The sequence below is a fragment of the Apostichopus japonicus genome, chromosome 16 (genome assembly GCF_037975245.1).
Source record: "Apostichopus japonicus isolate 1M-3 chromosome 16, ASM3797524v1, whole genome shotgun sequence".
Taxonomy (NCBI): Eukaryota; Metazoa; Echinodermata; class Holothuroidea; order Aspidochirotida; family Stichopodidae; genus Apostichopus; species Apostichopus japonicus.
Genome location: NC_092576.1, coordinates 30,419,868 through 30,479,196, shown reverse-complemented (window position 1 = coordinate 30,479,196; position 59,329 = coordinate 30,419,868). Strand labels below are relative to the sequence as shown.

Here is a 59,329-nt window from a genome sequence, read left to right as displayed (position 1 = left end):
CGTCACAAGGAACAGGAGGTCCACTAGCGACCATCGTGTCCGGTATAGTGGAAGCGACTGCGGGCAGGGTGGAAGGGCCGCTCGAGTCAGTGAGATCAATGGCGTGTTTTGTCTCATCAAACCAATCGGATGACTCCTTAGCCACAACTACTAAGGCTGTAGTGCTGTCCTCCATTGGCGAGTCAGAATCTGGGCCACTTAATGTCTCTTGGGCCGGTTGACTCGAGGGCCGACTAGTGTCACCGATATAGCGGGCGCAGCTACAGGTGAACCAGTACAAGCGGCATCCTGCTCCGCATGCCACTCCGCTAATACAATCTCCGCCGTTTTGTCCTGCTCCGCCTTAGTGGGCAGGCTGGCAGTCTCGGCCGGAGCGGCAACTTCCTCCAGGGACGAGGTAGAACACGAAGGGGAGTTGAAAACCTCCACCGGGGCGCTAGTGTCGGACACTGGGGCGATGAGAGGAGCATCAGGTGATACGGTTTGAAAGGCCGGGACGGGGACCGCTTCAACCACGCCCGTAGCCACTCTCGCGGCGTATGAGCGGTCTGGGCATAAACGAGCGAGATGGCCCGTTTTCCCACACGAGTTACATACGATATCCCCTTTACACTCGGCCAGGGTATGCCCAACCTGTAAACAGCGGCTACACCGCTTGTTCGGGCACAATCTGGCCTCATGCCCTTCCAGCCCACACCTCCAACAAGTGCGAGGCTGGCCCGGGTATGCAACGTGGGCCCTGTGCCCATTAGCCCACAAGGTAGAGGGGATATCGGACTTGAGTTGTAATCTAACTCGTCTGGTCCCGGTCTTTACACCCTTACATTCAAGGAATTCCGGCTCCTCGTAGCCGGTTACTTTCCCAAAACGCCCCAGTGTCCGCACAACAATCTGTTCAGACATGTCCAGAGGGAGATGGAGGACTGTCACCCACACCGAACTGTCGTACGGTGTGACCTCGACTCCCTCCAACACATGGACGCCTCGGACGCGGGCAGCCTCCGAGGTAAAGCGAACATCAAAACAATTCATACCCCGGAGAGGTTTACGCTGAAGCGCGTCAACCTCTCCAGGGACTTTTAAACCAACAGAACGCAAAACTGAAAAAACTTGTCCGGGGACGACCTTAGCCTCCCCCGAAAAACTCAGCAATACGATTTTGCTGTCACGGCGAGCCGCCATGACAGCTAGGGGTGGGGCAAAGCCACGCACCTATACAAAAACCAAAACGAAACAAACCCAAACCAAACCCAAAACACACCAACTACACTAAACAACGAACTGACTCACACACGAACACAAGCTACCACACCCGCCCGGCGGGAAGTAAAGTGATATTAAAAGCTGTAATAGGTGGAGAGCGAGAGCGAAACACGTCTGCACTCCACGAAAGCCAACTGCAGCCTGCATAAAGAAAGTTGTCATGGTTTAAACTCTTCTGAGGTGGAACGCTAAAAAACATTTTTTGTTGTTAGGGACCTCCTATAATTATGATGTTCAAACTGACAAGATATAAGGCGATTCGAAATAAAACTACACAGTGAATTTGACTTCACACAGGACTTAATTAGGGAACAAAGTGTACAAAGTAGGGTCCACATAAAATGTGTAGGAAAGCAAATGAGCCGAGCGGTGTTTATTCCGCTCTCCGGACCAAACTTAAAGTTGTGTTTCATGACCGGATTTCACTCTAAGGCACACAATAGGCCAGCGAAGGTTACATAAAGGGGCTCACCAAAAAAGAAATAAAAATCAGTCTCTGCACTGTCTGTTTCGATCTCTACACCTCCAACTGGTTCCTCAGATCTGTTTATAGGTAGCGCTCTCTGTGGGGTCACATGAGACGACGGTCCGTCTAGCATCTGTAACAAAGCTGAGAGACACAATTAGCATATGATTTACCAGTAACAGACACCTGTAGAAAACCAATATCAAGGCCAATGATTTCCCCATGTTTCAAACATAAAATTCCTAAACTGAAATGACCTTGTTTTTTCTGCCCTTTCTTTAAACACAAGAACCTGCAAAACATCAAGACAGCAACAGTATAACTTCCTCTCGTTAGCCTTCAGCATATATGCATCTACTGTATGAGTTAACGTGCAAAGCAACTTGTGCCTTGAGCTACAATTAGCTGAATGGAGATTTAAAGTTATGCTGTATTGGCCCCAAATATGCCGATATTTAATTATGGTCATCTTTGGTTAAGATCATTGAATCGTATGTATTACCACCTTGGAGCAAATTAACCTCAATGGGACATTCAGTCATCATGTTTATCCGTAAGCTGCTGAGATGTGTATGAACATTTCAGAGAAAACTCAAACTTCCTACAGTCGCGGTTAAAATCTTTTGGAAAAAAACAGATGTGTTGAATGTAAGATACAGTACTTACTTGTTTACAGCTTGTTTACAACTTTTTTGGTTGCTGGAATGACTCCTGTTCTTCATCTGACTCACTGGAGCTGATGTAGTTTACATCTTTTCCCTCTCTGTTCTCTAGTAGATTTTCCTCTTTCTTATTCAGCTCTGCCTCCACGGTGGTGAGCTCTTTCATCAGCTTCTGTTTATTACCTGCAAGAATTAAATATAAGCATGGTAAACAATAAAAGCTTCAAATATGATTGCTTGCGGTTTGATATTCTTATACCAGGTAATAATCAAAACCTTAACCTTTCTACTTTCAAATGGAACGCCCAAATGACCCATTATCGCTCTTTTTAAAGAATGCAGATTCAGTTAACGGTTTAGTGATCCTTGAATTTCTAATCAAACAACTGAATTGTTTTCATATAAATAACAGGATATTTTGGTTTTGTTAGAAAAACCATTCCTCATAAAGCAAGTGAAATAAATATTTTTGAAATATAAAAGTACACGTACAGTATGCTATATTGGTCCAAATATGTCACATATTTAAATCTGAACACCTAATTGGTGAACAGTTGTTATCTTTCACCACCCTGGAAGAATGCTACATTGAATAAGGATTTTGTAAACATGACACATGACAACATCGACTCTTTTCAGGCCCAAAAGGTAACAACTTGGTCGGGCTATGTGGGAAGAGATATTTGTAGTAAATGATTTAGGGAGGAAGAAACTTTTTCTAGTAAGTGGGCCTACACCAGAAGAGCAGTAGCATATCTCCTCCCTTGAAAAATGTTACATTTCTTCCTTAAACGTGCTAGTTTCTTAAACTGAAATTTAAGTGAAAGCATTACTTTACTCAATTCAATCATTTGTGGTAATTCCATATACTAAATGTATTCTTTCCACATAGCCTAGCAAAATGAATTCAGCAGCTTCATAGCAAAAAAAACCTAGCTGTCATGGCGGTTCGCCGTGACAGCAAAATCGTATTCTTGAGTTTTTCGGGGGAGGCTAACGTCGTCCCCGGACAAGTTTTTTTCGCACTTTTACGGTCTGTTGGTTTAAAGGTCCCTGGAGAGGTTGGCGCGCTTCGACGTTAACTTCTCCCGGGAATGAATTGTTTTGATGTTAGATTCACCTCGGAGGCTGCCCACGTCCGAGGCGTCCATGTGTTGGAGGCAGTTGAGGGACTGAAGGCCACACACAATATGACAGTTCGGTGTGGGTGACAGTCCTCCACCTCCCTCTGGACATGTCTGAACAGGTTGTTGTGCGGACACTGTGGCGTTTTGGGAAAGTCACCGGCTACGAGGAGCCGGAATTCCTTGAATGTAAGGGTGTGAAGACCGGGACTAGACGAGTAAGAGTTAAGCTCAAGTCCGATATACCCTCTACCTTGTGGGCTAATGGGCACAGGGCCCACATTGCATACCTGGGCCAGCCTCGCACTTGTTGGAGGTGTGGGCTAGAAGGGCATGAGGCCATGTTCTGCCCGAACAAGTGGTGTTACACGCTGTTTACAGGTTGGGCAATACCCTGGCCGAGTGTAAAGGGGATATCGTTTGCAACTCGTGTGGGAAAACGGGCCATCTCGCCCGTTTATGGCCAGACCGCTCATACGCCGCGAGAATGGCTACGAGCGTGGTTCAAGCGGTCCCGGCCTCTGACACCGTACCACCTGATGCTCCTGTCATCGCCCCAGTGTCCGACACTAGCTTTGGAGGCTTTTTTCCCCCTTTCGTGTCCGACCTCTCCCCTGATCGAACTTGCCGAGACTGCCAGCCTGCACACTGAGGCAGAGCAGGACAAAACGGCGGACATGGTACTAGCGGAGTGGCATGCGGCGCAGGATGCCGCTTGTACTGGTTCACCGGTAGCTACGCCCGCTATCGGTGATACTAGTTGGGCCCCGGGTATTAGTTGATGCTAAGGAGTCCTCCGATTGGTTTGATGAGACGAAACAGGCCACTGATCTCATTGACTCGAGTGGCCCTTCCACCCTACCCGCAGCCGCTTCCGCTATACCGGACACGATGGTCGCTGGTGGACCTCCTGTTCCTGACAGGGAGGTCCACTCGATCAAGATTGACGAGGAGCTAAGAACTCTGCTCGCTCGTAAGAAAAGGGGGAACACTGCTAGGGACCCGAAAAGGAAAACTTCGGAGGTAATGCGCAGGCCTGTTGTCTACTTATCGGGACGGCGTACCCCGGATGAAGTTTTGGAGTGATTTAGTTGTTAGGTGTGAAGGGGGGGGGGGGGTTTGTGGTCGTTACATAATATGGGTTGGGGGTCCTGTTTGTGGTTTGGGGTTGGCTTTTTGGGGCTGGTTTTAGAGCTTTGTTCTTTTGGTTCTGTTAGCCTTTTGGTCCGTGTCCTTTTCACATTACGTTGAACGCTGCATTGTATACGTTTGTGGGTTTTTGGTTGTTTTTTGGTGGTTGTTTAACAGACTGGGATTGTTTTTGATCTTCTTGACCTTTGGTCCGTGTCCGTTTTCTTTGCACGTAAAAAGCATCAATTGTACGATGTTGATACTACAAATGTTGCGCCATGCTGTAAATTAATGGCACGGCCTAAGCTAGGTTGTGGAGCCTAACGATGTTTCTCATACATGCACTGCCAATAAACAAGGCTGATACTCACGATCGATGTTCAAAATAGTTGCCGGTCCGCTTTCGTCTTCATATTCGACATCAACGGTTGCACCAATCGTGTTATTTTTTAATAAAATCTTAGGTTCTTCCACGACATCCGATTTCGGAGGTTCTTCCCATCTGATTAAAAAAATGTACCTTTGAATTTGCAGACATTTTGCGTTGTGCTGTGTTGACGATGTTTCTACTACGGTGTTTAAATGAAGTTTAATTGTTAACCGGCGGTACGGTTTGCGTGGGAACGCTTGCTTCCCACTTCTCGGAAGTAGACGGATTAGTGTCACGTCACTATATGCATTAAAGGTCGCGGTGTGTTAGTTCTTTACCTATTGCATCCACACAAAAAACGTTCTTGCTCTTGAAAATAGAAAAGAATTATTTCACTAAAAACCAAAAAAAAAGTATAAAGAGAATGTCAATGACTTGTACATAAATATATCGAGCTACGACACGTATAATGGTGTAGATTGGCAACATGCGGTGATCACACTGTTGACTGTAGCTGTACGTATTATATCTATAACACAAGTAAGTTACGCCACGCATTTGCGAGTATATGTGTAGGCGACTCACTGTCCTGAGTGGTTTTTACGCAACTTCGGCTTCAATACTTTTATCCTGTAAACGGACCGGGCGTTCCTACGATGGTTGGTTGAAAAATTATTCTTCATCGTATATATATAAATTCATGCATTCAAATTCTTGCATACTGAACAGTGTTAGGCTGCTACAAAACTTGTACAAGAACAATTTACAATACAATGGCAATGATATTGTTAGTTACTTGGCTAGGCGCGGCATCATTGTAAATACTGTAGCCTACACAAGTTGAAGTTGGAATAGGCTAAGTACTGCTACTCTCCACTTTTTTCGTTCACCACACACTTTGTGTTTTTTACGTTGGCCTTTCAATAGTTTGTTTAGTGTAGTTTTGGCTTTGTGGTTTTTGTTTTTGGTAGGTGCGTGGCTTGCCACACCCCTAGCTGTCATGGCGGCTCGCCGTGACAGGAAAATCGTATTGTGGAGTTTATCGGGGGAGGCTAAGGTCGTCCCCGGACAAGTTTTTTTTCAAGTTTTGCGTTCTGTTGGTTTAAAGGTCCCCGGAGAGGTTGACGCGCTTCAGCGTAAACCCTCTCCGGGGGTATGAATGTTTTTGATGTTCGGTTCACCTCGGAGGCTGCCCGCGTCCGAGGTGTCCATGTGTTGGAGGGAGTTGAGGGACTGAAGGTCACACCGTATGACAGTTTGGTGTGGGTGACAGTCCTCCATCTCCCCCTGTACATGTCTGAACAGGTTGTTGTGCGGACACTGGGGCGTTTTGGTAAAGTGACCGGCTACGAGGAGCCGGAATTCCTTGAATGTAAGGATGTCAAGACCGGGACTAGACGAGTTACAGTTGAACTCAAGTCCGATATCCCCTCTACCTTGTGGGCTAATGGGCACAGGGCCCACATTGCATATTCGGGAGAGCCTCGCACTTGTTGGTGTGGGCTAGAAGGGCATGAGGCCATGTTGTGCCCGAACAAGCGGTGTAGCCGCTGTTTACAGGTTGGGCATACCCTGGCCGAGTGTAAAGGGATATTGTTTGCAACTCGTGTGGGAAAACGGGCCATCTCGCCCGTTTTGGCCCAGACCGCTCATACGCCGCGAAAGTGGCTACGGGCGTGGTTGAAGCGGTCCCTGTCCCGGCCTCTGACACTGTATCACATGATGCTCCTGCCATAGCTCCAGTGTCCGACACTAGTGCCCCGGTGGAGGCTTTGTTCCCCCTTTCGTGTCCGACCTCTCCCCTGATCGAACTTGCCGAGACTGCCAGCCTGCCCACTGAGGCAGAGCAGGACAAAACGGCGGAGATGGTACTAGCGGAGTGGCACGCGGCGCAGGATACCGCTTGTACTGATTCACCGGTAGCTACGCCCGCTATCGGTGATACTAGTTGGGCCCCGAGTCAACCGGCCCAAGAGACAATTAAGTGGCCCAGATGCTGACTCGCCAATGGAGGACTGCACTACAGCCTTATTAGTCGTGGCTAAGGAGTCCTCCGATTGGTTTGATGAGACGAAACAGGCCACTGATCTCATTGACTCGAGTGGCCCTTCCACCCTACCCGCAGCCGCTTCCGCTATACCGGACACGATGGTCGCTAGTGGACCTCCTGTTCCTGACAGGGGCGGTCCACTCGATCAAGGTTGACGAGGAGTTAAGAACTCTGCTCCCTCGTAAGAAAAGGGGGAACATTGCTAGGGGCCTCAAAAGACCCGTATTGGGAAAACTTCGCAGGTAATGCGAAGCCTGTTGTCTGCTATCGGGACGGCGTACCCCGTATGAATTTTGGAGTGAGTTAGTTGTTATGTGTGGGGTGGTGGGTTTGTGTGGTCGTTACATAATATGGGTTGGGGTGGGTTTCTGTTTGTGGTTTGGAGTTGGCTTTTTGGGGCTGGTTTGTAGAGCTTTACTGTTTTTGTTCTGTTAGCCTTTGGGTCCGTGTCCTTTTCACGTGACGTTAAACGCTACATTTTATACATTTGTGGGTTAGTGAGAGATTTGTGGGTTTTCAGTTGGGTTTTTGGTGGTTGTTAAACAGACTGGGATTGTTTTTGGTTTGTTGACATTTGGTCCGTGTCCGTTTCTTTGCCAAAAAAAAAAGCACCGGTTCAGTAGACTTGCATGCATCAACATCATTGATTTGCTGCAAGATGAACTGCAACATAGAAGCAGGCGTAATCGCGCACTACCACAATCGCAGTAGGTGTTAATTGCACTTCGTTTTCTTGGTGATGGCTCAATTACCGATGACACCGGTGCTGAGCCCCATGGTGTCAGCATTCCAACAGCGTGTCCAGCTATTCCACGGGTATCCCGTGCGCTATGCCAAGGAAAGTCCCAATTTATCAAGTTCCCTACTACCCCCGAGGAAGTGTTCAATATCAGCAAAGACGACCACATCCAACTACCCTATAACCATGTGCCAGACGACGATGATGGTGATGACCCAGCCCCTGCTGCCGCTGATGATTTACTTGGTACCGCAGTCCAGAACGACATTGTTCGCAACTTGTTCGCATGAGTTTCACAGTCCTGTACTTTTAGTTATTGACTAGCTACTGCTCAGACATAGTGTTGAGCTTGCACTCCCAAAGATTCTAATGCCTGGCGCTGCAGGTCAACCGTTGTTTCAAAAGCTCTTCTTGAAAAAAGTTTCAAAAGCTCCTCTTGAAAATTGACTTTCCTGATTTCTGTAGCCCTTTGTAGAGATGAGGGCTGGGTTGCCAATGTCTCTACTTGAGACTGCAACAGGTTTACTTGATGTTGTAGAGCAACAAAAGTGAACCTGTTTCTGCTGATGGTGTTGAAGCTGAGGTTGAGGCAAAGGCTGGTGTAATGGCTGAAGAGGAGGGTGATGAAGTTGCTGAATCTTATGTAAAAATAAAATTCATTATTTAGAGTATAAATAAATGGTAAGCAGTCATAAGTCGAGCCAAAAAATTTTGGCTTCGGTCCAACTTCATATTTGGTAATGGATTTATTTAAGTTTGAATATATATAAGACCTCAAATAGAACAGAACCACCCCAAATTTATGATGTCAGTTCATTACATTGTCACAGATGCATCTGATTTTCTTGATGACATACACATAATTGTTATGAAAATCTAATGCATGGCGCTGCAGGTCATGGTTTTTAGTGTTTGCCCCCCCTCCCCCCCCCCCCAAAGAAAAAATCAATAGCGTCCATCTACTCAGTCAAAGTTGGCACTGCTGAATTACGGCAGTTACCAGATTTTCATGATTGGACCCTGGCTCACCTCAATGGACAGCAACCTACTTTTGTAACCTACCGTGTAACAACTTCCATTGCAAGTTCCATAGAGGCAGATGAAGCTGGTTTTGGAGCACCTCCTGTAAAGAGAAAAGATAGCAAATAAAAGCCGCTTGAACAATTCAGTAAGAAAGATAATGTTAATTAAAGGAGAACGAAACCCTGCAAATTCAGTAAATTCAATGAATTACTTTTTGTATAAGAAGGAACATATGAATGACAGTAACATAAATCATCAAAAAAATAAGTTTTTTTTTCTCTCGAGATATCCTGATGGTAAAGCTTAAACCAGGGAGCAGCCATTATTATAGCATTATGATGTCACCAGCCCCTTCAAAACTAATCATTTTTGTTTCTCTTTATAATTTGTTGTAATACTTAAATGTAATACTTAGTTGAAAATTACCTGTCACGCCCATCAAAGTCTAAAGCCTCTTGGCTTTATCCTTGAGTTCAAACCATTGTTTTCGAACCTTCCTCCAGTCTCTTTCTCTCCCCCCTGCTGCCTTTATCGCCTCAGCACACATCTTCCAATATTTGGCCTTTCTCTCTTCCACCTAATATAGAATAAAAAAAATTGGTAGCTTTATGCTGATTTGATATCTACAAGCACTGAATGGTTAATTTGTTGCCAGTAAAAGACCGAAAAGTGACACAGGTGAAAATAAAGGGTCCTTGAGCCGAGTTTTAGCATGGAAAACCAAAGCCAAGTTCACATGGTTTTTATTGAGTACTGGGCTGTAGTTAAATTTGAATAGTGATGAATAATCGAAGCCCTTTAGTATTTATTTATCAGAGGGTAATAAAGGTTTTCTTTTGCATTAGAATCGTGGTCTATTGGACTACAAAATTGTTCTATTTAAATGCTGGTTACTGGGTATGAGATATTCCTGTATGCTCTATATTTTAATATTGTTGTTAGGAATTGAGCATTTAGTCAGTTTGGGTCCAGTTACTTATAATTATTGATCTTTGAGGAGGACATTAGGTTTAGTTACTACAACCGGCCAGTGAAAAAAGTTAATGTACCCAATTGCATCTCTTGTTCTTCATTGTTTGCCTGTGTTATTTCCACCATTCACCTTACTTATTTTACTGCCCAACCCGATTGGTTCTTGTGCAGCCTGTGAAAAAGGAAATGCATGTCACAACAATGATGTCCCAAGAAGGATGAAAATGTACTCTAAAAATACACTGAACTGATACACAGGATCCCAAAATAAAATACAATGGTGATTGCAAGCTACGTAAAAGATGTTAGCAGCGTTAAGTACAAAAATAGGTTGTGACAACCAAACTGTATTCATTCATTACATGTTTTGCTCAAACTGTAGCTGGCCATTCACCCAACTTTTTGGTTGTTTTCCTCAGCCACCCTGGCTATTTACTTTAAGAAACCTACAACTTTAGAAAGGGACAATGTAGCAAATTGTTTTGTTGGACTAAGCAGCGTTTTCGGGCACGCAATATTTTTAGTCTGAATGTATATGGAAATTAAGTTTGTGGCAAATAATGATTCATTTGACAGGGGTGTTTATCAGGTGCCTCTTTTGTTACTGCCCACTTGAGTAATTTCCAAAGGGTGGGTGAAAGACACCGCCTATGGTCAGTCGTGGCCAAAAAATCAGGAGGAGGTACTGAGAAAAAAAGGCGAAATAATTGCCACCCAACCACTCCCTGTACCCCGTGCATGTCACTGTCCGCAACCCCACCCTTCCCCAAAAAGCTTGTCCACTGTTCAAAAGATAAATAAGTTTGTAACTTCCTTAGAGCTAACGAAAGTAACGGTTTCACTTCAGATGATATTAGCTATTGTAATATTTTTTATGAAAATTTGAAAAAGGTCATTTTAGGTCAAGAAATGTTGAACTCTTGAAACCTTATCAACAATATCAAGAAGTGAAAGTTGGTTGCTATATAGGTGGCCATTGGTGAGTAGGTAATACATTTTGTTTGCAGTTTCTTTCACTGCTGTTCTTACTTAAATCTGCAAAATCTTCAAATTTAATGATCTAATTTATTCTGAAACATGGACATTAATAAGCTTCAATACACATAACAAGTTCAATTAAGTGCTCCTTTTTTATTGATGAATGTGCTTAGATTAAGTCTGCTGATCTTTACAACAACAAAAATTTAAAAAAGGAATAGTTGTTCGAGTCCAAACCTGATTCCAAACTAGTACATGCAGTCATGCATTATGTTTTAGATCAATTGGCGTGACTAATGATTTGAGAAAAGAAGCCCCCACCCCTACCACTTTTTAAATTACTGCACAGTTGTAGGAGACATGCAGGTTTCAATCGCTCCAACCTCCCCCCCCCCCCCACCCCCAAATAATATTACTTGCTGAAGCGAGGGAGATTAATATATTTGACTTATTACAAAGTAGAACTCGGCCCCATCCTGCTCTGATGGCTTGCAACAAGCTGTGCAAGAACTTCATCCACCCCCCCCCCCAAAAGGATATAACTTGCTGATGCAAGGAAAACTAATAGATTTGACTCATTACAAAGAAGAACTTGGTCCAATCCTGCTCTGATGGCTTGCAAGAAGCTGATGGAGGTTGGCTCGGGCGAATTGTACCAGAGATGTGCCTTGGGTCATCCTCGGCAAGAACAACACGTCCTAGTTGAGAATTGTCATCATGAAGCCTTCGTCTAAATATGTCCTTCATCAGTTGCGGAATGTGCTTGTAATTATTCTGTTCCATAACAGGAAAACAGATCAATCTGCCTACACACTTTGAGAAATTTCTTGTAAACCTGAAAGTAGAATGAATGTTTCTCAGGGGAGGAATTCAAGAAAGGAGACATTTTGCTAGGCTACGTAGAAAGAGTTAAATACTGAAGTAACTGTAATTTTTTATTTAGGAGAGAAAATAACGGTTTCAATGAAAGAAACATTTTTCAATGGAGGCAAATTGGCTAGGCTATATGGGAAGAGATATTTGTAATAAAGGTAGAAAGAAAAATAAATTCCTACAGTTATTGCACCAGGCCTACTAAATTTATTCTTTCCACATAGCCTAGCCAATATGCTTTCATCAGCTTCCTCCCTGGGAAAACGATAATTTCCTCCTCATCATTTAGGAGGTAAGAAACGTTTTAGGGGAGGAAACTAACGTTATTTAGGGCAGGGAACTAACGGGAACCGCCAGAACGTAGGCCTCCTGATTTAGGCTACAGCATACGAAATCACTGCCATCATAGCCCATGCCTTATATAGTCTAGTGTAAAGTATCTATGCGTGAACGTTAGTTAACTGTATCAAGAACATAGACTTGTTGCAATTTGATGAGACTATGACTGTGAAGAAAAAGTAAGAGCGTTTTGCCTTACTGGCCTTGGTAGTGGTAGTTAAGAGTAGGCATAGCACACTAAAATTTAAAGTACATAGCACATAGACAAAATTGGTGTCATTTTAAAGATCTTGGTAAACGACTACGTACAGCTAATTAATATGCGTAAATGAGTTTTCTCAAGTTCTAAAAGTAGTACAGGGATGATACTTGGTATGCTGGTTACCTGTGCTAAGGTGTATCTGAAAATACAACATTCAGTTAATTATCTCATTAAATATGCAAATGAGCTCATTACATATTTAAATCTCAAATATGCAAATTAGGTGTGACTCGTCAACATTTTTTCAACATGATTGTATTCCCAAACACATGTGCAATGGTAACAAATGAAATAAAAGCCGTAATGATAGCTCTATGGGGGATCGTCGCATTTGCCGTTGTGAGTATGCACACTTGAAATCGTGAAGTGGCTTATTGAACAAGACAATGGTTATCCACACAACGTATACCTTGAAAGGCCCACACTACAGTTACATGAGGCTCACATCATCCTCATTACTCTGCCAACATTCAATGTTGTTTACAATTTCTACATGGTTCTTTTCTGGTAAATGAATAATTTTAAACATTTGTAACATTGGAACAACATCTGTAAAATATGGAAATCTCTGAAGTGATTAACCTGGTCTTAGCCATCATGCGGCGAAAATGTGAAAACAACTTCTCCGATTAGCCGTTTTCAAGAGTTTGACCCCAACATTTGCCTCCTCCTAGCTGAAATTTCAGTGGTGACAGCATGGAAAATCGCAACTTAAATGCACCCAATTTGGTGTACCATATAATGAAGGCCTGTAGTAGTCATTCCTGAATGCCTGTAAGTGTCGACTCTAACTACTGTACAAAAGGATCATCAGTAATTTTAAAATATTTCTGATGGGTTGTAATACTGTAGAATCCTAGAATGAAGATTACAGCTTTCCACATATTGACAGTTAAACTACTTTGAAAAGTTGTCCTGCTGAGTACCAATGCAATTTAGAAGACTAAGGTGCAGCCTGCACTAATACCTTTTGGGCAGGCTCTTATGTCCTGACCCTATCCCCTCCCCACCACGAACTAGTCCTATTTTAGCATTATACTTTAGTTTGACAATTTTTAAGTGCTTACTTTCAAACAAAAACTACTTCCTTTGATAATAGTCCCTTCAAAACACAATCATTCTCATTAATTCACAACATACATGCAGGGTTTATCTTTCCAAGCAATGATCCCAGTTTTACAAATGATGTTAAATGTGTATGTTCATGCAATGTATGATTATTTATTTTACAGTATCATATGTTACCTTGCATGGGATCACTTACACAAACCTATATATGTACCGCCTTTGGCCATGTACTAAATTAATATTGAATTCCATATAGTGCTCATGCTCATAGTGAAGTCCGTAATGGCAGAGCAAATACGGGGCTTTCTCTTTTCTCTAAACAGCAGGTACAGTGATCTAGTGTAACCAGAAAATTGAGGTCCCCAGTCAATGCAAGATTTGTTTAACCTAATATTAACATTACAAACAAAAGCTTATGAGTAGGAACTGAACTGTCAATTTACCTTTGACATAGTTTAGGACTATGATGTGTCGCAAAACAATGTGTTCTAATTGCAATCAAAATGCCAATAACTGCCCAGTGTTATTGTTATAGCTGCCCAAACAAATCAAATTTACTGTTTTTATTTCGGTCTAATATGAATGCTGTCCTTAGCATGTACGGAGAAGCTTTTACCAAAGACGTATGGTGCACATTGTTACGAGGGCCCATTGTAGCCGAACGCTAGTCACTGCTAGTGAGGAACCTACTGTTACAATATAGAAAGTATTTGAAATTGCCTACGTGATAAATCAATATTTCAGAAATAAGGTCGGGTTACCGTGTGAGAATGTTATAATACACGATTGTTCTGGTATATTCCTAATGATGACACGCTGGTCTCGGGTTAACGTCGGTTTACGTGAAATCGCGTGTGAGCTGTGCACACATTTTCGTGGATTTTCTGGAATGTTCGCGAGATATGCAAAGGACTTCCAAGACGACACATATTATACCATTCTACTATATATCGTCAGTGCTCAACTGCCAGTAGTTTCTGAGGGATTGAGATATCGATACCAAGATTGATTCTGCACTTCCATTCAGAAGTTTGAAGAGGACTTTGCTGTGAATACAGTTTTTCAGTCTTTATTTCGGAGAAGGTGAAGAATTTCTGTCTCCGCTGAGGAAGTTCGTTACGCCAGGAGTTGGTGGCTACAAAGCTGATTTTGGACTGACTCTGGTAATATTTAGTCGGCGAGAAGTTGTGCTTCACTCGATTGTGGCTGGAAGTCCGTCTTCTATTTTGGAGCATCGCCGGAAAGAAGGTGACTGCTGTTTCTGGGATCGCGAGAAACTTCGTCGAGGACCAGTGAATTTCGCGGTACAACGGACCGAGGATCGTCGTTATCAAGGTCGTGGCCGCTGAGGGATATCGCCGTTGGAAGAGACCAGCGTGTTTTAAAGTGTATCCTATCTTGTTAAGTTTCTGAGTAATTTTCTATATATTTGTAATTACGACTTATTGTTGTTGGTTCGGGCTTCATTGTTCAATGTAGTTTCTCATTCAAATTCCTCTAAACTCGTCAATTTGTCTGTGTTCCTCTCAAAACGAACCCAGGCTTGTGTCTCGTTAAAAATAAATTATCGAGACCTCTCGCATTCCAACGTAACAACATGTAACAGATCACTGAATAACCAAGCTAAACTTACAGTGTTACACATGATTTTGCTCAATGTTCATTTCACCAGATCTTTGTGTCATCTTCTTTTTCAGTTTCGCTCTCTCATTGAAGACCTTTGTCTTGATGGTCAGCCAGGCATAATGAATACTTCAATGTCTTGACGGTCTGAAATAATCAAAGAGCCAGAAATAAGTTGTCTGTGAGAGTTGTATGACATAAATTACACACGATAAACACATATATATATTCATGTACACAAACATATATGTACACACCAGTGGAGTAGCCAGGGACGCTCTTGGGTGTTCAACCCCCCCCCCCCATGGCCCAAGTGACCAAAAAATGATTTTGTTCGGTTTTTAACAAATATTTGTGAATGTTCACAAACATTGGGCCTGTGTAGCATCTTTTCGCGAAAAGAATATATTTCGGCGAGCCCCCCCCCCCCCCAAGAAAAATTTCTTGGTACGCGCCTGGTACATACATACTGGGTAGCCTCAACACTGACATGTATGACTGATATAGGTTTCCAGTGTTCCAACAGAAATATAAAATGTATGAGGTAATTTTGAGTAAAAAGGAACTCTGTAAGGTGAAGTAGGTACTTGAGCAAGTAGGAAGGTTCATTAACTAAATTTATGACAACCCAACACATCTGTGTTACAGTCAGTTCAGTGTTGTTAAGTTGAAACAGCAGCAACTATCGTCCTCCCTTTTAGTCGCTTCTTTTGTCAGGCAGGGAATACTGTACCACACGCCTACTGAATTCATTCTACTGTCCTGATTCAAGACTCACAAACCCCCATCTCCCCTGCCACCCAAGGATACCCGCGTCACTGTGTAGCAAAGTTCTGTATGCAATCTATTTACATGTTATACTACTTGCAAACAAGCTGATCATTGTTGTGAAGGTTTTACAAATCGAAACTGTACCCCTAATGTTACATGGTAAAGGGTGGGGACATACAATATACAGTACTTGTTGCACTAATTATACAGAGATACAATGGACATGTTCTGCATATTGACTTTCGCTACTAGATGAGATGACTCTTAACCTAAATCCCTGAAAGACCCATCAGTGTTTCTGCTAAGTCTGTATGGCACGTTTATGACGCAGTGACCTACCCATTTGACGCACTGATGTTCAGAGCAAGACAAAAAAGAGCTAGGGTAAGGGTTCCATTTGCTAAAAAAAAACTTAAATCTATGTTACCAACTTCCAAGAAAACATGCAGAATATCTGCCAAAAGTAGAATCCCAAAAAGAAGGGCAGACCCTCAAAAATTTGGAGTAAGTACAATGAAAAGAAGTTTTGATCATGACTTTAGAAATTTCCGGAAAAATTAACAGCCTAGGCTTGATAATTCCCTATACAACAGTTCGTTAGGCTATTTAAAAATTTCATATCAATTTCTGTACAGTAGTTCATGGATTATTTTGTGATCATAATTCGGAGAAATATGACATTTTAGAACTAAGACGAACTAAGACAAACAGCCAAAATTACCCCACAATTAATGAATGACGTTTTACTTGAATATAATCCTACATTACATATTTGTACAGTAGGATTGGTCGATGAGGTACGTACCACATGTCATGATCACCAATAGAAAAGGCATCTTGACTGTTGGACCCCAATATACAGTAACCACTAGGGATGCACCGGATATCCGGCGTCTACGGGCCTGTGAATATTATTTGTTCGCTAAAAAAGATATTTCGGCAATTCTCCCCAGAGCCCCCCCCCCCCAACAAAAATTTCTTGCTACGCGCCTGGTACATACATACTGGAGTAGCCTCAATACTGACATGTATGACTGATATAGGTTTCCAGTGTTCCCTCAGAAATATAAAATGAACCTGTAATGTTACATGGTTATAGTGGACACAGCAGTATCTGTATTACAGATTGTACAGAGAGGCCAAAAAACATGCATGTTGACTTCTATGGTGAATGTTACCAATGCCATGAGAACTTCATAAAAGTAATTTTGGTCAAAAGGAACTCCTTTAGTTGTAAGCAGGGACTAGAGCAGGTAGGTAGGTTCATTAAATTTATGAGAACCCAACATGTCTGTGTTATACATGCAGTGTCGTTCAGTTGACAGTAACAAGTCCTCTCTTTTTAGTCACTTCTGACAGGCAGGGAATTCCATGGGCCTGCTGTTTTCATGTTACTGTTCAGGCCTCACAAATGGCAACCCCCCATCCCCTGCCACCCGAGGGGATCCGGTTATAATATTGTTATACTAATTGCAAACAAGTGGATCATTGCCCTCATTGAAAAATTTTTTAACCCTTTTCTGTGGAATTTAAGGAGTTGAGCGAAATCATTTTTACTTTATTAACTGCTACTCTCTTGTATGTTCAGATGTAAAGAATCTAAGGAAACTTGCAGCGTCACTTAAGTATTTTTTCTGCAATGCTAATGACAAAAGTTAGGTCAGTAGAGTAGTACCATGATATTTCAAAGGACTCAAGTAAACTACAGTACAGCGTGGCAAAGCTGATTTGCAATGTCAAGAACACTGATGATGGTGCCAGTAAAGTGATAGTTCTGAAAGGATTGAGTAACAATGGCTCATTGCTAAGAGCATGGAAGAGATATTGTTGTTATAACACCCTGCTACATAAATCCGCTGTACATTCCAGTTATGGGTTACTATTTTCACACTGCATTACTATATATACTTTATTTTTTACTGTACGTGCATTACCAAACTTCTATGTAAATGTCAAAAGCCCCTAAATTGTCCTGTGTAGGATGAGCTGAAAATAAAATGGAATGCCCACAAAATAAGTGGAAACTTACCAGTTGCTGCCATAAAAAAAGGGCCCACTGGAGACTTCATATCTACAGTATCATGCCTCTTTCTTGTTTTGCTGTTATATGCTCCCCGCGATATTGTAGCCAAAAAAGTCCCTCATTTTGAAGCTTCTGGTTGCAAACACACCGGAACCTGCAATAAAAGTATCAATATTGGTTCAGGTTGATTCCTTAGTGCACATCAACACATGTGTAATATTTTGTTTCAAGAGAAAACACAACAAGAAGTTGCATTCCCCTTTGGTACACTGCTGGCATAGCTATCAGTCTAGCCCGGCAGAGGGGCTCAGTTCACTAGTCCATAACTCCATTTAGGTACAGTAATTGACAAAATATGCAACCCAAAATATAAACTTTGGGTGACTGCCACGGATAAACTATGCATGATTTTGGGAGTGCATGTTCATATATGACTCATTGACAGTTCTTCCTGTTGGCAAAATGGTGAAGAAAGGCAGGGGATTTTACAATTGTAGAATAACAATAGTTTTTACATACTATGAGGAAGGACTGCATGGTCAAGTGGTAGAGCATCTGACTTGCAGCCGGAAGTTACGGGGTTTGATTCCAGGTGAAGTCATAAGAAAGACTTACAAACTGGGACCTGCCGTTGTTTATGGTGCTCTGCATAAGCAACGGAGTAGGAAAATGATCCAAAGTGAAAAAAAGGCTGTGGGCGTGCAATTAGGTAAAGCCGGAACGTTGATAATTGAGGCGTAAACCCTACCTACAGTGGCGTCACCAGACTTTACAGTCTGGGTGCACAGGGGGCACCAGCATTTGATGGGGGGGGGGGCACTTAGGTGGATACGGGTCGTCGTCCTGGGGGAGGATGGGCTACATGCAAAATGGTGCCACATTTGATGCTAAATTCGATCTGAAGATATCTCCAGAAATTGCTATTTTTGAGGTAATGATTTTAACAACGCGCATAATTTTGCAGTGGATATGAACCACATGCTGTCGATATTATTCCTAACCCTATCAATATAACCTACATTTCTTGAATTAATGTGTGCATGACCCGACTCCTTTCTTGTCCTCGTCCTTCACCTGTTGTGATGGCGCGGATTACGACTTCGATACCCGATGGTCAAGGATAAACTTTTTAATTTGTTCGCAGCTCATTTGAAGAAACTACGAATTACTGTGCTTCTTTGTCCTTATGAAAAACCAACTGAAATGATGGGAATTGAATATAACAAAATATATATAATTTTTTGTTTACCAACCCAAATCTCAGATGGGGGGCACTCGGGCCACTAGGTTTTCCAGGGACGCCCCTGCATACCTAACCTTTATACTATGGGCTGAAAATGTACCCCTTATGTCACACATACATTTACACTTGTAAAAACACACGTACATATTATAGAAACTTGTACTACACACAGACATGACTGCAAAGAGGTTCCAATAATGTTCCACCAGAAATATGAAAGTGTACCCCTAATGTTACATGGTTAAGAGTGAAAACGTCAGTACCTGTATTGGTTTAGAGGCAATGGACATGTTGACCTCTGCAGGGCTTTCCGTAATTTTCAAAATCAGCATGGTAGATATAACAAATATTTGAATGCACTTGGGTTCCCAATTCCTGCATTTGTGCTATCCATTTATTTATACTGTTAGTTCCATGCCATACTCAAAATCAGTGACCGTTCACTATATGAAACCTAGCTACCAACCAATCAACAAAATAAAACCTGACAAAATCATCAATAAATTTGACTTTAAGTCCGGGCCTGTCCGCCCGGGAGCGGCAAATATCCATGCCTCTGTAGGGTTTTTGGAATAGGTTGTACTGCTTCGAAGAGCTCTGCCCGTTCTCCACTTCTCAGACTGGATTAGGAAGGGGAACATACACACTGTGAGTTACATATATTGAAAAATGGTTTACAAATCAATTAATCCATAATGAAATAATTGTCCATAATACATCAAATTATTATCCAAACAAATTCAGTATTAGATAACCACATGTGCAATGGGCACTCTGCACTTTGAAAATATACAGTAGTATTACCACTTCTACAATAAGCCTCTTAACCATGGCACCAAATTTATAAGACAAGTATTTATAACTTGTTTCAAATCCATATTGAGCATATTAATAATTTTTACTGAGGACACTTTATGGTTAGAAACCAGCATGCCGGGATATATGTACAGTATGAAGTTGGTAAGCCAGATGTATACAACCCTACACAAATAGCCTGCACTCAGACAAGAAGCCTTTGGTAATACTAATAACACATTGCATTGCACAAGTACTCTCCTTATATTGTTGTTTACAAGTGACAAAATAAGACTCTTCCTGCTTTCGTCCAGAGCATTCAATGACAAGAGTGCCTGTCAGTGATATGTCATCAACAGTGCACCCATTACAGTATATGCTACAGCCATATAGGTGTCAATAAAACCAGATTCTCAGCCAAACAACCTATAAAAAAAATAGTTTTAGCCTAGCATAATTTGATGTTTGGTCCTTTTTTCACAAAATAGAATAGAAAGAAAGTATCTTAGTAATTTCCTGAACTTTACCCATGTTATAACTGAACAGTCTATCCCTCCAGCCAGCTTAAAAAGGGATCAGAAACTGACTAAAGTGCTGGCTAATGTTTTCATGTGACATATTGTGTGTAAATTATTGTTAAGCTTACAAAAAAAGAAATAACATTGAATTCCAATCACCAATTTTGCATCTCAAACTAGGGTTTAGTACAGAAGAATTGGTTTGTTTTTTTTGTACGGAATGTACTAATAAGACTGCATGTCAGTGATGTCAACGACATTCAGCTATAATAGGAATGTAACAATCCTCCAGCAACCAGCCAAAAGGTGATCAGAAACTGGCAAAACTGCAAACATATTATGGAGAGCTATTAACCACACTGGTAATTAGGCTAGGCTAGTATTATGTAATAGTAGGGTGTCCAGTACTCGTCTACAGAAGATTACCATGATGACTTTGGCGTTAACCACACAGAACTCATGGAATTAAAAAGTCTTCTTTTGGCAGTCGAATGTTCACTTTTTATCATTGAAATACTTCCAAAAACTAAATAATTACTTAACTAACAACAGTACTATCAATTTGTTGTTTGCCTCAAGTGCTGATTTCCTAGTTGTGACATTTGCAAGTGAAATTTACGAAAACACTGTGACGGATCAGTCTTACTATACAAGACGATATGGGCAAAGATTGCTATTTGGTATGAAAATTTTTATTTGTGTGGAATAACTTTGTAGTGCTTGTTTTTATGAGAAAAACAAATTTTCAAGTGTTTTTCATTGCTGCACGATACCTCCAAAGTCTAATGCTCATGAATTATGCAATATTTCTAGCCTACTCCAATATCTGCTAAATGTTAGCATAGTTAGGGTAACTTCATCCATAGCATGGGTAACACAATAATGTATGCATTTTTATATACACTACAACTGAACATTGTGTACAAAGTGTTGCAAGCGCTCCGTAATCATGCGCATTTCACACGCACAATGACACAGTGCAGTGCATATCTGCCAAGAAAGTTAGCAGACACACACAATCAAGAGTGCCAAAACAAATTGAGTACAAAGAAGAAAAACTGCAGTTTTTTCACAAACATTGCATCATTTTCCATCTACAGGCCTGTGGATTGCATTTTTTTGTCCAAAGGGGAGGGTGGAAACACATCCCCTAAGACCCCTCCCAAAGAACCCCAAGACAAATCTCTTGCTATGCACCCGACTCTCATTTTTTCTGCATGAAAGTTGTTTTGAGTGTAATTTGAGGGTAGTGGTGAGCTTTGTGCAGTGTTCGGGCTAAGGCACTGGATCTGCAGCCAAAATCCCGCAAAGTAAGAAATAAATAAATGTCTGTAGCACAGTCATAGTACTGTAGGGATTATAGGAATAGTGTGTTCAGCAGCCAGCAATGTTTACATCGATCACGATCTTGCCACATGGACGATGTTTGCATGCTCAGATTTTTGTCGTACACGCGCAGCGCAGTCTACTGTGAATAATGCAATATGCATGCACAAAACTAAAGTGTAACGATTGGACTAAGTGTCATTCATCAATATTTCGCAGCACTAGTACATGTGCAAATTTCACATTGACCATGTGGACTATAGTAAAATATCATTGTACAAAAACGTAAGAAAATGCAACTTATAAAACAGACATGTAGATTCGTTGATATTCATGAGTACTTTTTGGTGAAGTTTAAAAAAAATATTCAGAAGGTCTCAACAAAAGATTTATTTTAATAATAAGGCTTAACTGCCTCCCATGTACAAATCCACAGTGAGATCAACAGCCTAGGCCTACTCGTACGACCAAGTGGAAATATTCCAATACCATACCCAAAGTTTCAATGAAATAGTTCCCGAAATTGATATCTAGAACCCTGGCACTTTGTGTAAATCCCCCCAATTTGTTTTCATGTGTAGTGTCACAAGGTCCTCCTAAACAAGGTCCTTGGAACAGGTGTAGTGCTGACACATAGAATCGATGAAAGAAGCGATACGAGTTACTTGAGGCCTCCTACAATAATACTTAGAAATACAAAACATATTTCTGTGTGTTGAAACAATAACTCCCGCTTGCTAAAATCAAAGCCGTATACTGAGACAGCTGTGGCTGAGAAAGTAGAAGCGCGCCATCGTTGCATGATATAAGCGAGTTCAGAGATACGAGTGCGCATGCCCGATTCTCACTTGGGGTCAGGTCAACTGCGAATGAAATCCTCGAAAACGTAAACAATGACAGCTTTTCATAACGATCTTCGCACTAAGAATGGGTTACTACGACATTCGGAATCTATTTCAAGTGCATATTTCGGTGAGTTTACGGCTTTAAAACGTGTATAAATTGACTGAAAATACTTCATAATGATATTGAATATAAGGGAACACAGATCCGTATCGAGTCTGAACCGTTTTTTAGAGAACATCGTAAGCAACTCGAGTCTAACATACAGTGACAGTGACACTGACAGAACTGTAGATCTGAAAACAGTAGGCCTACATAACCTATCCTCATACTCGTTGCTTTTACGTCCATCAACGAACACTGCATAGTAGTGGCATTGATAACTTGTAGTTGGTTTTTGACGTTAAGAAATATTAGTTCTCTTCATTTTTATGCGTGATTTAAAATAAGCTTATTCTTATTCTTGGCATATTCCTACTACTGATAGGGTGGGTTCAGTTTGCTCAAACAGAGAAAAAGGAAGATATTTGTTTTATATGAGGAAGAACATCATAAAAGATAACAGAGGGTGGGGGAATTTACAAGAGTTTACAGCTCCACAATATTTATGTGACTCCTTACAACTATCTGATGGTTTGTAAGTAATTGTGAATGAACATTTTATTCTTACTTACTTTATAATGTGAACTTTGTAAACGTCAGTTAATGCAAAAGAGTTATAGTGGTGAAAAGTAAATAATGAAGTTGATTTAGTGTACAGTAAATATCAAAAGATTCTGCATTGCTAAATTGGAATGCAACATTATGATGAAGGTATAGTTAGCTGGCGCGTCAAACGTTCAGAGTGATAAAAGGTTTATCATTCTATAAATTTTATTGAGTGACTTTTAGCAATATCCTGCACTTTTTAATATTATTTTCCCTTTTCCTTTTTTTCATTTTTATAGGTCGAACATGGTGAGAATATGTGCAATAGCAGGATGTTCAAACAGCACGAATACATATTTCTGTTTAGTAAAATTTTAACTACAACTTAGATACTTAAGTGTTAAGAAACAGAACAATATTGGTGACAGTATAACTCTTATCGGAGTAAAGTTTCCATTGTGGAATTGTATTTCTTTGATTCAAAACTGAAAAGGTTGGTCACAATATTTAAAGTAATGTTTATAACAGTTTATTTAGTATTAACACATAGAAAAGAAAGATGTCTATGTATACAAATTAAAGCCTAACATGTTTATCTCCAGGAACCTTACTATTTTCAGTTTGCAAATAGCATATATCGACTATTTATACTGTTATGTACAAAGCGAAATCATATCAACTTTATTCTTAATATTAAGCTAATATTTTCTTATATTGCTGCTGAATATAAAATTGAAAGTCAGTGAATCATACACATTCAGTTGCAACCTTTCCCAACAGTAATGAAAACTTTGAATAAACACCAGCCAGTGACTATAACATATTTTTAAATCATGCACAACCTCTTGTTTGTTATAAACATAAAATAATCAACTGATGGTCATATGAAAACCTACTTGGCAGGATTAGTTTTCAGTGACCATTCATTTCCCTTTACCTATACTACTCCCATAGCATAGTGTTCCTTGTTACCCATTATTATGTTACGAACAGAAGCGTAACATCATGTCAACTATATATTAATTTTTTTTGGGGGGGGGGGGTGTGGACGGACTTCGCCTGCAAATTTTCAATACGGGTTTGCCCTGAGAAATGTAATTTTTTGCACTGTCATGGTCACGTTTTGTTTTATTATACTTGGGGGTTGAACCACTCCCCCATTAAATAAATTATGTCATAGTGACATAAGATCTAAGAAAAAAAATTAACAAATGCATCTTGTTCTCTTAGAAATCAGAGCAACATATATATATGTGACTAATGGCAATGAAAGTAAATTGAATAATAAATCATGATTTGACAAGAAACCAAAAAATCCATTTGTCATTGACCTATGTAAAATCTACAGAACATAAGCTACTATTTTTAAGGCAAATACCATAACCCAAAAATATTCTAAGTTAAAGATTGTTAAGAAAAAAAATACAATTTAAGCTTTTAGAAGAAATTAAAATGCTGATACCAGGCTCTTAATCGGAATTATATGGTAAATATGTATTACTATTATTGGCAATATCCAAAGAAATGAGCTTAAGGGGCAATTGTGGTTAAATCAGGTGTTTCTTTGATGGTTGATTTACCCCACTTATATATGGCTCACACATGCAGTTCATATATCATTGTATAGCATATTACGTGAGGAATATTCTAACGTCAATTATTTATGCATGGTTGCTATGGTAACAAAGCAGGGCTTCCTGATTGGCTAAAAAGCATTACGGCTCTAACTAGAACACTGGACTTCTGATCAAGTCCATTTTTGGGTCGATGGTATATAATGATGTTACGCACGGAACCATCAATCCCGAATTTTCGAAAAGATTCTTCGGTTGCTTTTGCAACCGGATTATTAGCCAATCAGGAGATTTTCCAGGATAATTCGAAAAGTGAACAAGATATCCAAAAAAACTCTTCATGGTACCACAGCTATATACTTCTTGTGATTACCTGTGCAAAATTCCATGATCATTGGACCTTAGGGTATTGAGATACAGTCGTTCCCGTTCGCGATTTCATGATTTTTAGTAAATCGCGTTTAAAGTTAGCACTCTCTTCACAGTGCATGTATTGCATTCATGTAATGCTGATGGTCCAGTTTAACCCAGTCAATGTGGCAGATGTGATTAATAAGGTTACTGGTAATTGTTATAGGAATAGTACATGGTTTAACTATGTTAATATGTTACTTTTATTCACTTAGCAAGATGTATGTATTTGGCTGCTCGGAGATCAATTCTTGAATTATTGAACACAACCATCAGTACTGTTCGGGTAATGAAATTCAGTTCGAGCAAGTCTGTTCACTGTGAATTACACAGAAGACGCAGGTGAGATGAGAGGTTCATCATCCTCTGATTGCCAGCCCTTGTCATCAACATTTGCCACTAGAATATTGTCATCAGAATCCCACTGGTCAGTGGTGGTTCGAGCGAGTGGTACGTTGTCAGCGAGTGGTTCGTCGTCTTCGGAGTCCCACTTATCAGGCTCCACTAATCCTGAGAATAGAGCCCGTCCATACGTCTTCCCTTCGTCTTTCTTCATCCGCTCTTCCTCAACAGCCTTTTTCTTCGTGAGCACTGTTCTAATGCCTTTCTGCTGCTCCGAAGCTCTGTACAATGAATCTCTGACTCGTCTAGCATCCTTCTCGATGGACGCAGCCTGCGTGTGTTCTTCGTATGGCAAACTCATATGATCCAATATGGCCTGTCTGCCTATGTGTGAACCACTATTCCACTGTAGAACTGCCAGCTTGGTGCCTACCTGAATTTCAGTAGGACCACGCCACAGAAATTTCGGACATCTTTTCCAGATAAGAGCGTTCAAGGACTCGTTCTGATTCTGAGTATACCCATTCAGGCAACGTTCAAGTAGAACTGGATCCGAAAGTCTGACAAAAGTTGGCATGAGCAGGTCCAGGAAGATTGGGTCCAGATGATGTAGCTTGTCCTCCATGGATTTGGTGCGTTTGAACTGACACCAACTTTCTTCTGAATCTGGGCAATAGCTATGCCGTTCTGCATCGTCAGCCAGCTTGACCTCGTGGTACAATACAGCCAGTATGGCACGTCGCATGGTCTCAACCCCCAATTTTACTTCTTGCGTATTGTCAAGTGACACTCTCTTCACTTTTCGACGAATAGCATTGCGGTACAATTCGCTCAGACGGGAGATGACCGCCTTTAGGTCCAGATGTCATTCGACCGGATCCTCCTCCGATGAACTTCCCATCACCGAGCTTGCCTTTGTTTGGCTTATTCACATTCTCGAGGTTCCGATACATGCGTTTTCCTACATGGCCGATGCAATCTAGCTTTATGACATTGTCACCATATGTAGATTTCATATCCGCATGTGCCTTGCTATCACCATCACACACCATCCACTTATAAATAAGTTTATGTTTGTCAATTCACCTGTTCCACATAACATGAGCAGCATAGGTCTCCATTCCAGGGCTAGATCCTGTGTAGTTCTTCTGGCATACCGGCTTATGATTGTCATACCATGCCTCAAAATTTTCATCAGCCTGGTCCTGCTTTGAGCATGGACCACAAAGTTTGGAAAGAGTTATCCTGTCCAAAACCTTCCCGGTATCCATCGATATGACAACTCCGATGCCATGGTTTGCTGTGAACCCTCGTTTTGACCATGTGCCATCAAAACTAACACACACCTCGATATTGTCATCGGCTTTCAAGGAATTATTTTCTTCCATCATCAGTGATCTGAGCTCTTCTGCAGCCTGGTGCATATTACTTTCAGCAGCCCTATCTGATGCCTGGAGGACTTTGGCAGCATGTTGGCCAAATTGGCGTCCACATACTGGTGGCGGTATGTTCAGTATTGCACATAGGTCTGATGGTCCTTGTCGTCCTGCACCGATTTCGATGGAGGCATACGTAGAGCGACGGTTAATGTCGAACAGACGCTTGTTAGAGGGTAAAGTTCTCAACGGTGTTCCAGTGGTGCATACTGAACAACACATATATAAGGTGGAGGCCAGTCCTTCGCGACTACGTGGATCTTCCCGGAGTATAATCTCTCCTTCAGAAGTAAAAAGAAGAAAAATACTGTCCCAGCTGTGCTTAGTGTAATACCAGGCAGGCAGACACATCCTCTCTGGATTGGCCCTATTGTAACTGTCAAGATTGGGAATGTGTGTATTACTATTAGTTTTAGGGGGCTTATGGCTACAGCACAATATTCAACGGAGCCTTTCGCTTTTGTCATCATATGCCATTTCATAACGGTGCACATTCAGCCTAGTCCATGCCATTTTACTGAAGGGTATTGTGGGGAAAAAATGGGCAGGGCCTTCGGTCACCTATATACCATTTCAAATTATAACTGAACACGTTGTCCTGGCCTAACCGAGGCATTTTCATCCGTAGGCTAGCAGCAAAAGATTTGAAAACCATCGCATGCCACACTGACTTTCTGCAGCTCATGCCTCAATTCAAGTCACATTTCCTAACATATGAAGGGAACAATGTGTAAAAATTATGCTACTTTATACTACTATTTATAACCCTATCTATATGCCCATATATACCTATAGCCTTGGGCTTCCATGTTACTATGCACTGTCACTTGTAAACAAAGAATGGTTCATCCCCTTAGGGATATCATTATCACTAATACCAGTTTTGCTAAAAACTCATCTGAACCCATAGGTACTGGTATCATTGATTATTTCTGGATTATTCCAGCATAAACATGAGATTTATGATTTATTCATCAACTGTAAGGAAATAATGTATGGTTAGGTCATACAAATATATCACGAATCTGAAACCAATTGTAATCTCACCTCCAGGGCAAAGGTGCACCGTCAGTAAGGCCTCAGACAGTTGGTGCATATCCATGAATCGAAAGCCTTCTGGAACTTCCAATCGACTTGAGAGATTTCATTGTTTTTGAAGTTGTTCCTCTTTTCTTAGATCCAGCTCCCAGCTTGTTAGAGCTGGCAGTCGACAACTTAAGCTCCACTTCAGGTGGTAAAATGGTTGGCGTTGTAGCACTGCCACTGGCAATGTCTCCAGTAGTCGGTGTATCTGGGGGGTTTTCAGCTGGAATTCCTTCTTGGATTTTACTGCTTTTCGGTGAACCTCTGAATTTATGAAGGACACCAAAGCGTTTTCTTGATTTGACGATTTTGATACTTTTCCGCACAAATAATGACGATATGTAGTCGATGGGAGCTGATATAATTTCTCTCCAAAATCACACTCAACAATTCAGTAGCATGGCCATCTTGGAAATGTTTTTGGGGATTCCCTGACATTCACCCATAGATGGCAGCATTTAACAATTATTATTTATTGAATTTCATATAGCGCAGCCCCAACAAAGTTGTCGGTTGCGCTTTACAACAAAATACTAAGAAAGAATAAACCATTCAAAAGAAAATAAAATCTCAAATGGCGTAGAAAAATATACTAGATGAATGTACAAAAATATACAATTGCTAAGAAAGACAAAGAGAAAAATAGAAAATGCAAAATGTTATAAAAAATCTAAAAGAAAATTAAAAAAATATGAAATAGAATGAATAGAAATACTAAAAAATTGAAAAATTTAGTATAACAGTTATTAGCTAGGAAATAAATATGTTTTGAGTTATCTTTTAAAAATTGCAAGATTCTCAGATTGTTTGACATGGTTAGGTAATTTATTCCATTGCTCGGCGCCAAATACACTTATTGCTCTTGAAGCAAAAGTGACCCTCTGTGTTCGTGGAATGATCAGTTTAAAAAGAATATTATTTGAACGTAGAGACCTACTTGATTGTGGAGCTAAAGTGAATCTAGATATAAGATATTGAGGAGCAGATTTATCAACAACGCATTTAAAGACCAGCGTTAATATTTTGTGCAGAATTCTTTGTCTGATGGGAAGCCAATGCAACTCCTTTAAAGCTTCAGAAGCACTATCCTCCTTTCCTCTTTCCAGAACAAGTTTGGCAGCCATGTTTTGAATTCTCTGAAGCATCATAATAACAACATTTGGTAGATTAGCATAGAGGGAGTTAGCATAATCTAAGTGACTTATCACTAGTCCTAAAACAAATAGTATGGCATGCATCCTTGGTTAGTAAGTGTCTTATGTTTCTTACAAGTCGGAGTCCTGCAATGGCAGCTCTACATTTGGCAGCAATGTGAGTCTTCAACGTTAAATGAGAGTCCAGATATGCGCCTAAATATTTTACACAATTTGAACTATTTACGGTAGTGTTATTGATACAAATACTGTCTAAAGCACACTTAGATAATAATTTTTTCGATCCAACTTGTATGTATTCAGTTTTAGTTTCGTTCAGTTTTAGTCTATTTTCGTCCATCCAAACTTTCACATCCCTCATAGTTCTTGAAATTTCATTTGTGACTGTGTTTGCCTCATCGAAGGTTGGTTTAAGCGATTGTTTAATTGCATGATCATCCGCATAGCCATGTAATTGGAATGAATCTGGAATGACGTATCGCAATGTGCTTGCATATGCCGAGTACAAAACAGGTCCTAACAGGCTTCCTTGTGGGACACTGAAATCCAGTCTTTTGGAAGATGATAATGACCCATTGATGTTTACACAACATTGTCTGTCAGAGAGATAATTTGCAAACCATTCTAAAGACATTTCACCAAGCCCATATTCATTTCCTAGCACCTCCAATAACACTTTGTGGTCTACAGTATCAAACGCAGCTGTTTCTCCATGGCCCATAACAAGTCGTCCAATAAGCTTACGAGAGCAGTCTCACAGCTGAAATTAGCTCGGTATGCAGACTGATATGATGGAAGAGGAGCCGATGACTGAAAGTGCGAATTCAGCTGTCCAAGTACCACTTTTTCGACTACTTTGGAAAGAGAAGGGAGATTACTTACTGGTTTGTAGTTTGACACGCCATGCTTTTTGATTAATGGTCGAATGATTGCTTTTTTCCATTCATTACCATTTTCCATAGAAAAATTTACAATCTTTGTAAGAGGGCTAATGACCACTCCCAAGACAGGCTTCAAGAGTGGTGTTGGTAAGATGTCAGACTTACAAGTTTTCGATGACATACTGCTTATAATACTAGCAAGTTCATCTTCTGTCACAATTGTAAAGGCAGTAAGATTTTGCGATATTTCTCTCATGGGCGGCTTGTAAAGTTCATTGTCATGAAGGTCGTTTCTTATACTGATCTTTTGTATAAAAAAATCAGCAAAACTATTTGCAAGCGTATCATCATCTCCAAAGTCCGATGGCAATGGGTTATTAGCTTCTTGACCGGTGATTCTTTTAACCAGCGAGTAAAGGCGCTTTGTGTCTTTGCCGATTTCCTGAATTGAGTCGCTAATAATATTTTCTTTTGCCAACTTAAGCATGGAAGAATATTTTGATTTTTCTTTTCTAAATGATGTCCACGTTTCAGCAGATTTCCTTCTCTTCCAAATTTGCTTTGTTTCTCACCAATTGCTTTTGCTTTTTAAGTTCTGTTGTAAACCAAGGTTTCATTTTGCGTACACTAACGACTTTATTGATCAGTGGGGCATGATCATCTAAAACAGACGTAAGATTTTCATTGAAATTTGCTACATAATCATCAATATGTTCTACCGTGGGTGGGTTCTCTTTGAATCTGGTTTCGAGATCAGACGAAAAAAACTCTAAATCAATCGCTTTGAGTTTTCTAAAGGTGATTCTCTTTTGATGACGTTTGACTTTCTCCTTTAGATTTAAGGAAAATACAATAAAACGATGATCACACAAGAATGGTCCCATTTTACATTCATCGAATATTGAATCGAGCATGTGAAAAGCATCCTCAACAAAGACTAAGTCAAGGGTATTACCGTGGCGGTGTGTAAACTCGTCGACTTTTTGGGAAAATCCAAGAGCATTCATCATTTCTATAAAATGTTGGGCTGATGAATCGCTTTTGTCATTTACGTGCATGTTGAAATCCCCAACAAGTATAACATATTTGACTTGACTGGCTGATTCCACTATATGCTGACTAAAATCGTGACAAAAGTCATTCGCTGTGACACCCGGGACTGATGGTGGGCGATAGATAATAAAAATGTTAAATTTTGTTTCGTAAGCTCCCAATGACCAAATTTTGCAAGGTCAATGTGATATTCATTGGTATTAAGCTGCGAGCATTGAGCGCGTGAGATATCATCGTCTGAATTCACCCATGCTTCAGTGACACATAGCATATCCATTTTATTCTCGGTGATGAAATCATATACAAGAAAATCTTTATTCTTTATGGATCTTGCATTCACTAGGCCCCCCAATCAAATGTTTTGTGGGAATACTCTTGCTCAAGAGACCTGATGATTGTTCACCCTGGTTAAGAAAATGGAGATTAACATCAGAAGGGGGCTTTGTCTCAATCAAAATGTTGTTATGATAAGATAAATTGCACACCACAGACTTGAATATATTCTTTCCAGCTTTTGAGCCTCTTCGAATTCCTTTTCGAATTCGAATTCCTTCTCTTGGTATTCCAAGCTGTCGTACTGTCTCTATCCATGGCGCACTGTTTGCACTACTCTGTGTGCTATTGCTTAAACTTAACAATAAAGCACGGCTCAAAGCCCTAAGTGAGCTTTGTAGTTGTAGCAGAACCGGTTCAAAACAGATAAACCACAGTAAAATCTATGGTGTAAAAATAACGGAACTTCAACAATGTTTATAGGTTTGGAGTATTGAGGGCTGAGAATAGTCAAACAACTGGGGCATTTCTCTGAGATTAAAGGGCCTATTTAGGGCCAGAAAACGCCACTCACGGTTTGAAAAATCTACTTCCGGTTTGTGGCAAACATGGTCAACTTAATTAAGAAGCTAAGGCCTAGATTCAATGCAATGTTATTTATTCCCCTCCAGGAGTCTTCTAAACATGTCAAAGAGTGTAAAAATACCAAAAATGAAATTTGCTACAAAATTCAGAATTTGCATATTTTTGCCGACAACAGCCCCGTTAAAAATGGAAGTTATGTAGCAGTTAAGGTTTTAGCATAAATAGAAGTAAAAAAGAACGAAGTAGACTTTAACATTTCTTGCCAGATTTGTTTGTTAAAATATATTCTTTCTCTGACATAGCCATGGGTTGAAAATACAAAAAAGTCACACCATTGTGTCTTGGTTACTCTAAGCTGCATCTGAACTTGGAAGTAATAGCCATGTGATCTTTTCAAAACAGTATTACCTTTGTCATCATCATCTACCAAGTATGCAACACAATCTGAGGAAGGAATCTGGTCACAAATTGACAGTGGGCATTTAATCTCCAACAGTCCCGTACCACAACACTTACACTTCACAATCCCATCTGGTGTGGCGGCTAAATAAATTAATTGAAGGTGTACAAAAAGTCCACACTCGGTCACCGTGGTGGATGGGTGGCCATGGGTACGCATAACTGAAACATAATTATTCCTGGCTTGTGACTCCATCTCTCTGCCATACTTCAGGGCAGGCAAGTCTGGATTGGGAGATGAAATCCCTGAAATTAAATTGACCAAACCGGTTGTGTCAACCGGTGACTTTGATTTGCTAATTGTTCTTACACGGTTGACAACTGCACGAACGTTAGAGGCAGTAAGTCTCCCTTGCCTTTGCGCAATCCATGTTGGGTTGTTTGCTTGCCCTCTCGTCTCTTCGATTTGTTTCACCTGTTCATCAGTGAAAACCGAAGGCTTTTCAAAGAAATTGTCCATTGTTCTAGCAAGTGTTGTGATGTGAGGTTGGATGCAAGCGGTCGTAGAGACATCCACTGTACATTCAATGTTTACATCACTTTCAGTAGCGTAATTTGGTAGCGTAATTTGACCAATATCAACTTGTTGCAGGAACCATGCATCTGGACAAGCTGGCAACAGGTGGTTGGTCAGCAGGCTGAGAGCTGGAGTAGCTTTGTCCTTTTGGTTGGGGCTGAACAACTGGCGCTCGGGAGGATTGATTGGCGACTGCAAACTTAAAAGCAGAATAAAAACAAAATGATTTAATTTCATTTCAGTAGCATAACTTGGTAGGCTTAGACCAATATCCACTTGTTGGAGGAAGCATACATCTGGATATGCTGGCATAAGGTGCAGTAGTTGGTCAGCCAGCTGAGAGTTGGAGTAGCTATCTGTGTCCTTTTTTCTCTTATGTATGATGTACAAAGAATATAACGTGGCATTTGCCACGTCCAGGTCCGGGACAAGTGACAGTCACAGCTATTATAAAATAATGACTTAAACTTTCCTTTAACGGTAAGATATTTTTATTTTTTATATTTGCTATGATATTATCAGCAAGTCTTCAGATCTTAATTAAAACACCAGTTATTTTCTTTTAATTCCTTACCATGTTTTGAAAAGTGAGGCTTACTCCAGTCCATATCAGCCACCCTCTTTGGTTCAACATTCTTCTTTGCACCATACCTGTTCCAGGCACACGCCTGACCAGTAACAGAGCGTCGGGTGCGGCCTGTCCTCCAAGCTAAATCTACTTTATATAGTATGGCTCCCACATGGTTGCACGACAATCCAAGCCTGTAGTAAGAAAGATAAAAATGTGTTTTTAATTATGAAGTTAAACGTTCTTTTGAAACACTTTTTAAAATTATACATATATGGGTTCCAGCTGGAACCCAAACATTGTTAAGTGAAGGGTTCCGACCTGAACCGAGTTCCAGTACACCCCTAAAAAAGGGGATTGAAGGGCCAAAATAAAAATGCCTTCATTTTTTCATATGACTTGGCATGCAGTTCTGGTATGGTTTTATTTACTTTTTTTGGTTTGATATTGAAATTTAGATTTATAAAATTGATGCAGTTTCTACTGAACAAGGGCCCAGGCTTGTACTTTATGTTTTATTTATGACCTCTGTTTGAATATCTCAAGACATATGATTGCTTGCAGACTTAACCCATTCAGATATTGTCTGCTGATCTGAAAGTGAAACTATGAAACTTACCCAGCAAAACAGGTACAATATCCACGCATGATCTTTCCAGAAGATTTCTCCAGACAAATCCAAGCTTTCCAAGGAATATTGTTGATCCGCTGCGATGGTGTACACTCTGCCTTTAAAAAGCACAACCTTGACTCGGCAGAAATGGCATTGTAATATATTTCTCCGAGCCACCCAGACTCTAAATAGCTGAAGGCTTTACCATCTTTGTAGTCCGTCATGAGTCTTTGCTTCAGTTCAATATAATCCATACTGGTAAAATAATGAGCAATATCAATGTACATGCAAGGCAGCCATTTTTGCATTGCAACTTCACCTTCCCATGCAAGTGGTAAATCCGAAAAAGGATCGGGCAGGGTCTCTCCTTCAAGCTGAAGTACCGATGAGTAGTCATCTGCCTTTTCAGTTCGCGCATCTGCTATATTAACTTCAGGCAATGTTCATCTGAACGGCAGCGTACGCTAGAGCAACCAACTCTTCTTTCCGGCCACTTATCTTCAACTTTCGTTTCTTTAAAAATTCCTTCAGTCTGTCAACTTTCCAAAGTTTAAACTCTTCCAAACTTGTAGGAATATCCATCCCGAAGCGAAAAAAACCAGAGTAAATTTAGACGTAAATTATGCGATTTATGATGTTTAGTGTAGCTTAGTGTAAGTGCTCATTAAGTTAGCGTGGGTACGCGAACAGACAACTCTCGTCTCAACGAGAATATTCTTATTTGACCTCTTGACCTCCATTGCGCAATGAAAACTCTGAACTCGGTTATTACGTTGTTGCCGTTGGATTAAAATTTATTGTTTGAAAAGCTGTCGTAGTAGCGATGTACCACGTCGATGTATATCTTTATTACGTTAAGTCAAACAGCGCCGTCATCATCTGTTCTCAGCTTGTTATTAGTGCAGTTTACGTAAGTTCACGTGTGTTTATGTTGTTATCATATGCGGTTTACCCGTCAATAAAATAATTAACTATGACCAACAGAAATATGATGTTAATGTATATTTTTGCGTCGTTGTTATACTATTTTACATAGCTGTTGAATACATGTCGTTATTGCACATGAATATAACATCATTACACCAAATCACGTCGTCGTCATTTGAATTTATATAGTCATCATTGTAATACACGTTGTTGTTGTTTGATTTTGCGTTCCATATATCCGTGCTTATGGAATCCTACCTTTACACTGAGAAACTAGTCCATATGATCGACTACAACGATTTTGGAACATTGTTTCACCAGCGCCCACAGCACACTGTTTTACTGAGCTTTTTTGGCCCCAAAATCGGCAAAAATAGCGCCAAAGTAACAAGTACATTTTTCTCTTTCAACTCAGGGCCACAGCTCTGTACTGGATGCTGGGATTGAAGGTTTCAGAGGGAAGAAGAGAGGTTGGAAAGCAAAGTTTCCTGTCAGACAGGAACATTTCTCCCGTAGCACCAAACCGAGTTACTGTGCTTAAAAGACATTCTATAGGCCATATGTCACAACTTCCGTGGGATAAAACAAAATTGCACCCTCTGTTGCGACCCCGGGTTTTCCCTTCGCCTTCAAAGCCGATAAAATACAATACACTGAAGGGACCAAAAGACTACTGAGAGGTTTCTGAAAGTTAACAAAAACGATATATTAACAATGATACGATCTCCACTGATTTGTACAAGGATTCTTGGTACTATAAATTTGGAATCTCACATACAGATTTTGACAACATTATACGGCCGTTAAATTCTTAAACCTATCTTACGCTGCGCTTGCCAGCTCTCGGTTCATTTCGTAACTGTGCTGACCTCCTTGCGTCACCAACAACGATGTCGGGAGTATCCCTCATAGGCTGGTATCCCGTGACTTGGTCAGGAGCAAAACCGTTCCCCGCTGGTCCAATTTGACTTAAAGGTGGGCTCTCTCGCAATTTCCTCGTATATTATGTCCTTCACACCACCCGATTCAAAAATAATATCAATACCGGCTCGTCGCTGTTGTCTCGTAATTTCTAAGCTATCCCGTATTTACGGCTATAAGCAATAAACGGGTTTGGTTACCTGTAGCGGTGGCCTTGACGAGATTCCTGCATAGTTTCTTGTCTGTGGCCGTGTCGGTAGTATGCGGTAAATTATAACACCGCGATTTCGTGTGTGTTGTGTGCTACAAAACTCTGTTTTTTTTTTCTACGTTCAGAACTTTTCACAACTAGTGGGCTGTACAGTATATGTTACGGTCAAGCTTTGCATCAGGCGTAGTCTGTTAGTTTGACCAGGGAGCTGCTACTCTAGCAGCTCCCTGGTTTTACTACTTTAGGCCTACATTGTGAGCAAACTTTTACAGATGCGCCAAAATATTTATTTTCTAAACCACGTCAGTTTATTGCTTTACAGCGTACTGTACTCCAGAATTGACTATCATGCTTCTTGTTCCGAATGCCAAAAAGTCGTCCATGGGGTGGGGGGTTACCCAGCCCCACCATGGGGCACCTCATCACGACTGACTCGAATTACAACTCGAAATTTGATTGAATTTAAAAAAAAAAAAAAAAAAACTGTCTGCATGCATGGATCATACTCTATGCTATTGTGTGACCATATAAGCGTACGGGCTCTAGTCAACCAGGAGAGACTGTAGGAGGGGGGGGGGGGAAGGTTTTTTTGCTTGCCACAGAAAATTTAACATTGCCCGGAAGTTCCTAGCACGATTAATTCATTTCAAACTTCGACGGCAATGAAGGACAAAGGAACCATATAGGCATATGCCTGACTATAAGATCATTGTACCATCAAGAACAACTCCGAATCATCTTCTATTTGCCAATTCATAACAATGGGAAGTAAGAGGTGTGGGGGGGGGTCCGTCTTGACCCGCAAGTATAGTAAACGGTCAGCACAATAAGTGTGTAGAGCTTGGGACTAGCACGGGGAGACTTGTCAACCTTGTGAACATTTTTGGTTCCTTGCTAAAAGCAAAGGAACCTATGTATTCAGGTTGGCGTGTGTGTGTATGTATGTATGTGTGTGTGTGTGTGTGTGTGACGCTTAAGCTTGTATGCACGATAACTCAACAAGGGATTGACTGATCATGTTCAAACTTAGTGGGTGGGTGGCCCATAGTGAGTAGATGAACCCTATTGTTTTTGGTGCCCACAAAGGTCAGTTATGGTCCAAAAACCCAAAATACTAAAACTGCAATAACTCCCAGTGCCAATGTGCGACAAGGTTGATATTTTGGGACAAGTTGTGAACTGGTTAGGGAAACATTTTGAAACTTAACGGTCATGTGATGTGAGGTCACCAAAGGTCAATTAATGTTAAAAAACTAGTTTTTTTGCGATAACTTGAGAACGAATTGTCCGTTAGGGTTGGGAGTTACTTCAGTGTAATCCAATTGTCGACCCACATCTGGGTGACCCTTGACCTCAATTTGACCTCTGGTGACCTTCTCATGTTTTGGGGATTTTTAGTTTCGATGCTATTTTCAGATGTCAAAGGTACCTTCCGATCATAAATATCGATAGGTTGACCCCCGTGTGACCTTTGTGTGCGAACTTATAAGGGGTCAAAGTTTTCGGTCGGAGTTAGGATGGCTGTACAGACTTATCGTGTTGATTTTTGGAATCAGCAGATCAAACTACATTTGAAACCAAGGTCAAAAGGTCAAAGGTCACATTAGAAAAAATGTGCTTAGTTTGGGAGAAAACGGGCGAAAAAGAAAATGTTTGGTTTTGATGCTAGATTTGGATATCAAAGGTACCTTCCGATCAAAAATGTCAATGGGTTGACACCCGGGTGACCTTTGTGTGTAAAGTTATACAAGGTCAAAGTTAATTTTCAGACATTTAATGCAATAACTCCCAGGGCCAAGGTGTAACAAGGTTGATATTTTGTGGCAAGTTGGAAATGGTATAGAGGAATATTTTCAAACTTAACGGTCATGTGATCCGAGGTCATCAAAGGTCAATTAATGTTAAAAAACTAGTATTTTGGGTGAGAAAATGGGCAAAGAAAAAAATGTTTGAATTTTTACAGTTTTGATGCTATATTCACGTCTCACCAATCAAAAATGTCAATAGGTGTACCCCAGGTGACCTTTGTGTGTGAAGTTATATGAGGTCAAAGTAAATTTTCAGACATTTAGTGCAATAATTCCCAGTTCCAAGGTGTGACACAGTTGATATTTTGGGACAAGTTGCAAATGGTATAGGGGAATATTTTCAAACTTAACGGTCATGTGATCCGAGGTCACCAAAGGTCAATTAATGATAAAAAAAACTAGTATTTTGGTGATAACTTGAGAACGAACTGTCCGTTAAGGTTGGGAGTTGCCTCAATGTAATCCAGTTGTCGACCCGCATCTGGGTGACCCTTGACCTCAATTTGACCTCTGGTGACCTTTTCGTGTTTTGGGGATTTTTACAGTTTCCATGCTATTTTCAGATGTCAAAGGTGCCTTCTGATCATAAATGTCAATAGGTTGACCCCCGTGTGACCTTCGTGTGCGAAGTTATACGAGGTCAAAGTTAAAAAATATTAATGAGGTCACAGGTCAAACGTGAAAAACTCCCAAGTTGCAATAACTTGGCTACTATTTATTGGAATTTCGTCAAACTTGGTATGATATTGGTAGATAGTCTCCACACACTGATGTGTGTTGCAATTGATATCAGGGCTATGAAAAGTTTGTATGCACAATAACTCAACAAGGGAATGACCAATCATTACCATACTTGGTGAGTGGGTGGCCCATAGTAAGTACATTAACCCTGTTGATTTTGGTGCTCATTTCATGAATATTAATGAGGTCATGGGGTCAAACGTGAAATACTCCAAATTGTGCAATTACTTGGCTACTATTACTAGTCAGAATTTCGTCAAACTTGGTATCATGATAATGGTAGATAGTCTTCACACACTGATGTGTGTTGCAATTGATATCAGGGCTTAGCATTACTTTGGCAACAAAAGTTTGTGAGCATAAATTACTGTTGTTGTATTAGGGCTTTGTTAGAAATTTCCCTATGAATGGAACTAATGAACAGCAGCAAGGAACCATGAAATGTTTTCATTCTGGTTGGAGGGTGAGATGTGGGGGGGGGGGGGGTCGGCAAACTAAAAAAATTCAGGGTAAACAGAGGGAAGGAAAGCGGTGAAAAAAGAAAGAGTGAAAGACAAATGAAGGGATGGAGGAAGAAAGTAAAGAAAATGTGGTGGTGGAGGCTAGGGGTAGAGGTAGATATGATATGATATACAGAGATAGGAAAACCAAGAGCAGAAAAATGGAGTTCACTGTAGGGATGCTGTCAAATACACAACCTAAATACTTGAATTAAATATTGCACGTACCACATAAATACAGCTTTAAACATGTGATAAACATGTGATAAAAGAAGATAGGCGTAAAATGTAGCATCTTTTGAACCCTACAATGACCCCCCCACACACACACACCCCTTCCCACACACACACACCCCTTCCCACACACACACCCTTCCCCACGTTCAAATCATTTCCCCTCCTGGCAACGGAAATGAACAGCAGTATAAAAAAAAACCGATACAGTTATTTATAACCGCTGTAGATTTACGGCTTCGTCGTCCTTTACTGCGTGTAGGCCTATATACAATAATACAAAGCTGGCCATTCTCTGATTGTTTCTCCTTGATCAAAATTCCCCAACCTTGCCCGCCTTGAATTAGAGGGTGGCCAAGCTCCTGCTTCAGTCATAGCTACTATTGAACAAAATGGACGAAATAAATTTATCTCAATCTGGAGATGCAGATGTATCAATAGCTGCTGATCCAACGGTTTGTGAATGTCGTACGACCTGTCAACGAAAGTCTGGGAAAAGTGCTTGCCCCTGTCGTATGTATGATCTCTTTTGTTCAGAATCATGTAAATGTGGCACAAGAACAAGACATTGCGCAAATCGTGAACCTCTGGTAAGTACAGTAGGGGAAACAATTCTTAGTCACTGTCAATATCATAGGGGTTATGCCTATTCGCCGATATGGTGGGAACGAAGGGGACCATATATATGCAGGCTGAATTATTCGTTTGTTCTTTGAACCATACTTGATTTACCAAAGAAGGTAGCAATAAAGGATTCCATTGACATGTAATTACTATCACCCCCCCCCCCACCAAACCTCCAATTCCTTCGGTCGGATACAGCTATCAAGGCTAGGCCGGATCTTGTATTGGTCTTCAGTCGGAATGCACGCTATAACTGAACAATATAAGTTTTCAAAAAGTACCCCCTGGCAGTAGTTACTCTCCAAATTGTTCTCAGATATTCTAAATGAACACACAATATGACCTAATGTTTTAGTTGGGTAAATTTAGCTCCAAGGTGGTAATAAAAACATGTTAAGAGTTTTTAGCTCATACCAGCATGCTGGTGTGAGCTATTGTTACAGTGCGGCGTCTATCACTCTATCCGTCAACAATTGGTAAAACCGCTCCCACTCGCACAGTGTTTGATGGAATTTCATGAAACTTGGACACAAGGACCATTGGGTATAGGGTCATCAGAGATGGTCCGAAATTTGGGGTATTTGGGGTGAAAGGTCACCTGTGGGCCGAAATGGGCCATTCTGCGGAAATACGCAAAATGCTTCTTCTCCTACAGATTCCATGGTACAATGTTGAGGGTTTGTCACGATAGTACTATGGAAGGTTTACCTTCAGGGTGTTGATGAATTTGAGATCAAAGATCAACTAGGGGTCTTTTGTGGCCCGGGCCGCGGCCCTATATTTTCAAATTGCTCCTGTTCGTACAGTGTATGGCCAGTTATAATGAAACTTGGTCACAACGTTCCTCGGGATGAGAGTTACGAGGGGTGTTGGGAAAATTGAGGTCAAATGTCATTTAGGGGGTCATGCTTTGTAATATTGTCAAATATCTCAATCTCCTCAAGATTTTGATGGATCATATTCAAAGTTGAACTGATGATTGTTGGATTGTGAATGAATAAGGTGATGCCTAATAATTTTTGGTCAAAAGTTAATTAATTACAATTAATCCCCATTGTTTAAAACAAATCTGAGCCTTCACCTTTTGCCAAAGCTCCTTTAATTTGTCTTCCAGTTTCTGCAGTGTTTGTTTACATTTGTGGTTAAGCTCTGCAGAGGCTGTTAGTGGAATTAAAGCAGGACTGGCAGTTGTTATTAACTGTTGAACTGTAAGCATGAGAGCCCAATAGCTAATCAGCACTTGCCGATTCTTAGATGTCTTTGAGCCTGAGGTATGTAGGCAGCCAGCCAAAATTTTGGCAAGGAGTGCTTTTTACGTGACCCGTCATACGGGATACAAAACGTCACGGCCAAACGGCACTACCAAACCATCCCATTCTTACAAACGAACCTCGGGTCAAGCGAGCCAAAAAAAAAATACATACGCTCACCGACCTGCAGAGACAAAACGCCCAACCCCCCCCCCTGAAATATTAAAAAACTACAAAAGGACGACCAGCACGCAGCGAAACAAAACACCCTTCCCCAGCACACCACCGTCCAAAAAAGGCAGCCCTAGATAAACGGCGAAAATCGCCTTCGACCTGAAGGCGAATGTCACACTTCACCGCCTCCAGGACTGCCTGCCAACTGGCAAATTTCCCCCTAAAAACAACATCACATCTATTCCTCCAAATAAGTTTTTTTACAACAGAACAAACATAAATAATACGCTGCAACACAGCAACGGAACAAACTGGAGGATCTAATCCATACAAAACAAAACCCTGTCCTACCGACCAGGAACGGTCTCCCGTTAAACGATCGGTCAAGGACTGAAACCACTCCCACAAGTTCAAAACAAAGGAGCAATGCCAAAAAACATGGGCAGTACTCTCTAAGCTGTCACAGCCGGTCCTCGGGCACAGTCCATCACCCAATCGCCAGTGATACCTTTTCAGATTGGTCACCAAGGCACCGTGTGCAATTCTCCATGCAAGGTCACGGAGCCTGCAACCATTCAGCCTTGAATGCACCGAACGCCATACTTCGACAGGATGACGTCCCTGTACAAAAATTGCATTCAAGGCCTTATCCCGCAACGAACTGTGAACGAGGGCCGGCTGTGACAGGTCAACAGGGGGCAACTCAATCAGAGCGGAGCAAATGACACGCACCACCCTGTTTGGAGTACTACTATGCGGTTCTCTGTTGCTAAACAGCGCCGGGACCCATCGACGCAGGTGCAAACCGCCCCAAAAACGTAGAAAATATGAACAAGGCAACCCTGGGTCAGTTACCGCTACAAACAACTGCTTAAATAACAAACAAGTTAACTTACTTCCCAGATGAACCACCCCTAACCCACCCTTCTCCAGTTTTTGGTACATTACCGCCCTTTTCACAAGCTCTGTACTACCCGACCAAATAAATGAAAATATCGCTCTCTCCAACCGCACCAGGACGCGACGCGGAATTGGATACACCGCGCCCGGGTACCACAAGATGGGCGAAACAAAACGATTAACTACGGTGACTTTCCCTAGGATCGAAAGCCAGCGGGTGCCAAAGGTTTCGAGCCTGCTCTCAAATACCTCAGCCCTCTCGCTCCAGGTGACATCACCAGGTGCATCGTAGCCGAACCATATACCATTAATTTTGATATTCTGATCCGACCACGACGCACCGAATGGTAAGTCTCTGTATCTCCAGCTACCAAGACGAAGGCCCTTTGTCTTTTCTGGATTCAACTTCGCCCCGGTAGCTCTCTCAAAAATAGATAAATCCTGCGAGAGTGCGCGAAAGGAGCCCAGACTCGAAACAACACATGTCACGTCATCTGCATATTGAGCGCATTTCACTTTGGCACCCCCTGGCACAACGAATGGAACAAGTCTGGAGTCCCTTTCCAAAAGACGAGAGAGGGACTCGCTAAACAAAACATAAAGTAATGGAGACAGAGGGCACCCCTGGCGCACCCCCCTCTCTACGTTAAAAACCTCCGAACAAAACCCATTTACGATAACAGAACTGAAACTTTCTTCATACAAAACAGAAATCCATTTACGAAAAACCGGGTGCAACTGAGACGTCTCCAATACATTCATTAAAAAACCGCGATCCACCATGTCAAAGGCCTTCTGCTGGTCCAGAGACACCAATGCACATGGCAGATCACGCTCAATAACAAAGTCGGTCAAGTCGCGCATCAACCACAAGTTCTGCTGGATGCAATGACCCTTGACTGCACAAGTCTGGAGATCACCCACAAGATGCGGCATAGCCAGTGCAAGGCGGTTGCACAAAGCCTTAGCCAGCAACTTGTAGTCCACATTTAACAAGGTGATCGGACGCTTGTTACGGGGATCCAAGGGGTCCCCAGACTTGGGCAGCAAAATGACCATGCCCATACGTTGACTTTGGTTTAACAGTCCGTTTTGGAAGGCGTCCTCGAAGACGGCTCTGATGTCGGGTCCTATTATTGCCCAGAAGGTTCGGTAGAACTCCCTCGGAAGCCCGTCCGAACCCGGGGACTTGCCATTCTTCATCTTCGAAAGCGCCTTCCAAAGCTCAACAGTTGTTATTCCGCCCCCCAAAATATCATTGACATCGTGGGGAACGGTTTTTGAGATTCCCCTCAATAAATCAGCCTGTGCCGACAAGTCGACATTGCCACGCGTAAACAAACTGGAATAATACTCTTTATATACGCGGACAATGCCGTGAGGGTCACTCACCACGGTCCCATCAGTAGCGCGCACAGACGGGACGCGTCTGTCACCTGCCGATGAGCTAACGGACTGGTAAAACCTCAGTGAAGGGCGCTCCTCGGCTTCCACCGCTTCGACACGGGCCCTGACGCGGGCACCGTGGTACTTTTCATCGAGATAAGTCTGCAAAGCGATGACAGCCGAAGGGTCGCCAAACTTCACCTCCGCGCACAGCTTCGAGAATTTTTCTCTTCGACGCCGTGCGCGGTTCACGCAATACTGAATTGCGTAGCGTTTGATGCGCAACTTGACATCATCCCACCATTGGGATGTAGAAGCAAAGGCCGGCTTCAATGTTTGCCATCCTTTGTACCTGGTCTCGAAACCTTGGCGGAACTCTGCCTCGCCAAGAATCCGACAGTTAAGCTTCCATAGGCCCCGCCCGATCGGGAAAATGGAAGGCAAAACAAAACGTGCTACCACAGTGTCATGGTCAGAGAGCGGACAGCTGAGCGTCTCGCAACCCGAAAATTTAAAACTTACGGGCGCATACACTCGATCTATCCTGGAGGCATCTTCTCCGTTAGGCCTCACCCACGTATACACCGTACTACACGGGTGTATACGCCTCCAGACATCGGCTAAAAGGTGTGCGGAAGTGAATCTGTCCAATTCTGTGATCCCAGCGTCGGGACTAGCAGACACAGAAGCCCCGAGTCTGTCAAGACCCGAGTCTGGGACACAGTTAAAGTCTCCGACCATGACACATGGAGCACTACCAGGAACAAAGGAAGGCAGTGTGTTAAAAAAATCTCGTCTAGCAGAAGGCCGATTGGGAGCATACACATTGCAAAGGGAGATGTTACCCTGTGGATACTTGAAAAGAATGCAAACCAATCGGCCCTCGTGATCCGTCTCCACCCTAGTTGCACAACCCGCCTGACGAGGTGACAGGAGGATGACAGTGCCACAGGATGAAGACGAACCAAACGAAGCATGCAGCCCACCACCCCACTCATAGGCCCATAGAGGGACATCTTCTTCCAAAATATGTGTTTCTTGTAGGCAAACGCAGTCGACTTCCATTGAAATACAATATTGGAAAATGCGACTGCGCTTGCGATGATCCCTCATGCCATTGACGTTCAAGGTGGCAACTGAAAATGTATGGGCCATGAGAGGGCAATGGGGCAAAACTACGCCGACGTCGATTCTGTAAGCTTCAAGCGCGCTCTAGACGACATATCGTCGTCAGAGTCGTCACTTGAGGCCGACCTTTTCAGTGAGGGTTCCCCCATCTCGTCGTACCAGCTCGTCCCAGTGGCACGTTTCGGCTCGACGATCACCGAGCCTCCGGAGTCGCTGTCAGACATAGCCTCCGGAGACCGGACGACCGAGTCGTCGTCAGACAGAGTCTCCGGATCTGGCGATACCGGCGGCGGACTGGGGACGGAACTGGACGGGTTGATGGGGGAAGCTGGTGGAGACCCCGTGTCCGCTTCGCTGTGTGGTGGAGACGGTGCGGGCACGGGGTTGATGGGGGAAGCTGGTGGAGACTTTCTCGGTGCGGGCACGGGGTCTGCAACTACGGGGGAGGGTGAAGGAGGTGCGGAGAGTGAATCCTCACCCGTTTCCCCCTCCTTGCGTGAAGCCTCCTCCGGGGCAGTAGGTGCGCCAGAACTTGGCGCCTTTGCTTGACCCCCACTCTTTGTCATAAAGACATAAGAGGAGGGACAAGCGCGAAAGACATGTCCCTCCTTCCCACAGAGTGAGCACACGACTTCGCTTGGGCAAGCAGAGGTATCATGCCCAAGACGAAGGCAGCGCCCACACTTTTTATTTGGGCAGCCCTTAGCTTCGTGCCCGGTCTCCCCACACCTGAAGCAGGTACGGGGCTGACCGGGGTAACGCACGTGAGCTTTATGCCCGGCAATAAAAAGGAAGGAGGGAATGTCCTGCTTGAGGTCGATCCGAACCTGTCGGTGCCCGTTGAACACCCCAGGGGCCTGTGCGTAGGAGCACATTTTAATAGCTTTGACAGCCCCGAACCGACCTAAAACAGTTGCGACAAGTTCTTGACGCACCTCTAATCCTACGTGGATGACAGTTACCCATACGGAACGTTCGTATGGAGTAACTGTCAAACCTTCAACCCCACTCAGCAACGTGACACCCTTCTGCCGGGTCACGTCACTGGTAAAACGTAGATCATACGTATTACGACCCTGGAGAGCTTGTAAAGCATCAACCTCTCCAGGCACAACAACACCCTTACTCTTTAAAATACTAAAAACTTGCACCGGTGGAACCGCTTGTTCACCGGTGAAGGTCAACTTAACAATTTTCGAATCACGGCGCGATGCCATGATACCGAAGGTGGCTAGGCCAGAGGAGTAACAAAAACAAAAACCAACTAAACACAGGTTTAAACTGAAAACGATATACGATAACTATATACGACGAACGCACACCCGCCTGGCGGGAAGTATAGCACAGTACAGTAAGGTAAGATAGTAGCTGTATCAGATGGAGAGCGAGAGCGAAAAACACGTCTGCACTCCACGAAAGCCAACTGCCAACTGTAAATATAACCAGATATGTGATAGAAGAACGTATGGAGAAACTATTACAAAGTCAATGACAATGCTCTATCCACACTTCACTGTCGTACATGATTTTAGAAAGAAAATGGAACTTTCAAGAATGACAATGTTAACCTCACAGGCACATTTCACTACGTGCAATGACAAGAAATGCACATGTGATTCAATACTTGGTAACATAATTTTCAGTTCAATTTCAACTGATTTCATTTTGACATAAGTTTGTTTGTTTATCACTGTGGAATGCAAAACTGTATATGTTAAGAAAATGCTCATAAAATATATTTAGTATAGCGATTTTTTGGGACAGAACTTTGTACATGAGCTTCAGAGGGAAGACTTGGAGAATGTAGCCACCGATCTACTGAAAAGGAACCCAGGTGCATATGAAGGTGAATTCTTAAAGGAGAATTCTTCATTTCAAGAGGAAAGTGACCATTCACCTGAGGGCCCAGGATGGTGTAACTGTGGCCGGTGTAAAGAAATGCCTCAAGATGTGGATAAAAAATGCTGCAGGTTGCAGGAAGGTTGTCTGTCTACGTGTGAGGTTTTCCTAACTGTCTGCATAAATGTACATGTATTGGAGGTAGCAATGCGGGCAACAGAAGACATATTGGCAGATGCAGCCGTTCGTACAAACAAAAATTATAGGCACTACGCCTACAAACAATTTATTTATTGGCAGCATGGCAGATTAGGTGCAGGAAGAAGAAGAGTGAAACCATCTTGCTGCATTTGGGCAATCAGGATGAGATTTCCAGCTGCTAATAACATATAGAAAGGTTTTGAAATTGCTAACGGCATTTGGAGGACTGAAGGCAATAAAGTAGATGCCATAAAGAGTAGTTCAGAAGTGAAAAAAAAGTGTTAAATACTAAAACCATCTATAACTTTAGTTTTTAGTTAAACTACTGTGTATGCCATGTGACTGAAATACATATGCCGCTTATTACACAACATCAAGGAATGCTTCCTTTGAGATACTGCTAACATTTGAGGTAGAATCATGGCTAGTCTAAGGTATAACCATACATTTGTTATAGTATCAGTATAACATTTATGAAGATCTTAATAGTTATTTCTTACAGTTCTTTAGACCAATATAATCATTATGAAAGCTAAAATGCTCTGTTCTCCATTTTCATGCAACCATAATGAAAACTCTATTGAGAGAAAACTATTTTGACTACTGAACCATATTCTAGTTGGATCAATTTGAACGAATTAATAAGGTGGTCATCTTTCAGTTGTTGGTTTTTCAAACCGGCTTTTGTGGCTACTGATCAGTTCTTGGATGGTTGGCCTTGGAAGCATTGAAATTCTAGGGTGAATTCGTCGTGGGTCATTTTGTGCAAGTGGAATTTTCTGGTGCAGAGGATCTTGTGTCTTGCCTCTTTGCACAAAAACAAGTGCCATTAGTTCTGGAAGATAACCATGTGTCTTGTGCTCCAAGACATGCTGTGCTGTGAACCGACCAGAACTCTTACTGTATTTGCACTCATAGCGAGGTTGGCCATCTGTGGTTTTCGCTTCTTGTCTACTGGAGTGGTAGTTGTGATCAATGGCTGCCAGTTTGGTTCTAATGCTGAAACCAACAAAGTCATATGAATGCCTTTTTGGGGCATACATGAGGACATGGTTGTTTAAGGATTCCAGGATTCCTGTGTGCCTGAAATTCCTATAGTATGGGAGGCTCTTCAGGGAGCGATGAGCAGTTAACTCTTTTGCCAAAGTCTTATGTGGAATAGATCCCTTCTGCAACCAACGTTTGTCGCGATCTGCTTGTTACAACTCTTGATAATTGCACTTGCCAGGACGGCCATCTGTCCCAAATACCCACTCATGTTCGTTCACTGTATGGTGAAGAATCCCAAGAAATTTGGCCTTCAGAAGACTGCTATCACCTTGGAATGTCTTGGATGAATGGTGACGTCTCTATGTTCCGACGTCTCTATGTTCCGACGTCTCTATGTTCCGACGTCTCTATGTTCCGACGTCTCTATGTTCCGACGTCTCTATGTTCCGACGTCTCTATGTTCCGACGTCTCTATGTTCCGACGTCTCTATGTTCCGACGTCTCTATGTTCCGACGTCTCTATGTTCCGACGTCTCTATGTTCCGACGTCTCTATGTTCCGACGTCTCTATGTTCCGACGTCTCTATGTTCCGACGTCTCTATGTTCCGACGTCTCTATGTTCCGACGTCTCTATGTTCCGACGTCTCTATGTTCCGACGTCTCTATGTTCCGACGTCTCTATGTTCCGACGTCTCTATGTTCCGACGTCTCTATGTTCCGACGTCTCTATGTTCCGACGTCTCTATGTTCCGACGTCTCTATGTTCCGACGTCTCTATGTTCCGACGTCTCTATGTTCCGACGTCTCTATGTTCCGACGTCTCTATGTTCCGACGTCTCTATGTTCCGACGTCTCTATGTTCCGACGTCTCTATGTTCCGACGTCTCTATGTTCCGACGTCTCTATGTTCCGACGTCTCTATGTTCCGACGTCTCTATGTTCCGACGTCTCTATGTTCCGACGTCTCTATGTTCCGACGTCTCTATGTTCCGACGTCTCTATGTTCCGACGTCTCTATGTTCCGACGTCTCTATGTTCCGACGTCTCTATGTTCCGACGTCTCTATGTTCCGACGTCTCTATGTTCCGACGTCTCTATGTTCCGACGTCTCTATGTTCCGACGTCTCTATGTTCCGACGTCTCTATGTTCCGACGTCTCTATGTTCCGACGTCTCTATGTTCCGACGTCTCTATGTTCCGACGTCTCTATGTTCCGACGTCTCTATGTTCCGACGTCTCTATGTTCCGACGTCTCTATGTCTCAATTTTTTTGGGAGACTTAATTTTTTGGGCCCCAAATTTTTTGGGACCCAACTTTTTTGGGGGGGACTTAAGTTTTTTTGGACCAACATTTTTTCTGACCTACCTTTTTGGAGGACACAATTTTTTGGACGCACCAAATTTTTTCCAGGAAAAAAAGGGCCCAAAGTTTGTTATGACCCAAATAGTGCTTGTGACCGAAAATTGCTTGTGACCCGAAATTAAATCGTTTGTACTCAAATTTTTTGGGACCAAAATCAGTTTGGTCAAAAAGAAAAAAGTTGGTCCGAAAACATGTTGGTGTCAAAAATTTGGTCATAAAAAATTGGGGTAAAAAAAATGACAGTCCCAAAAAATTGTCGGAACATAGAGATGTCGGAACATAGAGACGTCGGAACATAGAGACGTCGGAACATAGAGACGTCGGAACATAGAGACGTCGGAACATAGAGATGTAACCGGATGAATACCAAAAGTGGTTTTTCACAGAGGTCATCCAGCTCTGCAAAATTATATTTTCTCCTACTGCTGAAATTTTGTGCACTTTCTTGCCAAGGCTTTTCGAGCCATGCCATACATGATGTTGATGTGTGACCTGGTTGCACTTTGGGGAGTTTCTCATTAGAGCAGAAATTTGCAGGTGGGCATCTGTTACTAATTCTTGCACATCTGGGGCTGCCTTTTTTGGACGCTGGGGAGGGGTTTTTCGTTTCGCTGCGTGCGGGTCGTCCTTGTGTACGTTTTTTAATGTTTGGGTGGGGGGGGGGTTGGGCGTTTTGTCTCTGCAGGTCGGCGGGCGTATGCTCTTTTGGCTCGCTAGACCTTAGTTTCGTTTGTCAGAATGGGATGGTTCGGTAGTGCCGTTTGGCCGTCACGTTTTGTATCCCGCATGGCGGGTCACGTAAAAAAGCACATTCATTTGGTCCATGAGGAAATGCATACTTCTGTCAAATCCTAATTTCTCCATGTTCGGACTTTTCCCTCCAGCTTCCCGTACGTCTACAATTTCAACGTGTATAACTTGCTTGGAGGATTCTTCAGTAAAGACATAACTGCAATACTGGGCACTATGCCCCGGAGAATCACATCTGCCGTCCCCAGCCATGGTTACAGGATGATCAAGAAAGGATGATAGAATGACTTGTTGCATCCTCTTTCAATAATTTTCAACAACAGGTGACACATACAGTCTCTGGACTCTATGAAAGGTATCTTTTGTGATACACTTGAGACTCATTCATTTGAAGAAGTGCATGGTCTTATGTATGCTGTTGCCAGACAAAACTGTACCAGCTGCAATTAACAGGTTGCCAGCATACATCTTCTTCAACGACGGCTGTGAAAGCCACTGTCCAGGTCGGTGTCCTTGGCTGCATGACCATTTTATTTTTAAAGCAAACCCAAAGAAAGAATTACTAAGACGGGCTTTCTCTGGAAATTTGGGACAGGACAAACATCTCCATGGATCGTTTTTAGTAAATCCTGTATTTTTGACACCCAAACAATAACCTTGTCTTCGTTCACAAATGACTCTGCAAAATCCTGCAGATCAATATCAGTTTCATTTTGCTCTGTTGTTGCTGGGTCTTCCTCGCTCTCATAATCACTGTCACAATGTCCAAATACGTCTGCTTCAACAGAGACATTGCATTCAATTGGTCACTGTAAAGAAAATCATGATAATTTTAAATGATTTAAAATTTAGATGATAATTATATATCAATAGAATGCAAAACTTCATCTGACATAGTGTATGGTGAGGATGTGCAAGATCCTTATCTAAGTAATACGGTGGAAAGCATTGATGTGACAAACAACATATTTAACACAAGATATCATTCTTACAAGTCTTTCTAAATTTAACCCTATTTGACCCCAAGTGACCTTTCACCTCCAAACACTGTACACCCAATGCCCCTAATGCAGCACACCTAAATACCACTTACTGTATGATATCTCTCCAAGTTTCCCTAACATGGGATATCACGTTTATAACATTTTCACGATTTGACCCCAACTGATCACAAATTTATGACCTTCCACCTCTACAAAAAGAAAGGCTTTTTCCACTTTATGTAGTACACATACATATTACATATGAGATCTCTTTGAATTTCCCTTCAGGAGATATCATGTTTACAAGGTTTTCATAATTTCACCCATGTTGACCTCTACCAAAACAATACTCTTCTTTGGCTTGTGGCACGACTAATGTGGTAAAGTAACATACGTAATGTGAAATCGCTCCAAAATTCCTTCTTTTTAAATAGTGTTTACGTTTTCACATCGATTGCATAGGTTTAGGATTTCATCAAAATCAGTAACCACAAAGAAAAAGACTTGAAGATTGCTTGCCAATATGAGAAATAGCTTTGGATAAGAATACAAGATTTCAAACGTTCCACATATTGACATAACATGTTCTTAGAATGGTAAAGGTTCCACATTGCTGCTAAGAAGAGCTTGCAGTGGATTTACATAATGTGCAAGGTAGACGGGAGTTGTATGTAACAATTTTAAGTATTAGCCCAATACACCAGCTAGTAGTGATGTAGGTGTGGCCATATTTTTAGACATTTCTACTCACATAGGAATTTCACTCTGATTGAGTTCTTGGACAGCTCTAGCCCAGTCTTCAAACTGATTCTCCTCCTCATGAAAGTCATCATCTTCAAAGTTTTTATCTTGAAAGGCAGTCCTATAAATAAATCAAAATATGGTATGGTAAAGATTGGAAAAGTATAGGTCATTATACCAAAAACAACAATGCTGCACTGTGGTTACTTGATAAATCAATTGAAATGTTCAATGTCATTACTCATTAATGAATGTCACTAATGAATATTGAAAGTGTAAAAAAGGCCGGCAAATATTTTGGTTCATCACTTTTCAGTTTTAATAGATTTCGTATTACAATGTTTACTCTAGATGCATATACTGTAAAGTGTAAAAAAAAAATTGTTAACACCTTTTTCTGGTCCATCATCCGAAGATCGCTCTGCCTACATTTCATTAGAATCCAGTACAGCTCGTCAGAGAAGAAGCATATTGAATAATAACAGATAAACAATGTATACTTACATAGTATTTCTCTTTACAGAGTCTTTTTGGGATTGGAATGTAGGGGGATTAATTGCTGATACAGGCCAATTTTTTGTGGGAGCTTTTTTTGCTGGTGTTGAAGTAGTAGCTTCTGTGGTCGAAGTGGCTATTAATTAAAAAGATCCAAAGAGCAATCAATTGTCAAATTTCTTAGGATATCCGTTCAAAAAATAAATAAAAAAAAATGTAGAAATTTTCTGCTATGCATATTTAGAACTGTTTGGAAAGATAAACTTGTTAAAATATTCATAGATAGATAGATAGATAGATAGATAGATAGATAGATAGATAGATGGTTTATTCAGCCACATGCATAAAAATACAATGGAAATTGTTCAAAACACAAGAGCTCTAAAACAGACATGAAATTGAAACGCAAAACGCTGAAACACATATAAAAAGTGATATTGCATGAGTAATAAATACCGGTAGGCTATCGACAATGGTATAAAAACATTGCGATAAAAGTGACGATGAAAAAAAAATACCAATGATAAGAAATATGTATGGCAAGAACCATAAAATGTATACTTATACGATAAACAGAGCGCTAAGTCAATAAAACAGAATACAGAACAAATAAGACATAAGATACAGGGAGTGATAAATAAGTTAGCGACTATAGTGCGCATTGAAAATCTTCACTGCAGATGGATAAAGGATATTAGCAACAAATAAAACATGTAAATCCCACATACCCCATATCTAGGGTATTTAAGAGCAAGAAAAACTTCTATCACAGTTTATTACCAAATTTTTAATTTTTGAAAACAGATAAACATCTCACAGATTGACTCATACAAACATATACAGTACTCCCATGCTCACACAATTACAACACAAATTATGAAAGATGGATAAAGTAACATGGTGCAGTTCTTGAAATCTTTATAACAGAATTTTCCTTGCAAGAATAACCAGAAAAACTGGAATGGGATACCTAATGGGCTAATGGGGTCAATTAATAGAAAATGAATTTTTCAAACTATTCCGACATTTCATGTTTATGTGATGCAATTCAGCATACAGTTTAGGTGCACCAATACATGTATGTGCTAACATTCAGTAGGACTAATATTCAACAGATTTGTTGATCATCCACCAACCCATCTTAAAATAAGTCATTGCTATGCCATTGCATTATTACATAGTATTTGTCCAAAAATGGTTAATTCACCATACTATCAGTATCTGTGTACCTTGAACTTCTTCTGTCTGGGTGCCAACTGATCTGATGCCTTCATTGGTAGTTTGCATAGCAGCATCTTGTTTGTCTTCATTTGGCTTACATCTGTTTGAAAAAAATATATTTTCAGAAATTGTTGTTATTTCTGCATTAGTTTCTTTTATTTTACCTACTTGGAACTTTAATACAAAAAAGGGGAACCTGGGCATGCATTGTCAATATTGTTGGCAAATAAATATTAAGCTTATAAAATATAGAAATCAACCCACCCCCTTAACAAATCGTGGCAACATTATTCTATGTAACCAGTAAAAGTATGATGGTGTAATGATAGGCTATAAATTATAGCTTTCTTGCCTTGTGTGACCAAAAGCATTTGATCATTACCACAATACTTTTACCAATGGTTATCACTAGGCCTTTGATCTATCATTTTGGTAAAAGTTGACCTAGTCAAGCCCATAGAAGTTGAGGCATAAAATTTTGAAAGTATAGTCTGGGACTGTCCGTAAATCCCTTACAGAGTCACAGAAGCCTACAATTAGCATAGGGCCTATTATTTTGTTAACCAGTCGCGACTGGTTAGGGTTGTTAGGAGCGACTGACCTTTGCTAGAACCGTTTTGTTAATAAAGAATCACCAAACGAACACATAACAACTTTGACAACACATGAAGTGTCATAATATAGGCCCTTTTTAATTATGGATGATGCTACAAGTCCTAAAGTTATGCTACCTTTTGGCATGATCTGCTATCAGATGTTCGACAAAGTCAGCATTAGACATCTGTTTCAGGTTTCGACTTAGTTGATGGAGGTCCTTTTCCAGTTGCCAGTCAACGTAACATTGAAGAAGGAAAATTTTAGTGGCGTCTTTCCTTCTTTGAGAAACCCTTCTACTACTTTCCTTTGTAGGGCCGTAAAGTAAAGGCCTCCCTCCTTTGGGATCAACACTTACTCCGGAATTCACCTCCATGTTTAGTAACCTTTCGTGCTTCAAATCTCGATTCTGTGTTACTGCAAACAGGCTGTATGTAAAATACGTACGCAAACACTGTGCTAACTACCAACCAACTTGCATATGCACAACACGTACTGACCAACGAACAGTAAAGAAACGTACATCACTCGCTACATACATCACTACAAACGAAAGAACCTGGGCACGAAAACCAAACTACTGAACGACTGATCCGCTTCTAACCCCAGTCCCCTTGCATCGGGACTGTGTGATAATCGTGAGGTGTGTATCACCTTTCTCTAAAAGAACAGATACTACACATGATCACTACAATCAATTGTTTTCAATTGGTGAAAACAGGTGGCGATGAATTTCAACAGGTTAAAATTACTCTTTACAGTTGCACATGATGTAGGTCTAACACTTAACAAGCAAGTAAAGGCGAGGGAGAACTTCCAGCAGATGGAGTAAAAATCACTGTTAACAAAAATCTGAAAATATCATTTTATTCCAACAAAGTTAAGACAAGTTAATGGATCAAACATGAATGGCAAAAGTATAGTACTGCACAATAATGCTAAGTTGAGGGCAATGAAAAAGAAAACATAAATTTGGAGTCTAAACAAGAAAGCAAACTTCTGAAGTAAACGCTTTCATATTACACATTAAAAACTTACATATAATATGAAATACCAACTAAATATGTTCATTAAAACAATGATTATATGTATTGCTGTGGCAATTAAGAAAGGAAACTCTATCTGTTAAAACAATATAAAGGTTAATTTTTTATCAATCATTATATCAAAATAAAAGTTACAGCTGAATAGATAAAAGTTATTAAAGAGTTAGCATTACCAAACTATGTAGTGTGCAATTCTGCATGCTAGGCAGACAATAATAGCTAGTCAGACAGTAACCTTTTGAAAGGAATTCATTCTTAAATTGGCTACCAATCAGATCTTAAAAAACAATATTTACCTACAAAGCATGTATTTGTAATGCATATTTATACTGAACACATATGTGACGACAATATACTGTCTATTCTGGAGTTTGAATAAAAATCTAATACTGTTTAATGGCATTTGTACATACTGATTACTAGAAATGTTAGTTCTTTAAAAAAAAATAAGGCAAAAGTGGAAAGATGACTTTGCCAAGTAAAAGTCAACATCAGTCTATAATAGTCATGGTTAAACCACTTTCAAGAAAAAACTGTCCAGAAGATCTCCATTGAAAACTTAAGTTGTAATTGACAGCAACATACTTTCCATTTCCTGAATTTAATTAAAAAACTAAATACCATATAATGGCAAACAATAACTGTTTAAAACATAATAATAAATATGGGTTTAATCCTACTTTGAAAAAAGAACTGTCTAAAAAAATTCCTCTGAAAAGTTAACTTGTCAGTGACAGCAATATGCTGTCAGTTTGAATAAAACTAAAGACTGTTTAATGGTAAGTAATAACTATTGAAAAAAATAATATGATAGTAATGTTTTAAGGCCTTCTTTGTTTTACGATTGACGTCAGCTTCTCGGATATGTATTTGCTGAACCTTGCAGCTTCCTCAGTAAACTGCAGCTTTCTTTCAAACGTTCCACAAATTGTGCTGCTAGAAACAAAGCGTATGAACACTTAAGAATTGACTTATCATGATTAACAGTAACAGTGTGGTCCTGAAACTTAACAAACTCTCTTGCATTGCTAGATGAGTGCTTTCATGGAAAGTTAAGGTCAAACTTTCCTATGGTTTAGAATGTCTCACGATATTTATCTCTGTTGGTATCCAACCTGAATGGACTAGCAATCACAGTCTAACCAAGAACATTCTTTTGGTTTAGAATTTGGGTTTGCTTAATCTTTTGGTTGGAAAAGCTACACCACTATGGTAGTTTGATTGTAGGCTTCCTGTCAGAACTCCAAGGCAATTAAGAACCAACCAAAATGATATCAGTTGTTAACTCATGATACTGGAATGCATAATCCTACTGATAAATAGTTCTGTCAGTGTTAAAAAATTACTTACTCCTGAAAAACAGCTTATTCAGTAAATTATATTGCACACTAGTGTACTAAGTCATGAGCTTGTAATATAAATGGTAACTTGTTTGAAAGCTTTTCATAATGACTAACCTTCCATAGCATTAAGCTTCACGGGAGACAACAGCGGTTTTGCATCTCTGTCACTGTTGAATCGTGTGCAAGCATTCCCAACGACTTTCGTTTTCAAAGTGTTGGTACCCCAAATCAACACCAGTAAAGTCTTCACGAACATAGAGTGTTTCTCTTAACTACATATGGCCTCCCACTTGTCTTCAGGAAGCCCAAAATCTGCACCAATATTGACCTATGAACAGAAAATATGATAAACACCTGTAAGCATATATACAGATATAGCACATGATAACTCACATTATCATAAACATACATTAACATTAAAATTTTATATCAACATATTGGGAGGTAAACATTTAAATCAAGGTCCCTCAAGTTATAAGCCAGGAATAGCAGCTTTACCAAATAATTACTAGCTTTGCACTATAACACCAAGTTATTTTTCAAAGCTTAATAACCATGTTTATAATTATCCCAAATCAGTAAAAAATTGGCCAAACTTATGACGCTTGTACGTAAATGATGTACCACACTGTTTTTTATATATCATATATAAACAGGTTATGAAAAGTATCTAAATAATATCATTACACATTTGGGTACAATAGTTAAACTCACCCTTCCATCTTTTTTCTCTATGGCACTTGTTCCTTTGCTTTTTGGACTCTTGGATAAACTCTTAATATCATCTTATACCATTGTCTTTAAGCCATATACGCTCTCCTCTTCTGTTGTTGCCTCCACACTCGTGTCGTACATCACAGGAAACCTCACCTGGATATTTGGTTTTTCAATTCTTCCTGGAAAAAGGAAATAGCAAAGCAGCAGAAGTCATGAATCATTTGAAAAAATGAAATATAGTTGTCACCACAAAGTGATGTGAGATTTGCTTCCACAATAGTCTGAAAAAAGGATTCCCAAAGTCTGAAGCAGACTGTATAAAGCTGAACATTTGAACCAGAGTGTCATCATTGCAACCATAATCAAATGCCCAGACTACAGAGATAATAAAACATGGGCTAAATCTTATTTATAGGCCTAATTGTTTTAAGTTGTTATTTTGCTTGCTCACTTAACAAGTCTTATTTAGACCTAGGCTAGAGAAGAAACAGTTCTTTGTCACACTAAGTCAGTTTGTCTTTTAGTCGTTTTTTTAGTCTTACTAGTAGTAGTACTAAAGTATATAATACCGTTGACTAGCCAACATAATTTGTTCAGCCTACTGTAACAGTAAGTTTGAAGGTCTAGCCTTGTTTTATTCAATATCACATAGCCTACCCATTTAGATTCACATGGGAAATTGAAGAAATCTTTACCAAATGAGTGTAGACCTAAGCTTCAATTAAAGTACAGTATTGAAACTCAGTCCCAGCATTTGTTTGGAAATAAATTAGAAGATTATGTGCGACTGTTCAATCTAGCCCAATACACACATAACACATTGTTAATTGGTGTTTAGAATGCACAGTTGTTGAGAATGCACTGCAGTACTCAATAGAAAACCTAGGCTACTCACTGTCATTGCACTTGTGTATTGCGAAACGCTAGCCTAACAACGGTCACAAGTGCCAGTGGCCTAACAATTAACGTTAGTCTTACCTCCAAGTTTAAGGAACAACAGGTAGGCCGATGGTGGCGGTTAATACTTCCATTCTTCTATAGATCTTCTTGGGTGATTAACAGTTGAAAGTTGCTTAGATTGATCGTATTAAACCGTGCCAAGCAATGCTTACGCTGTGCAATGCAAGTTGCCGTTGCTCCTCGGTTTCGAAATTGAATATGGTGTTGAAGTCAAAGTTGAACCTCGTACAAAATGTGATTATCGAAAAAATTGAAAAAATTGTCTTTGGCCCCAATTTGAGAGTTTCATGTCACCAAAAATTTAAAACAACAGTAAATTAGAAGGAATTAAATCATAATACAATTTAAACATTAATTATTTTTTTCTTGATCTTCACTTGGCAATATGTGTCTTACTTTCTTAGACTATGAATCACTGATCTAAATATAGATGCGAGCTTGTCTCAATCTTTTGATGTATGTCTATGTCAGATAGTATATGAATACGTAGCAATCTGGAAGAACTCTCTCATAAATTTATTATGTGAATTTTTCATTTTACCTTAATGTACCAAATAGGATAAACAATTCAGTGATCAGACATATGTTATACCACATCTTTGCAGTGGCAAAGCCAGCGAGGGCGGGGAAGGGGGGGCAGGGGAAAGAGTACCTCCACAAAAAAATTTGGGGACGTGATGTCCGACGGTGAAAAAAACGAAGGGAGCAAAAAAAGAGGAAATAATTGCATTATTTTGCATTTAAGCCCTTTATGAGAAACAAAAATTTTCAAGCCCCCCTCCACTCATAAACCTTCCCTGACAACGGTGATCCACCATTATGTGCCTTAAAGTGGAGACAGAAATTTGAACCAACTGGTACCTGTTAAACCAGTTGTCTTCAACAGGTACCTGTTAAACCAGTTGTCTTTCTCCCTTGGTCAGAATGTAATCTCTTGGGTACACCGAAAACAAGAAACCAGTTTGTTGCTAATGCCTTAGCCGTCGTAACAGCAGTTTCATCCCTTTGGAATAGCACGGGTAAACTTCGAAAAGACATCAGTAACTCAACATATTCTCCTTTCCACATGCATCTCGTTCTATCAGGGTAAAATCAATGGCTAGCAGTTCATTGGGTCTTGAGGCCATCATGTGTCGTAACGGTTCTCTTATCTTTGGTGGATTCTTTGCCCTTGTACAAGGGTCGCACTTGTCACAATGTTCGGTAACATCTTTGGCAAGTT

General features: G+C 40.9%; 4 protein-coding genes and 1 pseudogene across 4 annotated transcripts; all 5 read right to left on the bottom strand.

The window, feature by feature from the left end:
• Positions 1 to 6,880: 6,880 nt before the first annotated feature.
• Positions 6,881 to 15,086, bottom strand: LOC139983431 (uncharacterized). Its single transcript, XM_071996977.1, has 5 exons — positions 14,954 to 15,086; positions 11,361 to 11,613; positions 9,255 to 9,405; positions 8,868 to 8,928; positions 6,881 to 8,443 (listed from the first exon to the last, which is right to left on the bottom strand). The coding sequence occupies exons 3-5, from the start codon at positions 9,265 to 9,267 to the stop codon at positions 8,137 to 8,139; spliced, it is 381 nt and encodes a 126-aa protein (XP_071853078.1). The 5' UTR covers positions 9,268 to 9,405; positions 11,361 to 11,613; positions 14,954 to 15,086; the 3' UTR covers positions 6,881 to 8,136.
• Positions 15,087 to 23,939: 8,853 nt separating this feature from the next.
• LOC139982142 (uncharacterized) lies at positions 23,940 to 27,937 on the bottom strand. Its single transcript, XM_071994748.1, has 2 exons — positions 27,921 to 27,937; positions 23,940 to 27,154 (listed from the first exon to the last, which is right to left on the bottom strand). The coding sequence occupies exon 2, from the start codon at positions 26,180 to 26,182 to the stop codon at positions 25,421 to 25,423; it is 762 nt and encodes a 253-aa protein (XP_071850849.1). The 5' UTR covers positions 26,183 to 27,154; positions 27,921 to 27,937; the 3' UTR covers positions 23,940 to 25,420.
• Positions 27,135 to 41,326, bottom strand: LOC139982512 (uncharacterized). Its single transcript, XM_071995405.1, has 4 exons — positions 34,493 to 41,326; positions 34,066 to 34,314; positions 33,453 to 33,640; positions 27,135 to 33,315 (listed from the first exon to the last, which is right to left on the bottom strand). The coding sequence occupies exons 1-4, from the start codon at positions 34,639 to 34,641 to the stop codon at positions 32,096 to 32,098; spliced, it is 1,806 nt and encodes a 601-aa protein (XP_071851506.1). The 5' UTR covers positions 34,642 to 41,326; the 3' UTR covers positions 27,135 to 32,095.
• A 5,764-nt stretch (positions 41,327 to 47,090) lies between these two features.
• On the bottom strand, positions 47,091 to 50,259 carry LOC139982511 (uncharacterized; annotated as a pseudogene).
• On the bottom strand, positions 49,973 to 58,396 carry LOC139981924 (uncharacterized). The gene is made up of 8 exons (XM_071994352.1): positions 58,126 to 58,396; positions 57,145 to 57,326; positions 56,545 to 56,758; positions 54,179 to 56,020; positions 53,456 to 53,547; positions 52,236 to 52,362; positions 51,742 to 51,852; positions 49,973 to 50,816 (listed from the first exon to the last, which is right to left on the bottom strand). The coding sequence occupies exons 4-8, from the start codon at positions 54,415 to 54,417 to the stop codon at positions 50,675 to 50,677; spliced, it is 711 nt and encodes a 236-aa protein (XP_071850453.1). The 5' UTR covers positions 54,418 to 56,020; positions 56,545 to 56,758; positions 57,145 to 57,326; positions 58,126 to 58,396; the 3' UTR covers positions 49,973 to 50,674.
• Between the last annotated feature and the right edge of the window lie 933 nt (positions 58,397 to 59,329).

Coding starts and splice junctions, on each gene's coding strand:
- LOC139983431 (XM_071996977.1), bottom strand. Junction 8,444..8,867: donor GCAATGGAAGTTGTTACACG/GTAGGTTACAAA, acceptor TTTTTACATAAG/ATTCAGCAACTTCATCACCC.
- LOC139982142 (XM_071994748.1), bottom strand. CDS start 26,182: ATGCGACGTGCCATACTGGCTGTATTGTACCACGAGGTCAAGCTGGCT.
- LOC139982512 (XM_071995405.1), bottom strand. CDS start 34,641: ATGGATATTCCTACAAGTTTGGAAGAGTTTAAACTTTGGAAAGTTGAC. Junction 34,315..34,492: donor GTTCAGATGAACATTGCCTG/AAGTTAATATAG, acceptor TTATTTTACCAG/TATGGATTATATTGAACTGA. Junction 33,641..34,065: donor TATTGTACCTGTTTTGCTGG/GTAAGTTTCATA, acceptor TTCTTACTACAG/GCTTGGATTGTCGTGCAACC.
- LOC139981924 (XM_071994352.1), bottom strand. CDS start 54,417: ATGGAGGTGAATTCCGGAGTAAGTGTTGATCCCAAAGGAGGGAGGCCT. Junction 53,548..54,178: donor ATAGCAGATCATGCCAAAAG/GTAGCATAACTT, acceptor TTTTTCAAACAG/ATGTAAGCCAAATGAAGACA. Junction 51,853..52,235: donor TCTGTAAAGAGAAATACTAT/GTAAGTATACAT, acceptor ATTTATTTATAG/GACTGCCTTTCAAGATAAAA.